General features: G+C 35.4%; 4 protein-coding genes across 4 annotated transcripts in view; 3 read left to right on the forward strand and 1 right to left on the reverse strand.

Moving 5' to 3' along the window:
- LOC143611581 (uncharacterized) overlaps window positions 1-1,848 on the forward strand; it is a 2,455-nt gene extending 607 nt beyond the window's left edge. The window contains exons 4-9 of the mRNA XM_077085770.1: window positions 76-228; window positions 306-404; window positions 1,009-1,137; window positions 1,212-1,391; window positions 1,456-1,572; window positions 1,649-1,848. Of these exons, the coding sequence (XP_076941885.1) occupies window positions 76-228; window positions 306-404; window positions 1,009-1,137; window positions 1,212-1,391; window positions 1,456-1,572; window positions 1,649-1,813 (843 nt within the window). The 3' untranslated portion in view covers window positions 1,814-1,848. The remainder of the gene's footprint in view (window positions 1-75; window positions 229-305; window positions 405-1,008; window positions 1,138-1,211; window positions 1,392-1,455; window positions 1,573-1,648) is intronic.
- A 1,838-nt stretch (window positions 1,849-3,686) lies between these two features.
- Window positions 3,687-8,895, reverse strand: LOC143611582 (O-fucosyltransferase 1-like). Its single transcript, XM_077085771.1, has 8 exons — window positions 8,740-8,895; window positions 7,320-7,398; window positions 7,145-7,215; window positions 6,789-6,877; window positions 6,543-6,666; window positions 5,324-5,607; window positions 4,336-4,465; window positions 3,687-4,247 (listed from the first exon to the last, which is right to left on the reverse strand). The coding sequence occupies exons 1-8, from the start codon at window positions 8,893-8,895 to the stop codon at window positions 3,687-3,689; spliced, it is 1,494 nt and encodes a 497-aa protein (XP_076941886.1).
- A 1,557-nt stretch (window positions 8,896-10,452) lies between these two features.
- Window positions 10,453-12,475, forward strand: LOC143611583 (uncharacterized). Its single transcript, XM_077085772.1, has 2 exons — window positions 10,453-10,848; window positions 12,121-12,475. Exons 1-2 carry the CDS (start codon window positions 10,453-10,455, stop codon window positions 12,283-12,285), a joined length of 561 nt encoding a protein of 186 aa, XP_076941887.1. The 3' UTR covers window positions 12,286-12,475.
- Window positions 12,476-19,645: 7,170 nt separating this feature from the next.
- LOC143611584 (uncharacterized) lies at window positions 19,646-21,319 on the forward strand. The gene is made up of 2 exons (XM_077085773.1): window positions 19,646-20,705; window positions 20,904-21,319. The coding sequence occupies exons 1-2, from the start codon at window positions 19,646-19,648 to the stop codon at window positions 21,317-21,319; spliced, it is 1,476 nt and encodes a 491-aa protein (XP_076941888.1).
- The last annotated feature ends 50,770 nt before the right edge of the window (window positions 21,320-72,089 follow it).

Below are 72,089 nucleotides of genomic sequence, written 5' to 3' on the forward strand. Positions count from 1 at the left end.
GCATGTTTCAACTTATAATAATATTCTATATTTATGCATGCCGATTGGGTTCTAAATGTTTATGTGGCTAGCTAGTCAGAAATCACAAGGAACCTAGAAGATTCTGCGTTTCCTACAAACGGTGATCAGATCATTGAGGGAAAGGGTTTACTGGCCCGCTCCAAAATTCCTCACGATGAGCATCCGTTAAGCCTCGGGAAAACTAGCATCTGGAACCAATACTTCCAGGTATAATATAATTTCACACTCGAAATACTAATAATAAATATTATATGCGTGTGTTTATAGTTTTATGTCACTTGTAGGACTATGAGATCATTGATCAGATTGACCGTGATGTTAAACGAACGCACCCTGACATTCCGTTTTTCTCGGCCGACTCAGCTTTTGCAAAAGCCAATCAGGTAACCGGAAATATTGCAATTTTTTAATAAAGTTATACATGTGAATGCCTTGTTAACTGACTGCGTGTCAGTGAACAGCTGGGCAGAAAGTTTGCTTTATGTTCATTTATTATTTAATAGCGAACGAACGTGAACAAGTTTTGTTCATTTAGTTAAATGAACGGACATGAAAATGTGTCTCGGTCGTTCATGAGCGTTCATTCATTTTATATTTGAATAAAATTTTTAAGCCCATTATGATATAGTCTAGTTTGAATAACATTTTGAGCCCAACACATTGTTGTTAACATTTACTTTTAGTTGGTTTTAGCTCAGTTATGTTCGTTCATCTATGTTTAATAGCATTCATTCATTTACGTTTCTGAACCGTTCGTTTATGCCGTTAACGAACGAACTTAAACGAACATGAACAAATTCATTTTCTAACGAATGAACATAGACAAAAAAAAACCTGTTCGTTTCATTATTCGTGTTCGATTGTTTATTTAGTCAAAGATAAAGAAGCGAACATGAACATGCTCTGTTCGTTCTGTTCGTTTACAAGTCTATTTCACTATGCGATCATGAGGCATCGGGTCTGAGTTTAACCTTTTGCTACATTCAGGACTCGTTAAAGACTATACTGATAATATTTGCAAAGTTAAACCCGGGGATACGATACGTTCAAGGGATGAATGAAATATTGGCCCCTTTGTTTTACGTGTTCAAAACCGACCCAAACGAGGAAAATGCTGTAAGTGTTATTGAACATATAAAATTATTAATGACATTATGAAAGATGATTAATGATTTGAATTTATAATGCAGGCTAATGCAGAAGCCGACACATTTTTTTGTTTTGTCGAGTTATTAAGCGATTTTCGCGATAATTTCTGTCAACAACTTGATAATAGTATTGTCGGTATCCGTTCAACCATTTCAAGACTGTCACAGTTACTAAAACAACACGATGAAGAGTTATGGCGACATCTTGAAGTCACAACAAAAGTGAGAATTTTATACTTTTATAGTTGTTTTAATGGTTTATAAAACAGTTTATTTATTTTGACAGGTCAACCCACAGTTCTATGCATTTAGATGGATTACACTTTTGCTGACTCAAGAATTTAACTTTACTGATATTCTTCATATTTGGGATATGCTTTTAAGCAACCCGGTTGGTCCTCGAGTGAGTCAACTCGGTCAACACTTTTTTCCTTTTTAGTTGTATAAGTATTTAATGTTGGATGTTATTTAATTTGCAGGAGACATTGCTTCAGATTTGTTGTGCAATGTTGATACTTGTGAGGAGACGTTTGCTTGCGGGTGATTTTACTGCAAATTTGAAGTTATTACAAAGTTATCCATCAACAAATATAGGTCATTTGCTCTATGTTGCCAACAAGTTGAATTCTCACTCAGCTCAGTGATTTTGTAGGGTTTTTTTTGTTTGTATTTTTAGAATTTTTTTAGTTGTGTTGCTAGTCTTTTCGTGTGATTCATAGAATGTAAAATGTGATCCTTTAAAAGTGTAGCATGCAGAGATAGTGTTTCTCGTTCCGATGAACACCCAAATATGTTATAGGTTTAGAAATAGAGATTTTGAACATATTATGGTTCTTGTATATTTTGTTTATGGAAGCATTTTATAAATGAGAACTTTTAAATAGCTAGAAACCAAATGAATCAACTTTTATAGAAGAGAAGATACAAGGCCGTTTCAAAGGCTGTAAACAAACACAAATGGGCTACGAGTGAATACACGCTTGTTGAAATCTGTGTTTATGTGCGTATTTGTTTATTTAACTTTAATCAAACAAATAGGTAGCTTATTTAGGGGTGTTTGGGATTTCTTATTTTTATTAACTTATAAACTTTTTGAAAAGTTAATGTGTTTGACAAACTATAAGACCTTGTAGATTTTAACTTATAGAGAAGCCAATATAAAGGGGTTTTAAAACGTTAAAAATCTGTAACTTATTAACTTAATGGGTTTGATTTACGTATTACACCCTTCAAAACCATTACACTCATTTTAAAAAAGAGTGTCTTTTTTAGTCATTTTGATTTTCCCCAACACATAAGCTAATCCAAACATTTTTTAAAGCTTCTTTTAAAAAATTCATAAGTTAACTATCTTGTTAACAAAAAGTCATTTTCACTTAAATAAGCAATCCCAAACACACCCTTAAGTATTCTTAGTGTGCGTAAACAAATAATTCTTTTTTGTTGGTTAAAACAAAAACTTCGTGTTTTTATTTAAGAATTCTAAAGGAACATAAACAAACATGACTAAACAACAAACAAAAATTAATACGAATCTAACTGATAATACAGAGAGGCGAGTTTCTAAGCATGTTGATAATGAGCATACGACAGCTGAAACGTGCAATATAAACGAACAAAAGCAAAACTAATACCTGTTGATAATTCTAATCTTTATGAACTTACAATACTATATAAACGAACAAAATCAAAATTAATACAAACCCAACTAATAATATGGAGAGGCGAGTTTCTGAGCTTGTCGATATTATAGCTTATAATAGCCGAAATGTGCCCATGGTGCGAGCACATATCGATTAAACAGAAAACATAACATAAATTATGATCAACATTCAACAATGATTAACTCCTGTATCAGTACTATATAAATATTATATATACCAAAAGTACATACACAAAAACATATTGACCCGCTGTTTATAAAGACTAAAACTTGAAAAAGCAAGAAACCTAAGCCAACTCAAATAGGAAACATAATAAAGACTTAATACTAAAATACAGCTCCTAAACTAAAACTCTAATAGTAAACCAACCATAATCCGTAAACCTTTCACATGTGAACAAACATTGACTAATCTAACAGATGACTTTACAATGGCATAACCCACTTTCTAATTTCAAGAAGTAAATGTAAATAAAGGAACAAACAGTAATAAACCTTAATGGCCTAGCAGACATATATTCGTTTTTTTTTTTTAATTAAATGAACAACAAACTTTCTGCAACGTTATTGGTTTACACCCAAACACACATATATAAACCACAACCCACATTTGCACCAACAAGAATGTTTCATTATCTAACAGTACCTTCATAGATATCTCATGTCAAGTAGATACCTCTAGAAAACGTGTGCGACCAAACAATATACTAAAATCAATGTTTTCATAACCTTAAAGCCGGCTTCTATAGACTCTAATACACATCAAACCCGAACTAGATTGTAACAAAAGGTATCTTGGGGTCGTCATTTTGCCTCAAAAAAGAATCATAGTGGGGATTTCAACTAACATTTAATCAACTGTCGTGTTCCTTGCTATCCAAGTTACTAATCATATCATCACTCGGACATCTATCAGCAGGATTTACAGCCGACTTTAGACAAAAACATTCTGACCACGAATTCGTATAAAACGACTCGGGCGACACCCGCTTATGTGGCCCACCAAAATTTGTTTTAACCATTACACGCCTAACCGCCTCTTCAAAACCCGCAACATGCCCCTTTTCCCGCTCAATAAAAACAGGTGCAAGCCCTTTCCTATCGGGCCGAATCGCGGTCCGGAACCCGGAATAGAGGCGGTGGCCCAATAAGTTATTGGCAAAGTTACTGGGGCCATCATATGTGGGCATAAAGATGTCTGATAAAAGACAAACCATATAATCAACGGCCGACCCGATTAACCCCTGTGTGTTGTCGGCTAACTCTTTCGATGAATCCACGGTGCTATGATTTTCAAGTAAAGGAAACATGGACCTGAATGGTTTCATAAACCGTTCACCACCGAAAAGTTCACCGGCTGCTAAGTAGATACGAGTTGAGTTATGGAAGCCCAGTGCGCGTAAGATTAAACCCACCTAGAAATATTTAAAAAGAAATACGTTATTTTTGTTTGAAATTAATAACCTTGGATTAGTTAAGACAGTTAGGGTAAATTGGAGGTACTTCTTCTGGAGTTAACGGACATTTTCCAATAGAGCGTCTTTCACTATAAATAAGTTTCTTTTCAGCAAAGTTTTCTTTTCTATACTTTTTCAATATCTTTTGCTCTGAAGGTGTAAATATATCAAAACACCTGCAAATAGGAACAAATATTTAGACTAGAGTATGAGTTTTTTGCCATGGGTCAATTGGTCAGAACTCAAAAGTCATGTGAAGTGATGCTTAAAATCTCTAGAATTGCTTAAGAAAAGTAGATGATTATTATTGTAATCATGCATAAAAGTGTAAACGAACCAAGCTGACTCGTGAGCTACTCGAGATTGGCTCGTTAAGAGCTCGAATTGAGCCGAGCTTAAACGACCGCGAGCAGCGAGCTTGAGCCTTAAAATAGCTTTGTTTAATAAATGAGCCCGAGCTTATCGAGCTCAAGCCGGCTTGCGAGCCTAAACAGGCATATTATTTATAAAATTTTTAATTAAATATTACAAATATATTTAAATAATAATAATTATTATATATAAAATTATAATAAATATAAGTAAAGAACATATACTATGTTTTATGTAAAAATAATAGTTAAAAATATATAAAATAATTATACATGGATATAAATAAATAAATAATTATATAGAAAAGTGCTCGAAACAAGCAGAGCTCGAGCTCTTGTAAGTCAAACGGGCCGAGCTCGAGCCTAGTCGAGTTGGGCTCGGGGTCGTCTTGTTTACACCTCTAATCATGTAGTATTTTCTTTCTACCAGTATTATGTAACTGCATTAACTATCATGGGTCGACCTGACCTGTTTCGACCCGTGCTATAATTACACTTTTACTAGAACCAATTTTGACCCGTTACTGGCCTGCCTAACTGCCAATTTTGCCATCTCTTATTATGACACAAGGACCATTATCATAACTCATAATAATATTAAGCGAATAGAAATCTAGAATGAAGAATATAGTACCATGAATATAGTACCATATGATAACTTACCCTGCAAAGGACAGCATATCCATTTCGAACCGAAGATGAATTGACATGAAATGACCTTGTGATCGAAGTTTATTAACTATTTTGTGGCTTAATTCCATAATATGTGGTTTAAACACAAGGGCATGATAATTGACCCTGCATCTTAACCGTTGATATTCAGCGTTGTCAATCTCTTCGGCTAATCTATGAGAAAAAGGGGTGAGATATATAGCACCATGTTCTTTCATTTTCTCCAAAGCAGTTGTTGTGTACCAGTTTATAGGAGCATCTCTAGGTGGTCGAAGCTACAAAAAAATAATAATAATAATAAAATTGATGTTAACTTGTGTTTGCCACTAATTTGATGTAGGATTGTAAACAAACTAAACAAACAAAACAGAGCATGTTCGCGTGTGTTCGTTTAACTTTAACTGACAAACTATCGAACACGAACAATAAAAGAAACGGGGTTTTCTTGTTTGTGTTCGTGACTTCATTCGTAATGAAAATAAATGTGTCCTTGTTCGTTTATGTTCATTTGTTAATAGTATAAGCGAACCGTTCACGAACGAACATGACTGAGCTAAAATCAGTTAATAGTAATGTGACGAACAACGGGTTGGGCCTAAAAATTTGTTAAACTCGACTAAGTTGTAACGAGTCAAAAAAATCTAAATGAATATATTAGCGAAAGAACTTAACAAAGATACCTAACGGACATAAGTGAACGTAAACGAACGAAGTCACGAACATAAACGAACAATTATTACTTGCCTCCTTAAGCGGAAGCACATGGACTTCCACTGCATTTACTTTAGTTAATTTTTTTATTGGTTTTGCATTTACATGTAGTGTAGGTCGTGGGCTAGTGTGTTATTGCATGGGTAGTTTATTTCCAGTAGTAAGGCTACAAAAAGCTAAACATATGTGTTTCAAAGGCATGAAGGAAAATTATGAAAATGGTCTAATATCTCTCTTTATAATTTCTTCTGGTCCTCTAAATCTCCATTCCTATTTTCTTTGGTGACTTGATCAAGATATCACGAACATAAATGAACAAACTATATGTGTTCATGCTAGTTAGTTTAACTAAATGAACAATTTTTTTGTTCATTATCGTTTGTTTTCTAAATACACAACATAAACGAGCTTCCTGACAAACAGTTCACAGAAATATTCGGTTCATTTACAGGTCAAATTTGATGAATATGATGGCGTTTTAAGTGCATATGAAACACACCTGAAAAGCTTTTATCTTTTTTGTCTTTCCATTTTTCTTAATCTCAGGAATGCTTTCTACGATTCGTACATCATTTTGCAGTGTCTTGATAAAATGGTCAACATCATAAAGGCCCTGGAAACCGCTGTACATGAGCAAGAAAGAGCAACCGATATGTTTATGAAAATCTTAAAAAACAATAAATATTAAGATTAAGTAATTAATTTCAGAATTAGGTTAAACGGTATTAAATAATTCTAGATGTACCTGTCATCGTGCCAATATGAATTTGCATCCAGTTCAGGCAGCACAAGGGTGGCATTCATTATTCGTGCAGCAAGAACCGCGTTACAGATCTACATAAAGTTAAATCCTCAATTTCATAATGCTAATGAATGAGTAGAATAGATATATAGATGATCAAGCTCTCGTCTTAACGGCTTCTCAAATATATGCATAAGGTTATGATTATAATTTCCTCAATCATAACTTTTGTTAAAAAACATGCAATAAAATTGCTTATTATTAAAGGATACAGTCTTAAGCATGATAAAAATCAACAAGTTTTACATTTTTTTTAATAAAGTGGAGCTTTTAACTTTGAAAATTTATAAGAAACTTACTGCTGTCCTCTGCTGATTTAGACCACCATTACAACGGACACGCAGGTACCCATTGCTCTCACTTGGAGGTGCTACAAGTATTAAGGAATAGTAAGAAGTCACAATAAATAAAAAGGTATTAAAGTACAAGTACTTTGGCAAGATGCAAATAAATCAAAACATCAAAAGTACATACGAGGCCAGTCTGATCTTGGAACAGAGGACGGTATCCAACCATCAGAATCAGCAGTATCCCAAAGTTTCTGCACATCAATCTGTTTAAAAAGTGGAAATCAAGTCTATAAGTATACAAGTGAAAAAGCTATAGTAGTGGCCATGAAACAAAACTATGTAAATTGATCTTCTTGTGCTCATATATATGTATGAAAATGATAGGTTCGTAGTTCATTTATTGATGACTCAACTGAGAGCTCTTATTTTCTTCTACATTTAATCTAGAACTTATATTCTTCTTCAAGTGCATTGATCTTCTTATACTCTTATACATGTATAATAATGATGGTTCGTTTATTGGCATGTATTTTGGACCCATAACCTATCTGTCTTGATGAATCCAAACAGGTTTTATTCCTGAAGTCTTCTTACAGTTCTATCAATCCTCTTAATACCAAGTAAACACTACATCAATACACTTGTCACGGATGTTCACCTACTGCCATAAATGCCAAATAACTAAATCCATTTCATAAAACTACACAAATATTCCCTATTCTCTTGATAGCTTTACTCATCTGGCAATATGTTAACTTAAAGCGTCAACCGTGATAAACTAATCCGGTAGCCAATAATTTAAGGCAGGCATGTAATCTTCTAGTACATAAAAATCAAATGAAACTAAGAGTTTATAAAAATGCAGCTCAATTTATTTGCATGATGCATCATGTACATAACAAAATAACCTAGGAATCTACTGAAACCAATGCATTACCATGCATTATTAGGTCAAAATTCATCAACAATAATGGTAAACTACATCAATACGCTTGTCAACGATATTCACCTACTGCCATAAACGCCAAATAACTAAATCCATTTCACAAAACCACACAAATTTTCCCTATTCTGTTAATAGCTTTATTGATCTAGCAATCATTATATTAACTTGTAGCACGAACCATACAAAGCTAATCGAATAGCCACTAACTTAAGCCATACATGTAATCTTCTACTAGTTAAAAATCAAATGAAACTAAAATTTCAATAAAAATGCAGCTCGACTTATTAGCCTAGCACATGATGTAGAAAACAAAAAATAACATCTCAATCTACCGAACCAATGCTAATAATAATAACAGCACATTATTAGGTCAAATTCAACAACAATAATACTAACTCTGCAACATTTCAATCAAACGAATTCAGATGTAAATAGCTTTATTCATCTAACAATCATTATATTAGCAGCTTGTAGCATCCTTAGAGCCAGCCATACATGTAGTAATAGTAGTTAAAAATCAAGTGCAGTTATAATTTTATAAAAAGGTAGGTCAACAACTTATTTGCATACTAATACATGATGCAGAATGAACACATTATTAGGTTAGGTTAGGTTAGGTCAAAGAACAGTAATTAGTCTGCAATGAAAATCAATTGACCTCAGCTGGCGAATCAAAGGCTGAAGAATAAGAGATAACGAAATAGAGCGTGGGCGCAATGAGTAAAAGCGCTGCGATAGCGAGTTTAAGTCCACCTTTAGGTTGTTGTCGGTTATGATGCAATTTTTTGAATTCTCCAGGCCTGTAACAAGACATGGTATATTTATATTTAGATCACACACATTGACGAGCAGATTAGGTGAGTGCGTGCTTGGTGTTAGTTACCTCCTCATTTACAGCAACTATTGGAGATTGGATTGCACTGGACTTGAATTCAGGTGGTGGATCTGAATGATATTTGATGGATGGGTGTGCTGTTGAGGTTGGAGAAGCAGTGAGTGAATGTTTTTTGAGTTTTGGGGTTACAAGGAATTATATCAAACTTATGTGCCGATAAAAGTAATTGATTATTGATATCGTCACTCACGTGGTTTATAGTTTGTGACATGTCTACCTTTATTTTAGTAACACAATTATGGTAATTAAACTTATATATTAGCTTAATTATAAAATTAAATAGGTAACTAAACTTATATTAGCTTAATTACTATATCTATGACAATTTCAATGGTGAAATAATGCCGTTGGATCTCTTACAATAAAAGATTTGACGGTCAACGAACCTAGATTTTTTTTTGCTGGATTATTGTAGTGCAGTTTTAAAAACTTTATTGAATTTGTGATTGACCATTCCGTTTGTGGTTTTAGTAAGCAGGTGATGCGAATATATTTCTACGCTTTAATTGGATACCCAATTGTTTGGATGTGAAGCCTTGAGATGACTTGCATAAAAAAAAAGGTTTATGAGTTTGTCTCCTTTCTTTGTAACAAATGGTACATTTATTGATGGGTAAACGATAGGGATTCCTTTCATATGAGTGAAAGCGAGAGATCTCCAATCACTCTACCACAAATGACATGCATATGTGTACGATATTCTACTATGCTCTAAAGACATATATTTGGTTATCAAGCCTGCTATGCACGAGGTATTATTTAATATCTATCAACCAAGACATAAACAATTAGTTAACATGTTGGTCTTTACGACATAATTATTTGACCTGGAACAATAGCGTGATTGCTTTTGCATACTCGGAGCTACATACTACACGCACTTGGCCTGAAGCTCACCGCTCGGTTGGTGACGGATCTGATTATATGTAAAGAACTGAAGATTGGGAATTTGGGATTATGGATCGAAACATTTACAAAATACCGGGGAAAGAAATAAAAATTTAGAGTATTCGAGTTTTTACGTATATAAGAGCATTCCTAACCCATCCCTCATCTCTATCTCTATAATTACACTAAAAATACAACACTTCTCTCTGCTGTTCAATTAAATAATACTTTCTTATACTTTTATCATCACAGTTTTCATTTTCCTCTACTCACAACCAATTCAGCAAATATTAAAAAAATAAATATTGATAAACAAAGTTTTCCGAAATTTATAGAAAATCACTATAATTTCTCTTTTTACCCTATAGTTTACACTCAAAGTCACATCCAATAATTTATAAATTCCTTCAATAGTTGTAGTGGATGGATTGAGTCGTTGAGTGACTCAACTTGAGTCTAAGAAAAAAAAAAAAAAAACTTAGGCGGCGAAAACGAAGCACATCAAAGTCTTGTGTCACAAAACAATACCCACTTAAAAACCTGTTTTAACAAAGGTTCCAAAACCCTCAGTAACGCCGTCGTCGTCAAATGTCGACCTCACGGTTATTCCTCCGTTGGTCGTCACTAAAAACCGTCCACCGCCGATCCGCATCCACCGCGTCTCACCACAACGACCACCACCGCAACCAGGAGTATCACTCCCCTAACAATTACCTCAACAGCTGGAAACAGCCAAGCAATCCAAAGGAAGCTCAAGCTCAGCTCCACCAGCTCCGTCGTGAGTACGCCAAGAAGGTTAAGGCGGTGAGGAAAGAGTACATTGAGGAAATGGAGCAAATGAGGATTGAGAGGCAACGGAAGGATGATATTAAGAAGGAGGCGTTGAGGATCGAAAGCGAGGAGCGGAGAGCTGCCAAGATGGCGGAGAAGAAGGCCAAGGCCGCTGAAAGGCAGGTTGCTCAACACGAGTTTCGCCAAATGCTGGTAAGCTTTATTACCTTCTTATTCATTATTAATCCTGCTGAATCAATACCAGTTAGGATTTAGGGCTCAGAATGTGCTGCTGCTGCCATGGCTGTAAAAATACAATTAATCCCCAATTAATTTAGTTGGTACCCCTCCGACTAGACTAGTCACCGATTAATCGCTATTCGGTCAAAATTGAAATATTTGTTTATAAAATTTGGTATATATATATATGTGTGTGTGTGTGTGTGCTTGAAAATTTACATATAAATTCGTATCCAATTAATCGCTCCCATGCCTGACTAGCGAAATGTTGCACTAAGTTAATTCATGAAATATGGAATTGCTGCATTTAGTTAATTCATGAAAGCATACAGTTAGGATTTAGGGTTCAGAATCTGGAATTGCTGCGTTTAATTAACTCATGAACTCATATAATTTAGGGTTCTATGTTTCAAATCACTCGCATCTTTGATGATATTTTATTCAAAATTTGATGATCAACAAGGCTCTGTAGTTCAGTTAGGCACCTTTTCAAATTGTGTAAATATCTAAACCCTATAACTTGTTATCTAGGCATTCACGAGCACAACCAATCTTAATGCCTGAGTCACACCTTGATATTGTTGCATGAAAAGAAATCTTGACATAGTTTAATGCTCAATACTTCAATTTATATCTGATAATTCGTTCTTATGTAAATTGTTAGTTTAGTACTAATCATACCGCGTCAATCTTTTGTCATTAGGCTTCTTTGTTACCATAGTTTAAAGAATACTTTTTTTCTGAATAGCTTCAATAGTGCATTCAAAGTTTTTGTGCCCTGTGCCGCCATGGTCAAATACACAGAAATCAGTTGGTTTGCTTTGTTCAAACTTCAAAGACATCATGCACAGTCAGCACGGACAAGATTTTCAACATTTCGACAGAAAATTCAAATTAGTAGGGTTTGTATATTTATAGTTTCTAGAAGTTAGAGCCTGTTCTAATCTAATGCAAGGGGAAAATCATGTGCCTCATGTTGTTCTGGTTCAAATTTGGTCATAGTTAGGGTTTGTATGAGATTTATATGTAAAACACCAAAGGGATGACAAAACTATGTAACGTTTACTTGATAAATAGGTTGTTTTGCAATTTGCGTGATAGAGACACAACTTTTGGTTGTAAACAAAGCTTGTTTGGTTCTACATAGACGCACCCCTCAGCTTTAGTGACTCGCTTGGTTTATAATTATTATGAGAAAGTAAGTTCACTTATTACCAATGCCTATTGAAATTTGGTGGTTTGCAGTTAAAAGAACGAGCCGAGAAGCTTGAATATCACAAAAAGAGACAGCAAAAGTTCTTGGAGGAGAAGAAAGAGAAGAACGAGCTCCTTCGTCGCAAAAGTTCCCAATGGATTGATGAAAATGAACTCGAGAAAAAGATATTGGATGCCATTATCGATGACGTCTAAGGTGGCCATTGTTTCGACTCGTGTTTTTGTTTTTATTTATATTTTTATTACTTTGTGCTCTTGTTAGAACTCAAGATGTAGACTTGAAGCACACGTTGTTTTAAGGTCAAGAAACCCTTAGTTTTATAGTTGCAAGTGCAAGCATGCACACAAAATAAGACAGAAAATGTGTTTTCAGGTCTTTTACTTGTGGCCTGGGTATGATTGTATGAAATGAAAATCGTTCATTTGTTTATTATTGTTGGTTAATTAGGTATCTAAATATGTTAAATTATAAACATAATTCTATAGTGATTCACAATAATATAAGCGATGTTGACTTTCTTGACTGCTCACCCTACTCGCTCAAGTTTCAAGCTTATTTAACATAAATAACATGCATCCAGTTCAAGGGCCAAATATGTTATTTGATGGTGGATGGTGCGGATCTTGATCGTAATTATGATAACTTATGACCAGAAGTGTAGTATGTCATTGGAATCTAGTTAAGACCATACAACACTTACATTTAACGTTCGAGTTGTTATAAAGGGAAAGTTGTATATCTTCTTTGATGAATTTTGGTTTGCATCAAATCCATTTGCTTGATTATTTAGCGATGAATAAGGAATCTGAAATAGAACTAACCTAAGTTATTGACTTATTTATGAAGACAGCATCACAAGCTTGAAGTTTTCTAGGATTAGCCTGTCAATAAGTTTATGAAAACTAACGTATCCATTAATTTGGTTAAGGGGAAAGTAAATACGGTGCTGTTATACAACTAACCTTAGATGGAAAACCTTTCAAAACTATGTTGTTTTGATTAAAAGTTACCAAAATTAATTTGAAATTTCCATGTCTTTTACTTTTTTTTTGGGATTCTTCATGACTCTTGCAGTTTTGATTGAAAACTAACATTTTAAGGTGTGTTTTTTTAATTGTTTCTAGCTTCAATTAGAAAAACTAGTAATTAAAATTAATTTCAGTTATTAATTACTTTTTATTTTCTTTAATTAATTGGGACAAAACCGTAAGGGATAGGAGCATTTCAAATTAATTTTTGATAACCTTTAATCAAAACGACGTAGTTTTGAAAGGTTTTCTGTCTAAGATTAGGTGTTTGACAGCCCTGTATTCACTTTCCCTATAGTATGATAACCTATGTAAGAGATTATTACAAATATAATAATAATAATAATAATATACCAAAATGACCATGTCAAATAGTCAAAGTTGAAAATATAACATGCAAATAGAAAAAGCAACTTGATTAGAATGATCACAAATTCAGTTTAATTTTGATGAAATAGAAAATAATAATAATAATATTTATCAAATACTTTATGGTCCCCTCAAACTGTCAAGTGGTGCAACAACAGAGAATAGAAATCGGCCACACTCTTAGTCGCAGCAACATATCATCCATCCTACCACCAAATTATGAAAAAACTTTGAGCAAATCTCACATTCTCTCTGTCTCTCTCTCTTTCTCTCCATCATTTCTGCAAACCGTTGTCCTGTTCTTTTATATCCTTGCTTGCAAGCCACAGGAGAAGAAGATCATCATTAATTCATACATACATACATACATACATACATACATACATACATTCCAGCCGGCCGGTAACTATACTCCACTGAAACTCCATTATCGTTTATTTTCATGTGATGCTAAGCTATATTCGAGCTTCAATATCTTCGTCTTGCTTTTCACTAGTTTAGAACGAAATCAGAGCATGAAAGTTTAGATTCAAAAGTGTAAGTGTGTGTGTCTTCAATCAAATTTGTTTTGTTATTTCTCATAATCGTTGTTTGGGTGGGTTTTAAGTTAACTCGTTTTCATAATTTCAGATTAAAAACAGAGTACCAACTCTTTTCTTTTTTTGACCGATAGAAACCCTAAAATCAATCTGAATGTTGTGTTTTGTTTGGTTTGGTGATGTCCAATAGAAACAGAAACTTTGTTTTCTCTTGGTGATAAATTTCTTTCTTTTCTTTTCTTTTTAAATTAATTTTTCATGAACACACCTGATTTGTTTGTTTTGTTATCTTCAATCAAATTCCCTAATAATGAGTTGTGTTCTTCATGCCACAGCTGATACATTGACCTTCACCGGACCTCCTTTTCACTCCCCTCTTCATTTCGCTATTCAACCTAATTTCAGCTAGTTTTTTACTTTTGTTATCTTCAATTACTTCCAAGTTTAACTGTAACACTGCATTCTCGGGTTTAAAATATAAGGAAAATAAATGATAAGATTGGATAAGGGAAGAAAGAAAAAGAAATTATATACTTAAAAGATATTCTCGAGTTAAAAGAAAAGAAAGTGTTAATTACATTCTTGAGTTATATAGAAAGGAAAAGATAGAAAAAAAAATTGTATGGTTACAATTATATCCTCATTCTTGAGTTAGATAGGAAGGAAAAGATGGGTAAATTAGTAATATATAAACTTTTCCTTCACAATTAGGTCATATTTGGCTGGAAAGTTTTGGAGGAAAAAATGCCTAATTTTTCATTATATTCTCTTTCTTTTCTTTTAAAAAAAAAACTTAAGAATGAAACAAGAAAGATTTTCTTATCTTTTCTTTTCCAAACCCTTAAATAAAAAACTCAAGAATGCATTATAAGTGTAAGTGTGTGTGATATATAGCTGATTTATGCTCTAGCTAATTAATACTATTATTATTATTGCGCGCCCGCACGCGCACACACACATATATAATTAAATATCACATGTCTTTGGCATACATTTCCATATTTACTCACATCATTAATTAGGGATTTAAACGAGTAGAATATATGTGGCATTTTATGCATACATCATCAACGACCTTTTCCATGAAACCTGTAGGTTCTCAAAATGGATCTAGCAACTTGTTCGAATCAATTCGTGACACTAGTGAGCGTAGGGGTGGCAAAACAAACATAAATGGGTTGTTTTGGGTCAACATGGATAACTTTTAAAACCAAAATGGGTCAGGATGGATCAAAAGAATTTTTCAAGAGATGGGTTGGAAGATTGCTAATGGCTTATGGGTTAGAATGGGTTTGTTTGTGAGTTAGGTCTAAAACAAACTCCATCATATTATATTTCAAAACAAAACCCACGAAACCGAACAAAAACCAAAAAAATCAAAACCGAACATAAACCAAACACATTGAAACGACAAAAAAAAAAACAAAAACAAAATTGAACCAAAAAAACCAAACCTGAACCGAGACAGTACTGGTTTTTTTATAATGAACGAGGACGATAGAAAAGCATTTTAATTGCTTTACTTTTTTCGTTTTTGATTTATATTTGAGTTATTACTTTTTAATTAATTTTTTGAATTTTTTTTGAGGTGTTTTTAAATTACTTGGGTCAAGATGGGTTAACTTAACCCATCTTGACTCATATCCATCCAAACATTTAAAAAAAAAAATCATCCTGACTCATACCCATCTTGGCACAAATACATTCTGACTCATCAACCAATCCAATCCAACCCATTTATTTTGCCATCTCTAAGTGAGCGGAAATCACTAGAATCACTCGGATCTCGAATCAAAAGTAGTAAAACCATATATATATATATATATAGAGAGAGAGAGAGAGAAAATAGTACACGTATAGAGAGAGACAGAGTGTCAAGAAAGTTGTGGTGTCTAGATGAATAGTAAACTATTTATACACATGGAACTAGGGTTTCATTACGGGCCATAATGGGCCGGCCTAGCAGGCATTTACAAGCAAGTGGCCTACGACTCAACGGAAAAAGTTAAACAGAAGCTAAACTAATATTATATGATAGAGAAATCTATCTAATACATAAGCTCAAATAATAAATAACAAATATGGCACAACAAACCCGATGGGGTACGTACGTGCAATTAATTGTTGCCCGTTTGCCTGTCACTTTATTGTAATCGTTTTGATTTTAATGATTGTTAAGAGTACATTTTAAGGTTTTTACTTGTCATACCATATGCTGATTCATTACGTACATTTTTGAATTTCAAAATTTTAGGCGACTGTGATGAAGTGTGCTGTTATGCTATTAAAGTTGATTGTAGTTAATCGCTTGAATAATTTCCAAAATTCAAACAGTGTTCAACTTCGTATACTACTTTAAAGAAAAGTTGGCCCTAAAGGTCCTAACCCCTCTGCTCATCCAACTGCTTTACTTGAAGGTACTGATTTCTTTACAACTTGATTATGAGAAAACTGACTAATTAACCGATGAAAAATATGGTTACCCGGCCAGTTTGGTTAATTCTATCTTCGATAATAGCCCTCTTTTTCTGTTGGGTTATGGCCACGTGCTACCACAAAACCGAATTAACCAAACTGGTACATTTAGTACTTAACAGCTATACACCTAGCTAATACTTTTACCGCTATTTTTTTTAAATGATTTGAGTATATGTTTGCATGCTTGTATATAACGTGTAGAAGCATAATCCTTATCTGTTACACAAACATGACGTGGCTATTTTTGTGTTATCCTAAAGATTTAATATTATATATATTCCTTTTAAAAACTATATATAGATAAAGATCAAATGGTGGTGCCAATGTCACAAATTCCTTTTTAGAAACCCAATGTTTTATATTTATATATTTAGTTTCATCATATAAACAAGTTTGGTAGTGTTGGTGTGTTGGCTGAACTGTTATTTGTAAATTTCTTTGTGGTTAAGTTGTCAGGGTTTGAATCCCTTTAGCTTTTCATGTGCATCATTTATTTTTTTATATGTTTGTTCTTTTAATTTTGGTGGCTCTTTTTTACTTTCTATTTATTCTTTTAATTTTGGTGTGCCGTTTTTAAAAAGCTTTTCAATCTAGATTTTTTTAAAGTTTTTTTAAGTATAATAATTTAAGAAAATTGAGTTTTAGATTTAGTTCCGGTATCGTAACGAATTTAAGCGACACCAACTAAAAACGCATGTAACACCCACAAAGTTTAGGTCCAAATTTGACAAGTTTATAAAGATAAATGACCAAAAATAATTATGAGAAAGGTAATGGGAAAAAGGATGAGAAAGAAAAGAAACCATATTATGTTAAGGGACTAAGTAAGGAAACTCCATCCCACATGGAAAGTGGGAAAGAAATAAAAGCACTTTATAAGGAACGAGTTTTCCATGGTAATGTTCTTATGGGGCTAACCACTCTCACTAATCCTAACGGAGGGTGCGAAGCACCCGACGCGCACGCGCACGGACTCCGACTCGGGCGATGGGCGTAATGTGGCGTTTTGATGGCACACTTGGCACGCTCGCATCGCCGCGAGCCGCGTAAGGGCCGCTTTAGTATTTTTGAACTATGAAAGATCGACCAAGAAGTGACAAGATACTAAAGTTCAAGGACTAAAAATAAAAATTCTGATTTCCAGACACATCGCGCTACGCGACGGGTATACAGACTAGATCATCGCGCTACGCGATGCAGTTTCCCATGAGTTTAGAAAAAGGGGTGTCGCGCTACGCGATGGTCCAGAAGGAAGGGGGTATCGCGCTACGTGATGACCCGGTTAAGTAACCGGATCAACCACGTGTCAACACGTGGCAAGATCTTGTGAATTGCGGCGTCGCGCTACGCGACGGTCCCCAAAACTTTGCCTATAAAGGGGACTACGGATTTGAAGCATTCTCATCCCAAAAACACCTTTCTTTACACACACATAACCTAGGGAGGCGTTCCAGACGATCGTAAGGTTCCGAGACTCTGATTTCTCGTAAAACGTGCATGAATTGAAGTTCTAACGCTCCGTCGAGTGGTTAAGCGAGTTTGAAACAAGGTTCTGACGGTTTAAGTAGAAGTGCTACTTGTACAAGGCTTAGGCAAATCAAAATACCCGCGTAAGGTAGGGATTCTGCTTAAGTTATTATTTTATTATTATATAGCCTGGACCCTAGTCAAGGGTATAGTCTATACCTTGATCAAGTAAGTAAGTGAAATATAAGCTTTCATAAGATAAGATTATTGATGAAATGTTGCTCTTTATTTTTATAAAGATATTACTTATGTAAGAAGAAACTTGATATATATACGTTTCTTCATGATGAAGAAACGTAGCATATAAATGTTTTGTAAAATGAAATGAATATCAAGGTAAAGGTTATGCAAATAGACTTAAGGTTTATAGCTAGATTGTAGATCTAGTTATTTATAGAATGTTATACTAGTACTATAGGTCCGAGATAAAGATCAAACATCTGTTGGTGAGAAATCTTGAAATCAACAAAAGGTGAATACGTCCAAACCTTTTTATAGTGTGAAATGTTTTATGACGTGAATACGTCTATGTACTATATATTTTGAAAAGATATTTACTCTTTGAAACTATGGACTGTTATCCATATGTAAAAGAGTTATGGAAATATTGCATGAGGGTTGGTTCAAATCCTCTAAAACGTTTTGATACAAGGTAGTACTAAACACTCAGGCTAAAATACACATGTGTCTGGATCCTTACATATATGTACTGTAGTGGGCACACTACAAACATACTGACCATGAGGCAAGTGACTCTCTCTAGGGCGAGTGAAGTCCGATTATGTGGTTTGTGCGTATGTTTAGTTCCGATGAGATGGGATTGAGACCCACTGAGTCGTTGAACACTATTGGTGTTGTGGCATTACGAATTGTGAAAATGTTTTATTGAGTCAGCGTATTCATCAGCATATAGCTGACGTATTTTGAAACTAGTTTCAGGTAACCAGGAGTAAGGAATAGTGATGGATATGCCAGTGGATATAGAAGAACACTAGGCATAGTTTACAGCTGATGGCTCAGCAAATTTTGTAATGAAGCATATATATATTAAACTTGTTCTTAAACAAGAAATTTTGTAAAAACGATCAAGGGTGTTTAAATCCCTTTATTATGAAATTAAATATTTTAAATTAATATTTTCCGCTGCAAACTTTGATAAATTGACAAAAGTGGTACCAACTGTGAGTCACACGCCTAGGCCCGAAGGCGGGGGTGTGACAGGTTGGTATTAGAGCCATCGGTTTTAGCGAATTAAGTATTTTACTTAGGCTTTAACCAATTTAAGTGTATGAAAGTACGGATAAGATATATATGCTTTTCAATAATTCTTAGAAATAGTAACTAATAGTTACCTCCTATTTTCTCGTCTTTAGAATGTCAAAAAGAGGAAATTCGAACGTTGAAGTCAATAGTGGACCCTCATCAAAACACGAGAGGGAGACTGAAGAAAAATGTCGATAACCAAGTTGTCGAAAATCAGGAAGTGAATGTTACCCCTCCTGCTGATGATCAATTTGTGAGAAAAGAAGATATGCAAGAACTGATTGCAAGAGGAATTGCCGAAGCTTTTCCAGCTATGCTTGAGACTATGAGGAAGAAGGAAACATCGAGCAATGAGAAATCTAAAGTCTAAGCGAGAAGAAGAAAAAGAAGAAAAAGAAGAAGAAGAACATGTCAGCTCTAACGCTGATAGCGATTATGAGGAGAAGAAAACCAAGAAACAGAAGACTAAGAAAGGTTTTAGTTACAAGACATACCAGATGTTTAAGTCCAAGAATTTTGATGGAAGCGATGGTGTTATTGCTGCACTGGGATGGCTTGAAGAAATGGAAGCCATTAATGTCATTAGTAAGTGCTCTGAGGAAGAAGCAATTCAGTATTCCTCCCAATCATTCAAAGGCGAAGCTCTACAATGGTGGAATACCCTTATTCAAGCCAAGGGTAGATTAAATATGTACAAGCTGAGTTGGGAAGAATTCAAGGATCTTGTAACCAGGAAGTTTTACCCGATGAACGAAAAAGATGAAATTCAAATCAAATTTTTAAATCATAGAGTTGCTAGGACAAATCTTAAGGACTACAATACTAAGTTCTTGGAGTATTATAGGATAGTACCACACTTAGTAACGCCAGAAAATAACAAGGTCACTCGTTATATCTGGGGTTTGCCAAAAGAGATTAGAGATATGGTCAGATCATCTCTGCCTCAAACCATTGATTCAGCCATGGAGTTGGCTGGATATATGATGAATGGATTAATCAGAACCCGTGAAGAAGAAAAGAAAGAAAATACCTTCAAGAGGGAGGTTGTGTTTAAGAAAAATGAAAGGGACAACAAGAAACCATATCGTGGGGAGAAGAAGAATTCTCAATCACCAATTCCGTTATGTAAGATATGTAACCGAAGACACTTCGGAAGGTGCAGGTTCAATCAGTCAGTTACCTGTACCAATTGTAAGCAAGTGAGTCATGCAACCACTGATTGTTGGAAGAATAAGATTGCTTGTTATGGTTGTGGAGAAACAGGACATTTTCAAAATGAATGTCCGAAGAGAAAGACTGGAGGAGAAAGTGCAAGTGGTAGTGGAACCAAGAATGAAGATAGGAAAGGAAATGCACGCGTTGTTGTGCTCAACACTGAGAAGGCAGCTGAGATGCCGGAAGTCATAACCGGTACGTTTCTCGTTAATAATGTTTATGCTAGAGTTTTGTTTGACTCGGGTGCAAATCAAAGTTTTATAGATAAGAAATTTTGTAGTCTATTAAACGAACCCTCAGTTAAATTAAACAAATCCCTCATAGTAGAAACAGCCGACGGTAATCAATTTAAAATATCTGAAGTATTGAACAAGGGTAAAATTCTATTATCAGGACATGTCATACCTGTCCAGCTGTTACCCATGACATTGGCAGGCTTTGATATTGTTTTAGGTATGGACTGGTTATCTGATAATCAAGCCCGTATCTTATGTGATAAGAAAGCAATTGAAATTTGTGCAAACGGGAAGACAATTCAAATAGTCGTAGACAAAGATGGAGGTCATGTTAGCTTAATCTCGATGATTAAAGCTAGTAAATGTCTACGTAAAGGATGTTTAGCATTCATGGTGTATGTAACGGAAGAACCTAAAGAGAAGAAATTAGAAGATGTATCAATTGTCTCAGAATTTCTTGATGTATTTCCAGAAGAATTACCAGGAATACCACCAGAGCGTGATGTTGAATTTAGAATAGATTTAGTACCCGGAACCGCTCCAATAGCCAAATCCCCGTATAGACTAGTGTAAGACCCCGAATCCCGGGAATCCTACAGTTGGTAATCACATCCACAAATTCACAAAAATTTAAAACCAAATATGTTCATCTTATTAAAATCAGTTCAGAGTAGTAAACAGCGGAATAGATAACATCAAAATTCCCAAAGCCAGGGAAAGTGACCAAAATTAAAATTTAAATACTTATGGTAATAATTTAAAAGAAACAGTTTGCATTATTAATTCTTCGACTAGATGTGCCTTCAACCGTCCGAGTAGTCTCTAGCACGTCCAAGTGGAAATCTCTAATCCTCAACCTGAAAGTCAATCTAACATACTCACAAAGTCAGCTTAAGCTGAGTGAGTTCAAGTTTTTATAAACAATAATTCATACTTTATTTCAAAGCTATAGTTATAAACAATAGAGAAGATATAAATAAAATAAATTATATATAATTCACCAATTAATACAATCATCGTCGAACACACGTACACGGGCCTCCCCACCCCGAGTCAAGACTCGAGTAATATATTTGACCCGGACGCGGTAAGACCTAAGCATGTGACACGAGCCTCTCCACCACGAGTCAAACCCGAGTAATATATTTGACTCGGTCACAGCTTATACATCCAAGCACGAGATACGGGCCTCCTCACCCCGGGTCTTCCCCAAGTAATATATTTGACCCGATCCCGGCTCATACATCCAAGCACGTGATACGGGCCTCCTCACCCCGGGTCTTCCCCAAGTAATATATTTGACCCGATCACGGCTCAACATCAGGGTCGAGCAAACGTACAACCCAAACACGTAACATCAGTGCATGCAAACACAAAGTAGGCATACACAACATCAGTAGTCGAAATGACTACAACATCGCCAAATATAGGCCAAGAAATAATGTATATACATATATATATATATATATATATATATATATATATATAACATCCCAAGGCCTACCATTGCTAGCAAGCTATATAAATTCGTTTAAAAACATTTCAAGAGTTTAAATATCAAAACGAGATTATAAAACATTCCAAGAGTTTAAATATAAAAACGAGATTATAAGACATTCCAAGAGATTAAATATAAAAACGGGATTATAAAACATTCCAAGAGTTTTAAATATAAAAACGAGATTATAAGATATTCCAAGAGTTTAAATATCAAAACGGGATTATAAAACATTTCAAGAGTTTAAATATATAAACGAGATTATAAAACATTCCAAGAGTTTAAACATAAAAACGGGATTATAAAACATTCCAAAAGTTTAACTATAGAAACGAGATTATAAGACATTCCAAGAGTTTAAGTATAAAAACGGGATTATAAAACATTCCAAGAGTTTAAAATATATAAACGAGATTATAAAACATTCCAAGAGTTTAAATATAAAAACGGGATTATAAAATATTCCAAGATTTTAAATATAAAAACGAGATTATAAAACATTCCAAGAGTTTAAATATAAAAACTGGATTATAAACATTCCAAGAGTTTAAAATATAATACGGGACACGAATAGTTAGGCCATCATCAACACTAAGTATTCGTACTTAGACATCTATATACATCCATATATTTATATCCCTATAAATACCGTCCAAATAATAACATCAGGGTCGAGCACACGTACAACCCAAACACGTAACATTAGTGCATGCAAACACAAAGTAGGCATACACAACATCAGTAGCCGAAACGACTACAACATCGCCAAATATAGGCCAAGCAATAATGTATATACATACATATATATATATATATATATACATATATATATATATATATATATATATATATATATATATATATATTTAACATCCCAAGACATTCCAAATTACAAGTAAGCCTATGGGCCATAAGGTAATATATATTAATCAGTCCAATACATGAACTAAGTAAATAGGTCTACTCGCATTCAATTACTACCAAGCCTATTAACATCATCGAGTCTAGACCATATTCAGGTATATAACCTTAAGGAATATAAGACCATAAATGAGTCTATAATATCCTAAGGCATAAAATATAGTTCACAAATAGTTTCATAAATGCACAAATATGAATAAGGCTATGTAATACCATCCAAACGAGTGAAATCATTTAAAATTGTATTTCAGTGTGTATGCTAGCCCAAAACGTAAAAGAGTAAAAAGGGCATCATGAACTCACCTGGAATCGATCGAACACCTGCAACGAGCTAGGAAATCCCTACGTGCACACTCACAAGTAAGGGCCTGTAAATAGTACATAACGCGTTACTAAACTAGACCGTAAGAACACTCTTGCCTAATGGGCCGTTCAAGCCCAACACTTTGGCCCAAGCCCCAATACTTGGCCCCAGGCCCAACAACTTGGGCCGAGGCCCAACACAAACCCAATTACTTTACCTCAGCCCTAAAAACCTTCAACTAACCAAATCCATCCTACGATTATGGCCGGGGCTAACCATGATGCACAACTCACTCGCCGGAAATCAAATCGAGTCGAATACGCGCGTAATAAATCTTAAAACCAATTGTCAAACGAATCAGCCCCTAATGGACTAAATTCCCATCTTAACCTTTTCTTACATCATAATTATGTCACCCAAGTTGATAGGGTTGACGGTTCCTTTTTACAACTTTCAATTTAACATTTAAACGAAAATTCGCGCACCGCCGACTCGATTGACAAATCACCAACCAAAACAGCCCCGAGTATCAAAAATATAATTTTACCACAGCCTTTAAACCCCCCTAGGGCTGTACAAACTGATTCGGTCGGTCCTCCGATCGTTTAATGCATCAAACTCAACAATTGCCAATCCTACACCCGATAAACCATAGTTTTCGAACTAAAATCGATTGACCGACCTAAACACCTCCATTGGCCATAAAATTTTAGTATGTTGTAAGTGACATACCTAGGAATTTGATGGAGCACGAACTTCAATTATAATAGCCCCGAAAGATGCGAGAAAGGGCGACCACCGGTTAAGCCTAAAACGAACTTATCGATCAATACGAATATAACATGCAGATTTTAGCATGCAAAGATGTATTTTATTACATAGGAAAACCGTGGAATTAAATTATTAAATTTTTACCAGTGTTGCATAAATATCTTAAGTTTATAAAAATATTTTTATTATATTTTTCTAGTGGACACAAAAATCATAAAAATTCTTCCAACACAAAAAGGTATGTGCAGCTATTTCAGTTGCGCAACAAAATGGTTTTATTTTTATAAAATTCATTACCCAGCCAAATTAAACGATTCCAATTGGGTTTGATTCCTAACTCAAAATATTAACTTCCAGAAGTGGAACCAACCAATTTAGACTTGTCAAAGTTATGATGTCGGGAAGACGGACCAGAATCCGTCGTTCCGCATCAAGTCTGACACTCGATTTTATAAAATCATAAAAACTATTCGAATCTCGTCCAAAAATTACGTATTATACTTTTCTGGAAACTAGACTCAAATTAGAACATCATGAAATCAAGAATCGATCAAAAATAGTGGATTAACATCACGTTACAGACCCTACAATAAACGTATACGAATCTGTCAGCAAGCTGTTATCATCAAAACTCAATCTTAACGACCAATAAGCGCGTTAATATGATCAATTAAGGTGTAAAAGACATGGGGAATCATAAAACCGACATTGAATTGAAGTTTTCATGGCTGAAACTTGGCTGGGCAGAAGAAAAACGAGCAGGGGGGGGGGTCCAGGTCCGACGGCTACAAATAGGTTGAGGGTTAGAGTTTTCTTTTGTTTTATGATATAAAATAGTTACATCCAAGTCCCTTCAAATTGAAGTATGTAGCAACTTGGGTGGAAAGTTAAGTTAGAACGTTTACGAGGTTTGCAAGGAGCTCCCGGGAGAATGCCGGGTCAAGCCCGATAAATATAAAAACTCTACAATGTGCATGCCGATAAACGAAAATGTCGGGTGCTACATACTAGTATAATACTTTAAGTCGTAAGAGGGGATGTTTTGGGAAAAAAGGATGGACAAACGGACTTTTAAAACGTTTTACAAGGCTCTAAATTAGAAAGATGAAACCCCGGATTTTTGACCAACATTTATAAACGATCGAGCCAATTAACGAAATTTACGGGCGTTACAACTAGCGCCAACGGAGATGAAAGAATTAAAGAAACAATTAGATGAACCGTTAGAGAAAGGATTTATAAGACCGAGTTCTTCACCTTGGGGAGCTCCAATTCTATTTGTGAAAAAGAAAGACGGTTCAATGAGAATGTGCATCGATTATCGTGAACTGAACAAAGTAACAATCAAGAATAAATATCCACTTCCAAGAATCGATGATTTGTTTGATCAACTACAAGGAGCAAGTTGTTTTTCAAAAATCGATTTACATTCAGGTTATCATCAATTAAAAGTTCAAGAAGAAGATATTCCAAAGATTGCATTTAGAACAAGATATGGACATTTTGAATTCACGGTTATGCCATTTAGACTTACAAATGCTCCCGCATTCATGGACATGATGAACAGAGTTTGTAAACCTTATTTAGATAAATTTGTAATCGTGTTCATCGACGATACACTTATTTATTCTAAATCGGAAGAGGATCATAAGAATCATCTCAGGATTTTGCTTGAACTACTTCGAAATGAGAAATTGTATGCTAAGTTTTCTAAGTAAGAATTTTGGTTACATGAGCTACAATTTCTTGGTCATGTTATCAATGCAAATGGAATCCAAGTAGATCCCGCCAAGATTGAAGCGATAGCTAAATGGGAAATTCCAAAATCGCCAACCGAAGTTCGAAGTTTTCTAGGTTTGGCTGGATACTATAGAAGATTTATCGAAAATTTCTCCCGTATAGCAGTTCCCTTAACTTCTTTAACTCGAAAGAATGTTAAGTATGAATGGGGAACCAAGCAACAAGAAGCATTTGACTTACTCAAACAAAAGCTCATTAATGCACCTATATTGGCCTTGCTAGAAGGTACAGAAGATTTTGTTATATTTAGTGATGCATCTCATTCAGGTATGGGTTGTGTACTAATGCAACGAAACAAAGTAATAGCTTATGCTTCTCGACAATTGAAAGTACACGACAAGAATTACACGACTCATGATCTAGAGTTGGGTGCCATAATTTTGCTTTAAAGTTATGGAGACACTATCTATATGGAGTAAAGTTTATCGTGTACACTGATCATAAAAGTTTAAAACATATCTTTGATCAAAAGGAACTTAATATGCGTAAAAGAAGATGGATGGAAACCCTAAACGATTATGACTGTGAAATCATCTATCATGAAGGAAAAGCAAATGTAGTAGCTGACGCATTGAGTCGCAAAGAACATGAAAAACCCAAAAGGGTTAGAGCCTTAAGACCGGAACTACAAATAGATTTAATTGCACAAATCAAGGAGGCTCAAAAGAAAGCAATAGAAGAAAACCAAATCTCCGAAGAAAAACGGAATGGTACAATCGACTCTTTAGTTAAAGGAGATGATGAGATACTTAGACTTGGAAACAGAATCTGGGTACCAAAGATTGATGACTTACGTGAAAAGATTATGAGTGAAGCTCATCGATCGAAGTATATGATGCATCCCGGTAGTGATAAAATGTATCAAAATCTTAAACCTAACTACTGGTGGAATGGGATGAAGAAGGATATTGCTCTATTCGTAGCCAAATGTTTAACATGTTTGCAAGTTAAGGCTGAGCATCAGAAACCTTCAGGTTTGCTTCAACAACCTGAACTACCCGTTTGGAAATGGGAAATGACAACAATGGATTTTATTACGAAACTCCCTAAGACTACCCGACAACATAACGCTATTTGGGTCATTATTGATAGGTTAACTAAGTCTGATCATACCTATCAATGAATCTTACTATATGGATAGATTGGCACGAATACGTAAACAACATAGTATCATTACATGGTGTGCCATTATCTATCATATCTGATCGGGATAGTAGATTTACTTCTCATTTTTGGAAAAGTTTTCAACAAGCGTTAGGAACTCAACTGAATCTTAGCACTGCTTATCATCCTCAAACTGATGGGCAGAGTGAGAGAACAATTCAGACGCTTGAAGATATGCTCCGAGCTTGTGTGATTGATCTAGGAGGAAGTTTGGATGATCATCTTCCTTTGATGGAATTCTCGTACAATAATAGTTATCACACGAGTATTCAAGCTGCACCTTTTGAAGCATTGTATGGACGGAAATGTAGAACTCCGGTGTGTTGGTCTGAAACTGGAGATAATCAAATGTCTGGACCTGAGATAGTCCAAGAAATAACAGATAAGATATTACAAATCCTTGAACGACTTAAAACGGCAGGAGACCGACAAAAGAATTATGCTGATGTTCGCCGTAAGCCGTTAGAATTTCAAGTAGGCGGTAAAGTTTTATTAAAAGTTTCACCCTGGAAAGGTGTTGTACGATTTGGCAAGAAAGGAAAATTAAGTCCGCGTTTTGTGGGACCATTCGAAGTATTAGAACGAATCGGTACTATTGCTTATCGTTTACGACTGCCAGAAGAGATGAAAGGAATACATGATGTATTTCATGTTTCTAACTTACGAAAGTGTCTAGCTGACGAAACTTTAGCTATGCCTTTAAAGGATGTTGAAATCAATGAGAATCTAAAATTTGTAGAACAACCTCTACAAGTTGAAGATTTCCAAGTAAAGAGACTTAAACAACGAAAGCTAGAATTAGTCAAGATAAGATGGAACACCCGAAGAGGATCAGAATTTACTTGGGAGTTAGAATCGGAAATAAGAAAGAAGTATCCACATATGTTCTAGCAAATCTCGAGGACGAGATTCATTCCAAGGAGGGGAGGATGTAACACCCACAAAGTTTAGGTCCAAATTTGACAAGTTTATAAAGAAAAAGGACCAAAAATAATTATGAGAAAGGTAATGGGAAAAAGGATGAGAAAGAAAAGAAACCATATTATGTTAAGGGACTAAGTAAGGAAACTCCATCCCACATGGAAAGTGGGAAAGAAATAAAAGCACTTTATAAGGAATGAGTTGTCACACCCCGACTAGCACAATGCAGAAGCGTAAAACGGGAATGTAACAGACACCTCTGGTATCAACACATTGTTTATAAAGAAACATTACAAACTAATTTACAATATATTACATTTCCTTGTTCTATCATCGTTTTACAGTCTAGGTGATACAAACCAAACTAGTTTGTTAACTATACGATCTTCTACTAACTCCCTTGCTTCTATTCACATAGCATCAACCACACACCTTGGGCGAGTAACAGATCACCAAATCATTCCGATTTAGGTACACATGAAAAGCAGTTTAAACGGGTCAACTACTAGAGTTGGTGAGTGTCACGAGTTTCAAGAAAACAGTTATGAGTATTCACAAGTTAACACTTGTAATCATGAAATAAGTATGTATGTAAGTGATGTAATTATGCTAAGCTACAGTGAAGCCTTGACTGTTTGTGCTGTGTGCATCCATTTCCCACGCCCAATCAACCACTGTGGCCCCTTTTCCGCCCACTATATGCCCCAAGTAGCTATGTCTAACACTACATAGCGTGTTGTATAATTATGGTCATGTGCAAACGAGGTAAAGTCTCAGCAACACATGCCGGCTCCATTTGGGTTTGTCAAACCAATAGTACTATTCACATGCCATCGGCTCGAAGTTAATCACTGTGTTAGTGGGGACTTTCAGGTGTTAGCACTTAGATAATTCACATCAATACATGTTTCAGGTATGTATATGTAATCAAACATGCTTTTCACCCAAAAAGTTCGTAAAACAGTTTAGAAGTGGGGTCATGAAACTCACTGTTTAGTAGATAATCAGTAGCACGTCGGTTCGAGGTTTGTATAACTTGCAATCACGGTTTCCTATAATCAATATTGTAATAATATTAATATTTTAATATTATTATAATCTCAATACTAGACTGGGCTGTATAACTAATCTGGGTATAGCTGGAACGCCCAGAAAGTGACAATAGGCTTAGGTTGTGATGTTGTTCAATGTCTAATACTTAAAACCGAACTTGGCTCAGATTCCCGTTTTCCCAGCTGGGCCAAGTTGTTCGTTTACACGTTCAGAAAACAGTTATGGGAAAATAAGCTTGGGTAAATGTATTGGTTAATAAAATGATTAAGTTATAAAGAAGGATCACATACTGGGGTCCCGGATTAGCCGCGGGGCCCGTTTCCGTTTATTCAGTTTGATTTGGGAAGAAATGCGCACAATCTATCTAGATTGTCCAGGTTTCTCATAGAAAAGTTTGTTTTTACTTAATTAATCCAAAAATATGATTTTTGATCACTCTTGGTGTTTTGATATTCCCGCAGGTTCGTTAGTCGCGAACTTGCCGGTTTTTATAAAAACTGAATTTGTTTAATCTTCAAATTAGCATAAGTAATTAACCGTTAATCATTAAATTATGAAAATTTAGCCACTTATCAATTAAAATATGTAGATTTTCATAAAAATATTTCTGGAATTATTTACTGATTTATTAATTTATAAAAATTCATTTTATCAGCTATATTTCGCCTGAAAATCGTCCGTTTATCCCAAAAAATTTCCAAAAATTTCACCAAAATTCCAAATACTCAAATTATGTCCCAAAACAACCTGTATCAATTCCAGAATATAAAAAGCTCGTGCAATATTCTTTTCGGCCCAAATTCGGCTATAAAAATTCACACGAACGCATATGCGCAAAACACCTTTAGACTTCTCCAAATGATCCCAAAATTCATATGTGATCAAAATACATTAAATCTGAGTTCCCAGAAAAAGTTCATAATTTTTGAAGCATTTTAACTATTTTTTCCCATTAAACGTCCCAATTCGGTAATAAATTCGCCAAATATTCTCGGATGGTCAAAAATTACCAATTTGAACAGGGACTCAATGACATGGTCCCTGATGTCCCTGAAAAATTTCAAGGCCTAATAATATGCATATCATAATCTTAACCTAAACAGCCCGTAAGCGAGTGTTTCGGCATTACCTTAGCGGTTTTGGTTCATTTCCGCCTTTCTAATCAACTTTTCAAGCTCTTGTGCTCCTATGTAGGCTAGATAAAAGTCCTATATCATAAACCAAGCAATTTTTCATCAACATAACAACCCTTAACTTAGGGTTTCGGCTAGTGCACAAAAACGAACTTTTGAACCGTAAAAACGCCATTTCAACCCTTTAATCCGTGTTTATGGCCAGAAAAACTATCAAACCAGGTTCCTCACCATGTGTATGATCAAAACATGTTTATGGACCATTTTTAGGGTTTTTACATGGTTAGGAATGATTTTTGGCAATCAAGCTATGTTTACAAGTGATTAAACGAGCTTTAACAAGTTAAAACTTAGCCAAAAATGAAGCTTTATACCTTGTTCTTGCTGGGTTTTGAGAGAACCAGGTTGTGTCCAGACTTTTCCACAAAGAAATGATCTTGAAAATTTCTTGGACTTGTTTTATATTTAAAGGAAAACCAGGGGGGGTTTCCCCTATTGCGGCTGCCCCAAAAGGTGGGGTCCATGGGCCCCCCTCTTGCTCTTTTGTCTCGTTTCTCGTGCCCTTACGTGAAATCCCGACCCCAAATTTATTTCGGGTTCGGTTTTTGGTGCGAAAAACTTATTGAGTGCGACAAACAGCGCGAAAACGAGTGTTTTTCGGCTAGTTTTGTGTAAAATTTTAAAAACATACTATATGTTTGTAAAAATCAAAAATATTTTCACAGATCGTTTTGATGGGCGTAATGTGGCGTTTTGATGGCGCACTTGGCACTTCGCACGCTCGCATCGCCGCGAGCCGCATAAGGGCCGCTTTAGTATTTTTGAACTATGAAAGATCGACCAAGAAGTGACAAGATACTAAAGTTCAAGGACTAAAAATAAAAATTCTGATTTCCAGAACCATCGCGCTACGCGACGGGTATACAGACTAGTTCATCACGCTACTCGATGCAGTTTCCCATGAGTTTAGAAAAGGGGCGTCGTGCTACTCGATGGTCCAGAAGGAAGGGGGTATCACGCTACGCGATGACCCGGTTAAGTAACCGGATCAACCACATGTCAACACGTGGTAAGATCTTGTGAATTGCGGCGTCGCGCTACGCGACGGCCCAAGGCAAAGGGCGTCGCGTTACGCGATGGTTCCCAAAACTTTGCCTATAAAAGGGGGCTACGGGTTTGAAGCATTCTCATCCCAAAAACACCTTTCTTTACACACACATAACCTAGGGAGGCGTTCCCGACGATCGTAAGGTTCCGAGACTCTGATATCTCGTAAAACGTGCATGAATTGAAGTTCTAACGCTCCTTCGAGTGGTTAAGCGAGTTTGAAACAAGGTTCTGACGGTTTAAGTAGAAGTGCTACTTGTACAAGGCTTAGGCAAATCAAAATACCCGCGTAAGGTAGGGATTCTGCTTAAGTTATTATTTTATTATTATATAGCCTGGACCCTAGTCAAGGGTATAGTCTATACCTTGATCAAGTAAGTAAGTGAAATATAAGCTTTCATTAGATAAGATTATTGATGAAATGTTGCTCTTTATTTTTATAAAGATATTACTTATGAAAGAAGAAACTTGATATATATACGTTTCTTTATGATGAAGAAACGTAGCATATAAATGTTTTGTAAAATGAAATGAATATCAAGGTAAAGGTTATGCAAATAGACTTAAGGTCTATAGCTAGATTGTAGATCTAGTTATTTATAGAATGTTATTCTCGTACTATAGGTCCGAGATAAAGATCAGACATCTGTTGGTGAGAAATCTTGAAATCAATAAAAGGTGAATACGTCCAAACCTTTTTATAGTGTGAAATGTTTTATGACGTGAATACGTCTATGTACTATATATTTTGAAAAGATATTTATTCTTTGAAACTATGGACTGTTACCTATATGTAAAAGAGTTATGGAAATATTGCATGAGGGTTGGTTCAAATCCTTTAAAACGTCTTGATACAAGGTAGTACTAAACACTCAGGCTAAAATACACATGTGTCTGGATCCTTACATATATGTACTGTAGTGGGCACACTACAGACATACTGACTATGAGGCAAGTGACTGTCTCTAGGGCGAGTGAAGTCCGATTATGTGGTTTGTGCGTATGTTTAGTTCCGATGAGATGGGATTGAGACCCACCGAGTCGTTGAACACTATTGGTGTTGTGTCATTACGAATTGTGAAAATGTTTTATTGAGTCAGCGTATTCATCAGCATATAGCTGACGTATTTTGAAACTACTTTCAGGTAACCAGGAGTAAGGAATAGTGATGGACATGTCAGTGGAGATAGAAGAACACTAAGCATAGTTTACAGCTGGTGGCTCAACAAATTTTTTAATGAAGAATATATATATTAAACTTGTTCTTAAACAAGAAATTTTGTAAAAACGATCAAGGGTGTTTAAATCCCTTTATTATGAAATTAAATATTTTAAATTAACATTTTCCGCTGCAAACTTTGATAAATTGACAAAAGTGGTACCAACTGTGAGTCACACGCCTAGGCCCGAAGGCGGGGTGTGACAACGCAATGCCTCGTCGCCGCAACACTCATGTTATTGTTTATTTAGTTTCGGTACCGTAACAAACCTAGCCAATAACAAAATTATTTTTTATGTTTACTTCTCGTACAATAACGATCCTAATCATTACCGACATAATGTATGTCAACTCCCCTTAGCTGTTCACATACATCATTTATTTTTTATCTGTTTGTTCTTTTAATTTTGGTGGCTCTTTTTTTCTTTCTATTTGTTCTTTTAATTTTGGTGTGCTTTGACATCACGTTCTTAAAAAGCTTTTCAATCTAGATTTTTTTTAAAAGCTTTTCAATCTATACCAACGAGGTTACCGACAAGGTTTTTTTTTAAACCAATAACAACATATAAGAATAATGGAAAAAAAAGAAACTTCAAAAAAAAATTTAATAAAAAGTTAAAAATAGTTTTTTAGAAGTTTTTAAGTTTTTTCTTTAAGAGGAGTTTTCACTTGAACTCACCCCTATATATAACAATAATTAATTAATTAAATATCACATGTCTTTTGGTATACATTTCCATATTTAATCACATCATTAATTAGGGATTTAAACGAGTAGATCGAACCCCAACTTGGCTCCCGTTCAACTTTTGAGCTTAGAAAACTCGAGTTCAAACTCACTTTAAAGTGTGTGTGTGTGTGTGCGCGCGTGCGCGTGTGTTACCTTCAATCAAATTCGTTTTTTCATGACTATCGTTTGAGTTTTCATTCGTTTTCAGAAATTTAGATTACGTAACTCAATGAAAGCGAGCCGAGCCCGGGCTTAGACCTTGCGTATTTCTAACTTTTACCTCTTTTGGACTTAATTCTATGTTAACACTTCACACCCGAGCTTTGGATCCTTAAGGTACTAAACGAGCTTGGGTTGTTCTCAAAACATACACAAATAATATTAAATGTGTGTGATTTAATTAGTTAATTCTAAACGAGTCGAGCCCGACCTTAGAAAAAGAGCTCGAAACGACTAGTAAGTAAAAAACAAACCGATCTCGGGCTCGACTTGAGCTTAGAAAACTCGAGTTCAAACTCACTTTAAAGTGTGTGTGTGTGTGCGCGCGCGCGCGCGTGTGTTATCTTCAATCAAATTCGTTTTTCATGACCATCGTTTGAGTTTTTATTCGTTTTCAGAAATTTAGATTACGTAACTCAATGAAAGCGAGCCGAGCCCAGGCTTAGACCTTGCGTATTTCTAACTTTTACCTCTTTTGGACTTAATTCTATGTTAACACTTCACACCCGAGCTTTGGATCCTTAAGGTACTAAACGAGCTTGGGTTGTTCTCAAAACATACACAAATAATATTAAATGTATGTGATTTAATTAGTTAATTCTAAACAAGCCGAGCCCGACCTTTGAAAAAGAGCTCGAAACGACTAGTAAGTAAAAAACAAACCGACCTCGGGCTCGGCTCGATTACATCCCTAACATGTTGCTAATAACAAACAAGTTATTAATTTTGCATTATAGAAATTTCTTTTTCCTTTTTAAACTTATATTAATTATTTTCAGTGTTTGTTTTGAACATATATTGGTTTTGACTTACATTAATAAGATCTATACGCATTTAAATAAAATGTCATAGCTATAAATTTCCATATTAATTCACACTAGAGATTTAAATGAGTCGACCGAGCCCATACATTCCTAAGCGAAGCCCAGACTTGGCTCATTTAACATTTGAGTTAAGAGAACTTGAGTTGGAACTCTATTTCTAACTATAGCTTTTATGTTATTCGCTTGCATTTTAGGAGTAATGCTATTTGCTAACATGCATTTTGATTTTGTTTTAAAGAATTAGGAGATGAAGATAATGTTCGAATTCAAGATGTTTATGAAAAAGCTCACTGGCAGAGACACCAAGATGGCTTTCCGTCATCTTGGTAATTCCATTTATATGTCCAAGACAGCCATGGATGGCAAAGAAACAGTTTAATGAAATGAAGAAACGTAGCCGCATACCACCAGCATACAAATTGAATGGGGTCATAAGCATACTATCGAAATTGAGGGAAGACATCAATTGCATCAACATGTTTAAAACTATGAGGGCAAGGCCGGTTCCTCTAGATATTTTTTTCCTCAACATGACTATAAGAAGTCTTTGTAGGATAAAACTTATCAAGGAGGCGTATAGTGTGTTCGGACTTCGGATCAAGAGTGGGATCAAACACGATGTTATAGCATTCCCAACCCTCTTGGATGCATTTGTTGGTGAGAAAATGTTTCAAGAGTTCGATATGTTTATGAACAAAGTGGTGAGAGGAGAATGCAAAGTTGACATTGTGTTACAAAACATTGTTACCAAGAGGTTGTGCCGAGCTTGGGAACTAGAAAAAGCAATGTTTCATTACAAAGAAATGGAAATGAGTGAAGTTTCATCGGATCCATACACCTACAACACGATAATGGATGCCCTTTTCAAGAAGAACCACCTAGATATGGCTCTTATGTGTTTGGAAAGATGGTAGAAAGAGGTGTAGAGGCGGATGTTGTTACGTACAACGCCTTCATCCATCGTCACCTATATCGGGTTGGTGGGAGGAGGCTGTGAAAGCTCGCACTGACATGCAAGAAAAAAGAATTTCCTCTGATCATTACACATACACCCTCTTCATTCGGTCATGTGTGGATGAGATGAAGATTGAAGCGGCGGAGGATATTTTCACCAGGATGTTGAAAAACAGGATTATCCCCGACCAAGTACCAATTGCTTGTTTGATAGACGGGTATTGTAGGGCGGGGTATTTGAAGAAAGCAAGAGCGCATTTCGACTCCTTGCCCTCGTTTGGCGGACCTGGTCACCTACAATACTCTTATCGATGGGTATTTGATGAACTCGTTTGCTACGGAGGGCCTAGAGTTATATCAACAAATGGTGGAAAAAGGCGTCAAACAAAATGATTCAATCTATACATCACTTATCAAAGGCATGCTTCATTTTGGGAAGACCACAAACTTGTCAGAAGGCATTATTTTATTTGGAGTTCGCCTAACCAAATTAACCAAAAACCAAACTAGATAACTATTCGCTTATTTGTTTCAGTTTTCTGTTCTGTAGTTTTTTTAATTCGGGCAATTTGGTTTAACCGATTTAGCCGTTAGTTTTAATTTTTAAATTTGCAAATAGTAGTTTATTTAAGAAAGGAACATGAACAATGAATTGTGCTCATTTATGTTAGTAAACATACGCTTATGTTCATTTACATTCTTTTATGTGCATTTGTTTAATTTCGTTTGTTAACATTTGTTAATATTTACTTTGTTTTGGCTGTATACAGTTTAGTATGGTTACTTTTAATACTTTTTAGATTCAACACATTGGTCTTCACATTACTTTAACTAGCCTTCGTTCAGTTATGTTCGTTCATATATGTTCGTCCGTGAACCGTTTGTTATCTTGTTAACAAACAAACAAACAAATATACAAACGTACAGGATTGGAAGTTCTATAAAACGACTTCATGATCAAATACATAAACGAAAGCGGGCATGTTTATTTTCTTAATGAATGAACACAAACAACGAGACCTCATTTGTTTAAATATTTTTGTTCAAAAAGTTAAACGGGTTCAGGTATAATCGGGCATTATAGGCCATTTAAAACAAGGCACTGGGTTCAAGTATGATTGAGTATTGGAAAATCGGGTGTTGAGGAGAAAAACTCAACCCTATGTAACGTATGATCGGGTTCATGTATAACAAGACATTAATACCCAGTTTTGAATTTGTAATTTTTTATACAATTTTAAATTTATTTAAAATTTAAATTTGATTTGTAATTCATAAAAATTTGCTATAAAAACCACGAATTCATTCAAGTATAAATAATTTTCTTTTTAATATGCATTAAAAAAACTTAAATAAAAAGCCTTGTGAAGTAAAAATAAAAATATACTTTAAAATTTTATTTATTTTGTTGGTATATTTAAAAAAATATGGTATTGGGTACACGGTATCACCGGTTCCGGGTGCATACATGTATAAATCGGATGCGTTTCCAGATATGGGATATAGAATAACAGAATGTTTTTCGCATGTTCAGTTCATGATAGTTTAAAAAAAAATTTTTTTTTGCGCACCTCTAGTTGGTGAACCCAACTTCTATAATATCATGGGCCACGTGTAGGCCAAACCCATTTAAAATTAACCAAAACCCAACCCTATCATTTACCAATTTACCATATTACAATTTATTTCCGATTCCGTCGCCGCAATTCACAAACCGATCAACCACATCTAAACAATTAAAGATACAAATCCAATTAATTAGGTAACATTAAATTATATATTGTGACTATTTGTTTAACATATCCTTGAGTATAGTATAGTTTTATTTCCTTAAAATAAAAATTAAATTCTTTCTACCTATTTAATATACGTTTTTAAGAATAAAGATTATATTCTTACAATTTTTAGCTTTATTTTTTAAATATATTCTCAAGTAGTTTATTACTTAAATTAAAAATTAAATTCTAAGATTTACATTTTAAGAATAAAAATTAAATTCTTTGAATTTTAGCTTTTTCTTTTTTTTTAAAGATTTAGTATCTCATTATCACATAAACCAGAAAGTTTTTTTTAACGACATCGCTTATTTTAACAAAAAAGTTGAATTTTTAAAATAATTTGTAGATCCAACTTTTTAATAATTTTATTATCATAAAATAAAAAAAAAGAATTTCCTTTGGTTGCATCTTTCAGATCTGCATGTAGTATTTGGCTCTCAGATAAAAACATTCATATATTTAATTTAGTGATTCAAGAATAAAAATTGAATTTTTAAATCCTAAATATGTAAATTAAATATCTTATTTTGTGTGTAATTTAGAGATGCAAGAATAAAAATTGAATTTATATATCCTAATACGGATAAATTACTTATGTTTTCTGATATGAAGATAAAACAAATTCATGTTTTATTATATTTAAAAATTTTAATAGTATATTATCACTTTTTTAAGATACAAACTTTTTTATTATTTATTAAAGTAATCTTTTAGATATGTTATTCAGGTGTATGTTATGATTTATGTTTAGAAATGGAGAATTAATTACTTTATTAGAAGGTAAACACTGGTTTAGATTCTAATACTAGACATGTTATATGTTGCTTCATTAGCAGGGCAAACTATGGATCCGTTCGATGTATTTCATGATGAAATCCTATTCATTGTTCTAAGCAGCATTGACATACCAGAGCTTCAGGCTCTAAGGCAATCCTCATGACAACACCGAGATTTTTGGCAACACTAAACTTCATGATAGAATACAATGAAATAACAAGAAGATCAAAATGGTTTATCATTCATGAGATGGAACCCGGAAACTTGGCTGACCAATGGGCCATGCAAGAAGAGAAAGTGACAGCACAATAATGAACACACGACTTCACTTTTTGGATAATGAAGAAAATCCGAGGCCAATTCATTTGTTGGGTGTTGTTGAAAGCAACGTCATATTTTACAGAGAGACTGGAAATTTTTGGGTCCACAACATTTGGACAAACCGGTCTATCGAAATTGCACAGGCGTTTGATGTGGTCATCCTTCTTGAAGAAGCAGTTGGAGGAGCAAGAGTGACAACAGCAGAAAACATGCTCACGTTCATATTCAACTTATTTCATGATGCACCCGATGAGTTTGATGTACCAAGGTTAATGATGTTATTGCACAATTCTGCAAACCAGATTTAATCAGGCATCACAACTCTTGAACAATCAAAATATAGCTAATGAAAACAATGTGATGCCCTTTGTGGTACAAGTTGGTGATACGGTAAATCGGTTAGCGTTTGGATCACTAGGGAACAACGGACGATCAGTCTATGCTATGGAGTTGACAAAAGCTACTATGCAAGGTCTTTATCTGGAAGAGGTAGATGATGATGACCGAGAGTTCATATATTCTGTTGAAGGATTCTTGGTGGTCCTTGACATTGAAAGGATCTATGAAATTGAAGTGTTGAATGAAGTTGATGAATTGGAACTTACCGTGCTAGCCAGATTGACTAACATTAGACTTGCCATGGTTAAGGCTAGAATGTATAGTATAGATAGATAATGTTTTATGTTTAACCTATATTTCGGTATTGATGACCACGATTCGTAAACCTAAGCATATAAAATTAGTTGTAGATAGGTTGAATTAAAAGTTATTACTTTTCAAATTACTTCAATTGCCAAGAACGCGATGTAATGGACCAAGATCTTTTACATAGAATTTTTGACTTAAGGCGTCAACTAAACGATAAACAGTCAATGGTCAACGCATAATAAAAGTTTATTTAAGAAAGGAACACGAACAATGAATTGTGCTCATTTATGTTAGTAAACCTACGCTTATGTTCATTTACGTTCTTTTGTGTGCATTTGTTTAATTTCATTTGTTAACATTCGTTAATATTTACTTTTTTTGGCTCTATACAGTTTAGTATGCTTACTTTTAATACTTTTAGATTCAACACACTGGTCTTCACATTACTTTAACCAGCCTTAGTTCAGTGTTCTTCCATATATGTTCGTCCGTGAACTGTTTGTTATCTTGTTAACAAACAAACAAACAAATATACAAACATACAGGATTGGAAGTTCTATATGAGGATTTCAAGATCAAATACATAAACTAAAACGGGCATGTTTATTTTCTTATCGAATGAACACAAACAACGAAACCTCATTTGTTTAAATATTCTTGTTCAAAAAGTTAAACGGGTTCAGGTATAACCGGGCATTATAGGCCATTTAAAACAAGGCTCTGGGTTCATGTATGATTGAGTATTGGAAAAGCGGGTACCGAGGAGAAAAACTCAAGCCTATGTACGTATGATCGGGTTCATGGATAACCGGACATTAGTACCCCGGTTTTGAGTTTGTAATTTTTTATACAATTTTGAATTTATTTCAAATCTAAATTGGCTTTGTAATTTATAAAAATTTGCTATGAAAACCATGAATTCATTCTGTAACGTCCTTCTTTTACGAATGACGAAATAGACGAAATAGGTTTTTGTTTAATTAAATGTCGCGTTACGCATTTTATTAATTAAATAATTTGAAGAGAAAAGATAAGAAAAGGAGATTGTATTGGATTTAAAAATAAACGTGGGCCTAAAAGCCTTTGGGCTTGTCTATTTAAACCCTAAACCCTAATTCCATCCTTATCCTCATCACTTCATCATCATCTCCCCGTCATTGTCACACATATCCATACACACACAAACAACCTCCTGTACACCAAACATTCTTAAACCCAATTTCAACCATTCAAGTATCCAAGATCTAGTAATCACACCAAAAAGGTAAAACTTGTATTTATTTCAATTCATTTCTTGTTAAGATTATTAACACGTAAACCGAGTCAAATTGATATAAACGAACCGATATAGACAAGCTTCCATCGAATCTAGTAATAATAACAATAACAATAATGGGGGATTTGACAACAAAGATACAAATAATATAAGTGTATATGTATGTACAATGGGTTTGGTCCATACAAGCAGAGCTCAAGCGGTCACGGGTTCGGACCCCGTAGCTCGGACGAGTATGGAACCTGGATCCCAAACATCTCAGCAGCCAAGGAACTCGAACCACCGGACCTGAGATGTTCCTTGTTCCTCACGAGAAACGCCAATAGCCTAACCAGTGACCTGTATCTGAGCTCCGGCGGGGCGCATCTCTGGTGAAGTACACGGAACCCGAGGTGCGACATGCGTGAGCCAAACACGAACCCACTAAACCAGAACCAAGCCATTAAACCCATTTCGTGCGACCCGAAGACCCGTGCGACTTGTTTTGTAACTTGTTAAATAATAATAATAATAATAATAATAATAATAATAAAACTTTAATAATAAACCTAGTAATAATAAATATAATATTAATAAAGAGTAATATGGATGTGAGGACTTGAACGAAACCCGAACCCGAGACCCAACTTGTTTAACGACCATGACCCGCCTCGAACAAAAGAACGGGAGTTGAATACGAACTAAACATAAGAAATTAACCGTTAAAGAAATGAAGTTGTTGATAGAGTTAAGTATAGACCCGACACGACCCGAACCTGCTTAAGGACGTGAATTAATAATAAAGAAGCAAATATAATGTCACACCCTCAAAATCCACTAACGGAGTTTTACCGTCAGAGGGTGTGAACTGGCAGGATCGGAATCATCAGTTATAATCAAACCATAAAAACGTTTAAATGCAAATAAGTGCGGAAGCGTAAAAACCTTAATTCAAAAGCTGCGTCACGCAGGACGACTTAAAACCAAAGATAACTGTTAAAAATAAGTTTGCAGAATAAAAGTGTTTTCACTTAATGCATGCTCCTAAACCGCGCGCCCGCCTCGGCTACCTGAGAATAACATACTAAAAGTGTCAACACAAGGTTGGTGAGTTCACAAGTTATATAAGATAAATCGTTTAGCGTTTTGCGTAACCTCGTTACGGCGTTTCAGTGTTGCGTAACCACGTTACGGCGTTTAAGTGTTGCGTAACCACGTTACGGCGTTTAAGTGTTGCGTAACCACGTTACGGCGTTTAAGTGTTTTGCATTACCAGATAGTGTTACGTCAAATTATATATCGATAGGTAGCTAATCTATACAACAAGTATCGCTAAGTGGTTCGAGACCGAAGCTGACTGTTTATCAAGTGCCCGTCACCAGGTCAACCCAGACCATGGTAAGTGTTAGCCAAAATTACACCCACTCAACCTCCAGTTGAGCTTAGCATCGGGTGGGGTTTGTCAAACCCAGTAGTACTACTCAACAGTGACTCGCTATTCCAAATATTAACCGGTTCGATGTGTGGGACTTCAAATGTTACGTTTGCCGCTTAGCCTTTACAAGTGATATATAATTTATAACAAAATCTTAAATATGCGTTTATCTCAGAAAATGCGTTTATCGGAGTATGTTATCTCCCCCAAGTGAAAAACGTTTGAAAACAGTTCAAAGAGCGGGGTAAGTGAAACTCACTGTTTGCGAAGAATATCCCGATATAGATCACCAAGTGATGCGCGTCGTAGAAACTCTCTAGCGTTCTAAATAACAAAGAGATTTTCTAAGTATCGGTACGTTTAACGAGTCTCTAGACTCGGCACATAATACCTATGCACGTAACAGATTTCGTGTTTCGTTTGTGAATCGTGTGTGACTTAAACAAGTACAATTGTGATACGATACATGAGTGGGCACTTACTTTCGTGTCACGTACTAATAACATACTTTACTAGCAATTATCCCCGTAAGGGCATTTTGGTCAACAAACAAAATTAACTAACCATTATTCCCCATAAGGGCAATTTGGTCAATTCATGGCAATCAATTAGCAACTATTCCCCGCAAGGGTATTTTGGTCAAAACATAACAAATATATAAAAACTATCATATTTCATGCATTTTTACACAACTCAGCAGTTAGTTTCATTATGACAGAATTTCTACTTGAAAGATTGTACTATTTCACCGATCATAACGTCTCAATTAATTCACCAAAAATCACCACAGAAGCATACATATCTTAGGTTTCCAGAACATATTTTATCTTATTTTTATTCCACATATTTTTCTTATAATGACCAAAACATTACAGCAAACTCATATCAGTCAGATTCATGCGCAACAGAATGTTATTTGCAATTCCCGTTAAACGAAAAATCCAATAAATGCAAGACCACTTGGGTTTGGTTCCTAACTCAATGAGTCAACTTCCAGAAGTGGAACCAACCCAATTGGCCTCGTGGTTCATGAGATATAACATTTACAACTTAACCTAACAGCAGGTCTAACAGCTCAGCTTTGCACCACGTTTTTGTAAAATAATAAAAGTACACTTCTACTTGTCCAAAAATTACAAACTTATACTTCATGGAAACTAGACTCAACCTAGTTTACTGCAGTACCCACAATCTCAACCAATTTTCACGTTTACACTTCGTTACAGTCATTTAAACATCGTATACACATTCTGCCCAGATTCTGTTCACATCAAAACTTAACAATTTCACTAGCCATGGATCACAAATAAATCATATAACATGCTAGACACTAATACTACTATCCATGCACCTCAATTACACCATACATACAAGATTAGGGTTTGTGTTTTAACTCAAATCAAAGACAACAATGAATCATGCAACAACATCAATCTAGTTATCAATTCATTATCCAAATAACAACAATCATATTAACCATATACATGAACAAAATCGGCTGCCTAGGGTTTGTACTTAACCCATTAAACATCAAAATTAAACAACAAGAAGGTAAAGGATGATCAATTATACCTTCCTAGCACCTAGTTCTTGGATTAATCACTTGATTTGATGTGTATATGTGTGTGTTCTTGTGGACGGCAGCCGTGGAGAACAAAGGGAGGGCCGATCGGGGTTTGTGGTGTGGGGGAAAAGAAAAGAAAATAAGTTAGGGTTTGTAGTTAAGGTTATATTTATAATTATACAAGTTACACTCTAGTCCCTCTACTTCCAAGTGTTACATCTCTAGCCTAACTAATTGGTTCTTGTTTCTTGTTTAACATTCCACATAACATAATCAAGTAACACACATATATCTAACACATAATTATCACATAATTATTGTTTTGACGTTTTTCGTTCATTTATCAATCGTTTGCGTCAACTCGTTTGCGTTTCGGTGCAAATCCCGAAAGACTACACATGTAGTAAGTGTTAAGCGTCATTTAAACCCTAGTTTAAATGTAATGAAGTGTGCGTTATAGATTTAACGATCTTAAAGTTTGAATTGACGGAGTTGAGTTAACGGAGTTAACCTGAAATTGACGATTGTCACATATAATTTTAATATACGATACTAACAAATGAGGATTAAGCATATTAAATTAATATGAACGGTTAAAGAAGAATACATGTCGGTGCAGTTAACTTAAAAGTTAACCACGTTAATTTAAGAAATGAATAACAAGAGATTATAGAGGATTAATACGTGTACATTATTAGCAGTTAGTCGGGCTCAGTTGAAGAAGGAAATTACTATTAATTCGAAAGGGAATCAACAACAGGTGAGTTCTAGCCCCCTTTTTCCTTTAAACGTTTTGGGGTTCGTATGCATACTTAAGAAAGAAGGTAAAAGACGAACGGGATATGCTTTAAAAGAGAAAGTAAATGTGTAAATTAGTAATAAATTTATTTAACTACTAATGTAAGAATGTATTAAGAATGTGAGTAAGTCCTGATGTGGGCATCAGTGGGGTCGTAGCACCTTATACCTGTCCACATCACGAGTACTTGTGAGTGGTATGCAGACACGTACGCAATGGACAGATTCTCTACTTAAGGAAACAACAGATTTTTATGAACGGGGAAAGCACATGCAAGAGTACAATAAAGGACTAAAAGCCTATACTGTGTTCGGGCACGTGTTGTGATAGTAACGTGGTCTAGTTATAGATACAGCGAATTGATTGATTAGAATAATATGTATAATATGGTCCAGTTATGGATACTATGGTGAGGTGGTCCAGTTATGGATACAATGATTAGATGGTCCAGCTATGGATACAACGAATAGGTGGTCCAGTTATGGATACAATGAATAGCTGGTCTAGTTATGGATACAATGAATAGATGGTCTAGTTATGGATACAACGAATAGGTGGTCCAGTTATGGATACAACGAATAGGTGGTCCAGTTATGGATAAAATGAATAGCTGGTCAATTATGGATACAATGAATAAGTGGTCTGGTTATGGATACTAAGTACAGTAGCTATTAATTATATGTGTATATGTAGTACGATTGCATGGCATGATAATTTTAAATGCATAGATATATGTTGTGTGAATTATGGTCCAACTATGGATACTATTTGTACGGGTAAAAGTCAGTGGATAGAACAGAAAGAAGGTATGGGACAAGCCCTATCAAATACCTACGTAGAATAATAATATGTATATTGATGTGAATGAATGATTGCATGTTCGTGCGTAGAGCCTTCGGGCCTCATGCACGCGCAACAAGTTAGGATGGCAAACCCCTTTAGTTTGATATGGTTCGATTACGAGTAAGAATAGAAGGCTTGATTATGAGCAAGTACGTACGGGCTAGTTATAGACGAGTGTTACATTGCGTATGAATAAAGAATGTGGTGTAATTATAATTTAAAATTTTATGAAAGAAAGAACGTTAGAACTCACTCAGCGTGTAGCTGACTTTTAGTATGTATGCAGGTATTATTGGTGACGTGGCAAGCTTGAGATGCATACGAAGCTATCCATACTGAAGAATAGTTTGTAAAAACGTTATAGAAACGTTTTCGAGCCAGGGATCTAGTCGAAAATTGATACGTTAACTCGTGTTCATTCAATACGTTAATGGAGATCGATACATTAAGCCTAGAGAGAATCTGGCAGCATAACGTTAGATAAACATAAATAAGCACAGATCTCCCCCTTTTCTTGACAAATTAGGCAAGGTCTTGAACAATTCTTCGAAAATCTTCAATAAAATTCTCGTTAACTTAATCAGTTACTCCCCCTCGGCCCCTCGATATGCGTAAAAAGTCGGCCGGAAAATATATCACCAAAATTTGCCAGAAGAGTATCCCGCATAATTAAAATATCTCCGAAAAATTTCGTTTAAGAAAATTTTCCGAAAATACTCTCTGTTTTTTTTAGAATCTCATACGTTATCCTGGTCTTCATTCGTTAGTCATGTGCATGTCACATTCGTTAATTCCACATTAATGCTCCTGATCTCATTCTTTATTTGCATGCATCTTTTACAAAGACAAAGCGACTTGTCGGTTTAACTCCCAACACTTGTCACATTTCATGTACTAACAAACCCCCCCTTGACAATTGCTGGAGTTGGTTTAACTTTTAGTCTTTGTCGCTTTCAGTTGGTCTTCACGTGTGTCTTTATACATATAATGCTATGAAGAAAATGCACTAACAAACTCCCCCTTGGCATTAGCTGTATGTCTCCAATCTTTATCAGTATCAATCTTGTACACATGATCAGCATCTTTACTCCCCCTTAACTCGAATACTCTGCCATACCTTAAATTCACCATCTTGAGAAGATTCAAGGATTGAACAATCATCACTCACTCAAAACTGTAGTCAATCAACACATTCCATCAATAAACCGTCAATTTTATCTTGATTTAGCATTTGAGCACAAAATGTATGAACAAGAATGCGGAATGGTGAAAACATTTTTTTGTATAACACGGCAAAAACATTTGAAAATGTGTATCACTTGTCGGAAGATCAAAAATAAGTTGGAAAGAAAATCTTTTTGGCTTTTACAAACTTTATACTAAAACACACCCAAAATATTTTTGATTTTTCAAAGTTTATATCAAAACACACCTAAAATCTTTTTGTATTTTTCTCAAAATAACGAAAAGAAATTAAAGCAGTAAATGTAAGCAGTACATATTTTTGTGAGAAAGATCACGACATGGGATCATATTGACTAGTAACGTCCTAGACTACACTTCAATTTTGACATTATTATGCACGTAACCCAATGATGATTGCAGATATAATTGTCCACTTTAAACTTTAGACAGATCCTTCAGTAACTTTACGATACGCATTAAGGTTCAATTAAACACAAATCTTATGTGGATCCCACCTATCAAACACAATTTTTATATCTTTCATACAGTGAATGTTTCACATGTACATTTTTGCTTTTCTTAATTTGATTAGCTGTGACTCATGTAAAAATAATAAAAAGAAAATAAAGCAGAAAGTTAAAATTTTCTCTTAAGATCGGTATGAATACGCACAGATAAGGTTCCATTTTAACAAAATAAAATGATAAAATAAGTTGAAGTTGTACAAAATCTTAACTCTCAATTCAGATAATCTCGTATTATCGCGCGGAGAAAGTCCAAGATTTTATACGAAACATCAAGAAAATAAAGCAGAATATCCAAATCTTAACCCTCAGGTCGGATAATCTTATCGCGCATGAGAGGATCCAAGATTTGAATTAAAATAAAGAAAAAATGAAGTTGAATTTCTTTGCAAAATAAAAAGCAAAAATAAGTTGAATTTCTTTGCAAAATGAACACATGTACACACAACAATCTTTAAATTTTTTGGTACTTAATACAGATATTAACTATGCATCAAGATGTAACACCACTAGATTTGGCAAGCATTTTTGTTTATATCTTTTCAGTACTTATACGATCCGGTAAGCCTATCATACACATCATGCAATTGATCTTACTGCACTTTTTAGTCTACTTTATTCATGTGTTAGGTCCGATAAGTCAATGTACTATCATTTCCCATATATGTCGGATCACATTTCTCAAATTTTATATTTTTTAAAATTAACAACATATTTTTGTATTTTTATATTTTTCATAAAAAAAAACACAATATTTTTGGATTTTTCTAATTTTCTCCCCTAAAAATATAAACAATAACAAAAAATTTGTAGAAAACAACGAAAAATGAAAACGATCTTCCAACACGGATAACTCTTTTGAAGATCTTGTTCACCAAAAAGAAATCTTGCATTTTAAAAAAATGAATAATGAACAAGTTTGCCGATTGAAAATTTTATGAATTTTAAATCTTTGCAAATATCTTATCAAATCAATCTAAACAAAACCAATATGCCAAGATAATCCACTATCACCAAATTTGATTTAGCAACAATCCATATGACGTTGATAGATCTTCTTGGATATCCCTGCACAAAAACTAGATAATTTAATGAGAAACTGGAACCCAGACCATAGTCTTAGCTCGGCCAGTAACCTCAACATGATCAGCAACGTCTGATGGAATCTTCGGTTTCCAAGCTGGTAACGGTTTATCAGCTTGTTGTCTCAAAAAGGTAAAATTATCAGAACTGTGAGACGTTTTAGGAGACTTTAACAATGAATTAATATAAACTCTTTGTTGTTTAGCTTTTTGTTCAAGTGTCTCAAATTGCCCAAAAGTTAAAGAAACCTTGTTTAAAGCATTAGGCAATTTGAGTCTTCTCCTGTAAGGACAATCAACAATCAAATGTCCTTTGACATTGCAATAAAAACATTTTCTCATTTCAACCCACGTCGAAGATGAGTCTGTTACAAGCTTAGACGCGGAGGGTTGAATTTTCTCACTTTTCTTCTTTTGGAAAAAATCTAGATTTGAATACTGTGCAAAATTTTTCAATACATTAGAACCAGTAGATTTGACAAATTTGTTTTGTTGAAATAAACCTGGTTTGGATTCCTTTTGGGGTTTTGATTTTAACTTTGTCTTTTCCCCAATAGGCATCACTGATGCATCACAATTAAGAAAATCCGAGTGATCACAATTATAAACTTTTTCAACACACTCAGGTTTAACAAGAGCTATCGGAAAGAGCTCATCAGCAAACATCTTGTCAACACCTTTTAATTTATAAACCTTCCAGTTTTTACCCTTAATACTCGGTTTTGAAAATGATTTTGATATCTTTTCAGAAACAACCTTCTTCTCACATGTCTTTGGTGTAACAATCGTTTTTGGTTTACTAGTTTTTGATTTCTCAGCAGTTTGTGGTTCACAAAGAATATGATTTTCAACAGGTATATTTTTATTTTTGTGAACCACCACTGGTTCAACCACATCTTCAATAAGAACATCATTAATAGTCTGACAAAAAACTAGATTGTTTTTGAATATGAGATTTTGGAGTTAAACAATTTGTTTCTTTCTTAACAGCCGTCTTTGGATCAACTGGTTTAACTTTCTCCTCATTAATTAGTTTAACCTTACTAACAGTCACAGGTGGATCTACTATCAGTGGATAGTTAATGTCCACTTCTTTTAGATCTGCCGTGTTTGGTCGTATGGTGTAATCATGTTTAAAAGGAGGAGGGATTTCAACAAACCCTAAACCTGTTTTACCACCCTTTTGGAGATTGCTGTTAACTTCAATGATTTCATTGAGTAAAAAAGATGAATTTCTAAATTTATCCAATTTATTTTTTTAACTCCATCACCTCATTTTCAAGCTCAGTTATTTTGGTTCTCAATTCCAATATTTTTTGAAACTGTTTTTCAATAATTATTAATTTACATCCAACGTGTGCTTTCAAGTCATGATTACTAATCAACAAGGCATCAATCTTATCTTTAGATTTTTTATTATTTTCAGCCACTTGTCGATAGTTATCACGAATACATGCTAATTCAAAAACTAATTGCTCATTGTGGTGACGAATTGATTCAAGTTTAGACTTGTATTCACCACATTGAGAACAATCAATTTTCTGAGATTCATCAACAATAGATGAATTTACACTATTAGCACAAGTTTCACAAACGAACGAATCAGATGGTTTAGAAGATACCTCAGGTGACGTTGGCACGAAATCATAAGATTCATAAAGATTATCAGGAAGATTCACCTGGGTAGGCATGATAATTTCCATCACATTTGGATCTTTCTCAACATTTATTAATGAGGTGGTCTTGGATATCTCATCTGCAAGCATAGACCAGCCATCATCAACATGAGCTTTCTTTAACTCCATTAACCAATCTTCATCCACTTCAAAATTAAAAGATTCCACTGTTGAAATCTCATGAGATAATGAAGGCTCTTGATTAGCTTTAGATGAGCTTTGACATTTTAGTTCACACTTCCTCAATTCTTCAACAAAATCTATACATTTGAGATCTGACTTTTTGAAATACCCATTTTCTGTGAGACACATCAAGTAAGTTGAGTAGAAAGAAGGTAATGCATTTTTTAATCTGTCAATTTGATCACATTCACTCGGCTCCATTTTCACATCGGACATTTCAGCAATCAACTGACCGAACCGATTCAGCATTTCTTCCATAGTCTCATTTTTCAGCAGTGAATAGTTTCTGAATCGAAACTTCAACATTGTTTTCTTGCTTTCAAGTGTGTTTCCCAAACTTCTTGCCTTTAGTTGAGCAAACAGGGTAGCACACTTTTTGATAGGGCTAAACTCATGAAAGATGTTTTCAGATAGTGCCATAGTAAGAGTGGAATATGCCTTCGTCTCATTTTCAAGATTCTTCTTCTCATCTATATCATAAAACTTGATCTCCTTTTCAGTAATTCCTGTAGTATCACTGCCAACAGTTGGATCTATATAAACATATTTCAAATTACGAACACACTCTGGATGAAGAGAACCCAAGTGAGCTTTAAATCTTGGTTCCCATTTGGAAAAATCATCCAACCTAAAAAGCTTCGGGCACTTAGTATGAGGACCGATCTCATAATAATTTGTCATCTTGGAGTTTAACAAATAACGAACTGAACACCGAAACGAGAATCGAAAACCGTAATATTTTCTTGATCTGAACTCGAAATATAACACGTTAACAGCAAACCGCAGCTCGTTAACAGTAGTTCAGCAAATTTCAGCACTAAAAACGGCACGTTTCAGCACGTTTTCAGTAAGTTCAGCACGTTAAAGAGCAACTTCAGTGCATTTTCAGCACATTTTAACAGCTATTTCTGAGCGTTTTTGACAGCAATTCAGCACTTAACAGCTCGTTTTAGGTTCGTTTCAGCGCGTTTCAGCACTAAAACAGCACGTTCGGCTTGTTTAATACCAAAATTCAGCAACGAATCAACAAAATTCAGCACGTAAACAGTGAGTTTCAGCACGTTTTCGGCAAGTTTTAAGTTCGTTTCAGCGCTTTTTCGGCCCGTATCAGCGCGTTTATCCAGTTTTGTATCAAGATCAGCACGTTTTAACAGCTGCAAACAATCAGATCTGATCTGAACATTAACTCGTTACTTGCTTAGAACTTTTGTTTAAAATCTAATTTCTCTTAAAATGCCCAAAATGCCCCTGATGTTAAACTGATCTCGACAAATTTATGGACAAAACAGCCCCTGCACTCGAAACTTCCCAAATATGCAGTAACTTGAAACACACGACCCAAAATAGATTCTTTTCCGGAGATGCCAACACGCGAATCAAACTTGAATTAAACTCGTCTTTGGGCCGCACGCATGAATTGAAAAACTGTACACAAAACTCGAACACGAAATACCCGAACAGAACTTGAACTTGAATCATGACACACGATTCAGATGCTGAATCAGAACAAGCAGTTCAAAACAAATCAGATTATGCGGGCATAAAATCAGAATTAGTTGTGAACGAACACAAACTGATTGAACTTGAACAAAACGAATCGGATGACGCGAACACTATTACGAGATCAACTCAGAAGCGGATGAACAAAACAATAATAATGATGATTCAGAAACGAAATCTTAACTCGTGAGTCGGAATCGGAAACACAATACAACAGGAATCTGAGTTATAATCTGCAATGTACGGAATCTGATTTGGCAAATAACATTGGAAACGAAATCAAAACATCTGAATCGGAAAAGTTATGCGCGGCAAGAATTATAACAGAATTTGAAATTTCCGTTCGTCGGAAAAGTTGGTTGTGAATCTGGTCAAAGTATGTCGATGATTTTGGCTGCAATCAACTTATTATGTCGACGGAATTATGAAGCACTAAAGTATACGCGGGGAAACGCTTGCTGGAAAAATGGATTAACATGAACCACGCCGCCGGAAAACTTTGTAGTGACGGCCGGACTACACTCGCCGGAAACCGATGTGAAAAGCAGTTCGCCGGATAATATTGTTACACTCGCCGGAAAAACGGTTATAACACCGGAAAACCGTTTTAAGCCGGAAATCTCGCCGGAATCGTCAAAAACATCACCAAAATTCAAATCGATCACAAATTCAGATTCAAAATCACTCGTATAAGAATCCTAAACAATCATGCACGTCGAACATCAACCGATTTTGATCCGAATCAAACAAAACTCAACACGAAGAATACGAACTCTTCGGAATCAAAATTGAGCACAATTGGTTAACCATCAGAATACATTACGAATGCTCGGATTTGCATTAGGAACATGAATCAGTCATCAATTCAATCAATTATTCACTGATTAATCCAAACTCAGATCAATGTTTGCTGAACACGAAGAACACGAACTGTAGCGTATCACGAGCAACCTCCGGCTCTGATACCAGTTGTAAAAACGTTATAGAAACGTTTACGAGCCAGGGATCTAGTCGCAAATCGATACGTTAACTCGTGTTCATTCAATACGTTAATGGAGATCGATACATTAAGCCTAGAGAGAATCTGACAGCATAACGTTACATAAACATAAATAAGCATAGATCTCTATGCATTCTAACTATGGAAGGCCTATTTATAGGCTTGGCTCATTCGTTATAACTATAGTAACGAATGAAACCTCTCATTCGTTAACAAGGTTAACGAAAATAAGGTCTTTCCATTTGCCCCATTCGCTAAACACCCTTAGCGAATGGGTATACCTTAACGAATTGAGCTACCATTCGTTACACTGTAGTACGAATTGGCTATTACATTAACAAATAGCCTAGTCTCTAACGAATGAGGCCTCATTCACTAAACATCCTTAGTGAATGAGCCTTTATACATTAAGTGTAAAGACTAAACTATCTCTAGCCAATTCGAACAGCTGCGGGCACCAAATCCGTGCACTTACATAGTTAGAGAATAAGGCTGTTATATAAAATTTTAAATTTCAGCTACGATTTGTATAGACTTCCGCTGTAACAAACTATGTTTATAAGTAAATCAAACGCTAAGGTAGGGCACCCGGGCTCGAAGCCTTACACATTCAAGTACAAATAATTTCCTTTATAATATGCATTAAAAAAACTTAAATAAAAAATTTGTGAAGTAAAAATAAAAATATACTTTAAAAGTTCATTTATTCTATTGGTATATTTAAAAAACATATGGTATCGGGTATACGGCATCACCGGCTCCGGGTGTATGCATGTATAAATCGGATATATTAAAAGATATGGGATATAGAATAACCGGATTTTTTTCGCGGGTTCGGTTCATGATAGTTTTTTTTTCGCACTTGTAGTAGGTGAACCCAACTTCTATAATATCATGGCCCATGTGTGAGCCATGCCCACTTGTGGGCCAAGCCCACTTAAAATTAAACAAAACCCTACCCTATCATTTACCAATTTACCATATTACTATTTCTTTAAACGGATAGAGGGACAACTACCAAATGGCCAAGATAGAGGCGAAGAAGGCAGTGGCGGAAGCGAAGAAGGCGGCCTTTAAACGGATGTATGAAAGTCTAGAAACAAAAGAGGGGGAACATGCTATGTTTAAGATTGCCAAAGCCAGGGAGCGTAGAAGGCAAGATCTAGGACCGGTGAAGTTCATAAAGGATACAGATGGGCATGTACTGGTCAAGGAGCAGGACATCAAGCTAAGATGGCAAACCTACTTCCACAATCTTTTTAACAATGGGAGAGCTTTCCAAGAAGAACATGACAACTCAAACTTTCAACGACAACAATCGAATAACTGCTACTGCCGACGGATCACATGAGAAGAGGTGAAGGATGCACTTAGGAGGATGGGAAGGTCTAAGGCGGTTGGTCCAGACAACATACCCATCGAGGTGTGGAAGTGTCTGGGGGAGGAAGGAGTCATGTGGTTAACTACTCTGTTCAATAGTATTCTCAAATCAGGTAAGATGCCAGACCAGTGGAGGAACAGCGTTGTAGTTCCAATCTATAAGAACAAAGGAGACGCCCAATGTTGTGGTAACTACCGAGGAATCAAACTACTAAGTCATACTATGAAGCTATGGGAAAGAGTGATTGAGGGTAGACTTAGACGAGAAACTCAGGTTACGGTCAACCAATTTGGCTTCATGCCGGGCCGTTCCACCACAGAGGCAATACACCTTATAAGAAGATTAATGGAAAAGTATAGGGAGAAGAAGCGTGATTTACATATGGTGTTTATTGACCTAGAAAAGGCCTACGACAGTGTGCCACGACAGGTGCTCTGGGAGTGCTTGGAGGGTAGAAGAGTGCCCAGGAAATACATAGAGATAATTATGGATATGTATACCAGGAGTGAAACAAGTGTCCGTGCGCCGGTGGGGGATACTGATTTCTTTTCTGTAGAGGTAGGTCTTCACCAGGGGTCAGCGTTGAGCCCGTTTCTTTTTGCAGTAGTCTTGGATGAGTTGTCAAAGTCGATTCAGGGGACTCTCCCGTGGTGCATGATGTTCGCAGACGATATTGTGTTACTTGCTGAGAAAAAACAAGATCTAAACATGAGGCTTGAGGAGTGGCGAACAACCTTAGAGACAAAAGGTTTAAATATTAGCCGATCTAAGACGGAGTACCTCCACTGTGATTTTGGTGGGATAAACGACAATGAAGACACACAGATTACAATTGAAGGTCAGGTGGTCCCGCAGGTTACGAAGTTCAAGTATTTAGGATCATTTGTACAGAGCGATGGGGAATTAGACAGTGATGTGACCCACCGAGTTCAGGTAGGATGGTGTAGATGGAAAGCAGCCACAGGTATATTGTGCGACAAGAGTTTCCCGACTAAACTAAAGGGAAAATTCTATAGGGTGGCAGTTAGACCTGCAATGCTATATGGAACAGATTGTTGGGCCATCAAGAAGGCACAAGTGCGGAAGATGGAGGTAGCAGAAATGAGAATGCTACGTTGGATGTGTGGGCACACAAGGCTAGACCGAATAAGAAACGTTGAGTTTCGCAAGAGATTAGAGGTGGCGAACATAGCAGACAAGATAAGAGTGTGGAGATTGATATGGTTTGGACATGTAAAGAGAAGACAGACGACGAATCCTGTTAGATTCGTAGAAAACATTACTATAGAGGGGAGGAGGGGTAGAGGACGACCGAAATTGACTTGGGATGAGAGGATTAGGCATGATTTGATAGACCTAAACCTCTCCGAGGACATGGTTGAGGATAGGAATTCGTGGAGAAGTAGAATTAAAGTTAAGGATTTTTAGAGAGAATTGAATACCTTAGGGCTTAGACTTAACTTATTTAGGTCACATACCATAATGGTATTTCCCTTACATATATTATTATTATTATTATTATTATTATTATTATTATTATTAGCTTTTATATAGCTGTTAAACTGTGATCTTATTATTAATATTATTATAATTATTAGTAGTTTTTATATAACTGTTAAACTTTGATTTCCTTTATTTTGCTTCATACACATGTACTTAGAGCCGAGGGTCTCTCTGGAAGCCACCTCTTTATTCCTTTGGATAGAGGTACGGTGTGCCTACGTCCCACCCTCCCCAGACCCTACTTATAGCTTTGCTGTCGATGGGATTTTACTGGGTATGATTGATTGATTGATTGATTGACATATTACTATTTCTTTCCGATTCTGTCGCCGCATTTCACAAACCGATCAACCACATCTAACCAATTAAAGATACAAATCCAATTAATTAGGTAACATTAAATTATATATTCTGACTATTTGTTTAACATATCCTTGAGTACAGTATAATTTTATTTCCTTAAAATAAAAATTAAATTCTTTCATATCTACCTATTTAATATACGTTTTTAAGAATAAAGATTATATTCTTTCAATTTTTAGCCTTATTTTTTGAATATGTTCTCAAGTGGCTTTATTACTTAAATTAAAAATTAAATTCTAAGATTTACATTTTAAGAATAAAAATTAAATTCTTTGAATTTTAGCTTCTTCTTCATTTTTTTAAAGATTTAGTATCTCATTATCACATAATCCAGAAGGTTTTTTAAAGACATCGCTTATTTTCACAAAAAAGTTAAATTTTTAAAATAATAATTTGTAGATCCAACTTTATAATAATTTTATTATAAAAAAAAAAGAATTTCCTTTTGTTGTATCTTTCAGATCTACATGTAGTATTTGGCTGTCAGATAAAAACATTCATATATTTAATTTAGTGATGCAAGAATAAAAATTGAATTTTTAAATCCTAAATATGTAAATTAAATATCTTATTTTGTGTGTAATTTAGAGATGCAAGAATAAAAATTGAATTCTTATATCCTAATTCAGATAAATTACTTATGTTTTCTGATATGAAGATAAAACAAATTCATGTTTTATTATATTTAAAAAATTTAATAGTATATTATCACTTTTTTAAGATACAAACTTTTTTATTATTTATTTAAAGTAAATTTTTAGATATGCTATTCAGGCGTATGATATGATTTATGCTTAGAAATGGAGAATTAATTTCTTTATTAGGTGGTAAACACGGGTTCAGATTCTAATACTAGCACGATAAGTTCCAATTCTTTACTTGTTGCTTTCATTAGCAGGGCAGACTATGGATCTGTTCGATTTAATTCATGATGAAATCCTATTTATTGTTCTAAGCAGCATTGACATACCAGAGCTTCGGGCTCTAAGGCAATCCTCAAGACAACACCGAGATTTTTTGGCAACACCAAACTTCATGACAGAATACAATGAAACAACAAGAATATCAACTTGGTTTATCATTCATGGACGGAACCGGGAAACTTGGCTGACCAATGGGCCCATGCAAGAAGAGAAAGTGACGGCACAATAATGAACACATGACTTCACTTTTTGGATAATGGAGAGAATCCGAGGCCAATTCATTTGTTGGGTGTCGTTGAAAGCAATGTCAATTTATAGAGAGACTGGAAATTTTTGGGTCCACAACATTTGGACAAACCGGTCTATCGAAATTGCACATGCGTTTGATGTGGTCATCCCTCTTGAAGAAGCTGTTGGAGGAGCAAGAGTGACAACGACAGAAAACATGCGCACATTCATATTCAACTTATTTCATGATGCACCCGATGAGTTTGATGTACCAAGGTTAATGATGTTCTTGTACAATTCTGCAAACCAGATTCAATCATATCAGGCATCACAACTCTTGCACAATCAAAATATGGCTAATGAAAACAATATGATGCCCTTTGTGGTACCAGTTGGTGATATGGTAGATTGGTTAGCGTTTGGATCACTAGGGAACAACGGACGATCAGTCTATGCTATGGAGTTGACAGAAGCTACTATGCAAGGCCTTGATCTGAAAGATGTAGATGATGATGACCGAGAGTGTTGGAATACCGTATGCCCGAGACACATAATTAGGTTAATGTGGCTAGCCGTGTTTGATCCAAGTCGGGTCATACCCAATAACGAGTTAGACACACACCAATTATGTATTTGTTGAGATAAGATCTATAAGACAAATACAGAACACGACACATTCAGAAAATCGGGTTTCTGAATATTTACTTGAAAGTGTTAAATAAATTAATTGGTTAATTTATTTATTCAAATAATTATTATTGGAATGATTATTTAACTATGTGTTCTTTTATAAAATGGTTTATAAAAGATGGGGTGTTTATATATTTTATAAAGTATAAAATAAAAAAAAAAAAAAAAAATAAATAAATAAATATATTTGGGGCCGGTTTTGGGTGGGCCCCACACCCCAATGTATTGGTCAAATCTTGTCATGTATTTGGTATAGATTGAGTATTGTTTACTTGACCTAATACCTAACATCATGGATGGATGGATTGAATGATGAAAAAGATAATCATCATATAAACTTTCAAGTAACAAAAGATAGACAAGTCTCTTTCTTTCTTTCTTGCTACTGACTTACGGCCAAGAAAAAAAAAGGAGGTTCGGGTCTCGGTTTTTCGTGTTCAAGCTTCCTAACATAGCTCGGTGTGTGTTGGAGGCTCGGGGTACATTCCGTTTGAGGATTTTCCTTTTGAAAGTCTAGCATCAACATCATCATCTTCTTCAACATCAACTACAATCTTAAAGGGTTAAGAATGTAAGTGTTTATAGCTTTGATAGTTTAGCTTTTCCGTATCATTTGATCCTTGCTTCGGGTTTCTAATAAATAGATTATTGGTAATCTTAAGACATGAATGAACTAGGTTGTTCATGAACATATCTTATATAAACTTGTAAGATATACATATATAAACACATGGATACATATGTTTAGTTTATTTATATCACGCTTCCGCCTTTAATGTGACTAGTTAAATGGTTAACTAAGTTTGTAATTTCCATAGAAACCCAACAAATGGCATCAAGAGCCGGGATACGGGAAACTAAGCTTCGGGTTCTCGGTTTTATATTTTTCCCCTTGAAAGATTTTATACAAAAATTAACATGCATGATTTTTTTTGTATTTAATCTTGTTATTGTTTTGGGCTTTGTTCAAAAAAAAAAAAAAAATAAAAATAAAAACCGAGTAAATGGGCCGAAGCCCAATTCGGGTGAAATTGGGCCGGAGCCCACTTGAAAATGGTTATTGGGCTAACCGGAAAAAAAGGGAAAAAGCTATATGGGCCGAAGCCCATTTTGGATAAATGGGCCGAAGCCCATTAGACTTTTCATTGGGCCGAAGCCCATGTGTTTTGGACATGTGGGCCGAAGCCCATAATCAAGTTATTGGGTCAAGCCCAAATTGGGTTGGGCTAGGCCCGATAAGGTCAAGGGGTTTTGGAACGGGTTCCTAAAACATAACGGGTTATGTTTGTTAAAACTAGACCGAGCCGTAGACCAAAATGGATGTTTGTTTGTGGTTGATGTTGTGATTGTAGTTAATTATTCAAGTTTCGGTTTGTAATAATTAATTAGGGGCAATTTTGTAATTTTGTAATTATTTATTCATATGGGTATGTAATAAATAGGTTATTTGTAATATCTTTATTTTATAGAAAAATGTATTAGGACATTTGTTTTGTAAAATTAAAGAAGATTGCAAAATTGGAAGTTTGGGCCAAATGAAAGCTTATGGAAGCTAAGGCCCAAGTTCAAGCCCAATGGATCACAACGGGGTTGAAGAAGATGCTCGAAGCATTTGGATGCGGGATCGAGTGGGAGCTACAACATCCATGTGTCATGTGTCCCTTAGGATTGGACCTAAGACACACACTTGTTTCGGCTAACAAGTGTGGTCTAACTTAGTGGCTCGTGTCTAGTATAATTGTGTATGCTTGTTAATTGATTGTTTGATTATGTGGTTGTTAGATATTAGGATATCAACTTCGTCACATAGAATTAATTAACAAAGCATAAAACGGGTTCTAATAATTATCGGTAATTACGTGACACGTAGTTTAATAAAATGGACTTATTAACTAGCCGTCTCACGCCCATAATAAAATGGTTTTATTATATATTAGAATTTTGAAAATGGTTTCAAAATATCATGTTACTAAATGCATGTTAGAACATGATTTAAAGTTTTACAACTAGAATTATTAAAACTAAAAATCCCTTTTAAATTAAGGATAACGAGTTAAACACCATCCTTTTGTATAACGCTTAACATATTAGTAAGCTCTTAGTGGGAAAAAGGTCACCTAACCGCGTAGAGTAAATTAATATGTTGAGGTAATATTGGCATATAAATGGGAAAAAGGTCACCTAACCGTTTGTATGTTAATATTACAAGTTGATACAAGTAGGACGACTTAAATTAGAACCATGTGAAGAGGGTCACCCAAGCATGGGTCTAATAGGTGTTGATGGGATAAACATGCCGACACGAAATATGATTTCGAACCGGTCCCATAAACTCTAGAAGTTGCAAAATGGTTTGCAATTGTTATGAATAACTACCTTGATAAACCGACAATGGGAAAAAGGTCACCTAACCGGAGTCGGGTTTATTGTTGGATTCTAGATTTTAATTATTAATTATATTTGGTATATATAAAAGGGTATTTATAATTAAAAGTCTAAAACACTAAAATGAACTTAATTAAAATTCTGCAGATGGCCGCACACGTCGACGACAACATAATCCCTAACGTCCAAAACGTATCTCTCCGATCTATTCTCGCTAAAGACCGTCTTAACCACAATAACTTTTCGGATTGGTTCCGAAATTTAAGGATTGTTCTAAAACAAGAAAAATTATATCATGTTTTGGAAACACCTATCCCCGAAGAACCGGAAGAGGGAACTGAGGTCGAATACATGAATTGGGTCAAACACACGGAAGATTCCATTCAAGTATCATGCCTCATGTTGGCGACTATGGTTCCCGAAATCCAAAAGGATTTCGAAAACCATAATGCGTACGACATGATTACTCAACTTAAGGAAATGTTCCTTAAGCAATCGAGGGTTGAAAGGTTCGAAACGGTTCGAGCCTTGCATGCATGTAGAATGGATGATAATCAACCAGTTTCAACTTATGTACTTAAGATGAAAAGTTACATTGATCGCCTCGCCAAGCTCAATTGTCCCATCTCAAAAGAGTTAGCAACGGATTTGATCCTTAACTCTTTGTCGAAAAGGTTCGACACTTTCGTGTTAAATTATAACATGAACGGGTGGGACAAAAACATTGGAGAACTTCACTCAATGCTTAAAACAGCCGAGGCGAGCATGGGTAAAAGGGTTTTACCCATGTTTGCGATCAATGAGGGTAGATCCAAGAATCGATCTCAACCCAATTCTAAGGCTAAGGTAGCAAAAAGAAAGGGTCCTCCTATGCATCTTAAGGGTAAGGGCAAATCACCGGTTATGGCAAAGAAACAAAAGGTTGTGGAACCGAGGGGTCATAAGGATGATCCTTGTTTTGGTTGTGGGGAGACCGGACATTGGAAACGCAATTGCCCGGTCTACCTAAAAGAGCTAAGAGACAAGAGGAATGCGGCGCATACCTCGGGTAATGTCTTTATGATTAATGTTGAGCTAAATCTTATTTCTTCTAACACATGGGTATTGGATACCGGATGTGGAACTCATATTTGCAATTGGTTGCAGGGGTTCAAAAGGAATGAAGACTTAAAGAAGGGCGAAGTGAATCTTTTCATGGGCAACGGTGCAAGGGTGCACGTGGTCGCTAGAGGAGACTTCACTTTATCGCTTCCAAGTGGTTTGGAAGTTGTTTTGAAAAATGTTTTGTATGCTCCTAGTTTGACTAGGAACATTATTTCTGTGCACCTTCTTAGACAATGTAACTTTGACTTTAAATTTGTAAGATCAGAAATGCATGTATCATCTAATGGTATCTTTTATTTTAAAGCTGTACCAAACAACGGTATTTATGAATTGGTTCATGATAATACCTCAAATAGCTCATTATATCAAACTTCTACTAAAAGACTCAAAAAGGGTTTGAGTGATTCCTACATTTGGCATTGTCGCCTTGGACACATAAACAAGAATCGTATAAATACTCTCCAAAAGAATGGTCTTTTGAAAACAAACGAGTTAGGTTCGTTTGATGAGTGTGAATCTTGTATTCAAGGCAAGATGACCAAAGAGCCTTTCAAAGGTACAAATGAAAGGGCTAAGGACTTGTTGGGTATCATACATACGGATGTATGCGGACCTTTCAAGCCAACTAGTAGGAATAGTGAAAGGTACTTCATTACCTTTACCGACGATTTTAGTCGATATGGGTATGTGTATCTAATGAAACACAAACATGAAGCCTTTGAAATGTTCAAGGAATTTCAAAATGAAGTACAAAATCAGCTCGACCGAACAATCAAGGTACTCCGCTCCGATAGAGGAGGCGAATACCTAAGTGATGCTTTTCAAAGTCATCTTAGAGATTGTGGGATTATTTCACAGCTCACTCCTCCTGGAACTCCTCAACATAACGGAGTATCCGAAAGGAGGAATAGAACACTGTTGGACATGGTTCGATCAATGATGGCACGAAGCTCACTACCGCCATCATTTTGGGGATATGCGCTACTCACAGCGGCTCGTATTTTGAATATGGCCCCGACCAAAAAGGTGGATCGAATACCCTATGAAGTGTGGCATGGAAAGGTTCCATCCTTTTCATATTTAAGGGTATGGGGATGCATAGTTTATGTTAAACGTGACACCCCAAATAAGCTTGAGGCTCGATCCATCAGGTGTATCTTCATAGGATACCCAAAGGATGATATAGGATATATATTCTATGATCCTAGTGAACAAAAAGTGTTTATTTCACGCAAAGGATACTTCTTAGAAACTAGGTTCCTTATGGAAGGACCTAGTGAAAAAAGAGTGGAACTTGAAGAGGTTCAAGAATCACTGGATGATACACAGTTGGTTGATACTAGCGTTCAACACGAGGATGTTGAAGATGATCAAATGGTTGATCATACACACGTTGCTCGCAGATCTAATAGGATTAGTCGACCTCCCAAGAAATATGGATTTCTTGTGGATGATTGCTACTTGGTCGATTCGGATGAACCGATCTCCTACAAAGATGCTATGTCACAACCTGATTGTGACAAGTGGCTTGAAGCCATGAGCGCCGAGATGCAATCCATGCAGGATAACCAAGTTTGGGAATTGGTTGATCGTCCACTTAACTCCAAACTGGTTGGATGTAAGTGGGTCTTCAAGAAGAAGACCGATATGCATGGAAATTTAGATACTTACAAAGCCCGACTTGTCGCAAAAGGTTTCACGCAAACTCAAGGGATTGATTATGATGAAACCTTCTCGCCGGTCGCGATGCTTAAGTCGATCAGGATATTATTTGCCATTGCAGCTCATTTTGATTATGAGATATGGCAAATGGATGTCAAGACCGCTTTTCTAAATGGATATCTTGAGGAAGATGTCCATATGGTTCAGCCTGAAGGTTTTGTCGATCCATCTAATCCTGATAAAGTATGTAAGTTAAAGAAATCAATCTACGGGTTGAAACAAGCATCACGGATGTGGAATCATCGTTTTAATGAAGAAATCAAAGCGTTTGGTTTCGTCCAAAACGGTGATGAGGCGTGTGTGTATAAATGGGCTAGTGGGAGTATAATCATGTTCCTTATTTTGTATGTCGATGATATACTTTTATTTGGAAATGATATACCAAGTATGGAAAGCGTTAAAACGTGGTTAAGTAGTCGTTTCTCAATTAAGGATCTTGGAGAAGCGACATATATCTTGGGAATAAAGGTCTATAGGGATAGACAAAGGAAATTGATCGGACTTAATCAAAGTGCATACATTGATAAAATCCTAAAAAGGTTCAGGATGGAAAACTCTAAGAAAGGTTTGGTACCTATTCCTAGAGGAACCGTGTTAAGCTCATCCCAAAGTCCTAGCTCTAAGGAAGAGCAGGATAGGATGAAGCATGTTCCTTATGCTTCGGCAATAGGATCTATTATGTATGCAATGATGTGCACTAGACCGGACGTCTCGTATGCTTTAAGCATAACGAGTAGATACCAGCACAACCCAGGTGACAGTCATTGGATGGCTGTCAAGAATATATTAAAATACCTTAGAAGGACTAAGGATATGTTTTTAATATATGGGTCTGGTGAGGAGGAACTCGTCGTAAAGGGTTACGTGGATGCGAGTTTCCAAACTGACCGAGATGATTCTCGATCACAATCGGGATATGTCTTCATCTTGAATGGAGGCGCTGTCTCTTGGAAGAGTTCGAAGCAGGATGTTGTCGCGTTATCCACTACAGAATCTGAGTACATCGCCGCTTCAATGGCAGCCCAAGAAGCTGCATGGATGAAAAAGTTCATCATGGATCTAGGGATTATCTCTACCATTCAGGAGCCCCTAGAGATATTCTGTGACAATGAGGGTGCTATTGCACAGATCAAGGAGCCTCGTGCTCATCAGAAAACGAGGCACATTGAGCGCAGATTCAACTACATAAGGGATGAAGTTGAAAAGAAAAAGATATGTATTCATAAAGTTCATACCGATCAAAATATTGCGGACCCACTCACGAAGCTCCTCGATAGGCCAAAGCATGAGGGTCATGTTTGTGCATTAGGACTTCGGTATTCTAGTGAGTGGATTTAATCTGTGTTTAGTGTTTGTATAAGAACGAATGTAATGGGTGTCTCATGAAAATTAATTATGTTTTAATTATTCAATGAGTTATGTTCTATATTTGCATGTTTAATCCATGAATGACTTATGTTGTTCTAAACGTCCGTAGTCGATCATGCTTGTGGGAACAAGTATGAAGGTAAGACTATTATGAACCCGGATTGGTTAATATTCATGTGATGAATATAGGGCATAGGTTTGCCACCAAGGTTCATAGATATTTGTGGGATACAAATATTGGACATGATCCGCTCTCAAGGATCACTGCATGGAGTTAGTGCAACTGATCATAAGTAATCCTTGAGTAAAGGCGAGTATCATTGTGTCCTTTGACCTGAGACGCATATTGGATCTGGTTTTTCATCAAGTCTGATAACTTGACTCTTTTCTTTGTTATTTCGGTAACACGATGACGTGTAAGAAAGAGCTCAGATATCATATGAGATGTCAACGAGGATGTATGCAGTCAAGATGGGATTTGTTCCTCTTATGTGTTGAGAGTTTAGATGTCTAAGGCCTGTTAAGTTAAATCATTGAGAGAATGATTACTCTGTGTCTCTTCGATTTGACAGGACATCTAGTAACAAAGGGATGTAGTGATAAGACTTACCTATATCATATCAAGTATGGACTTGAAGGGGATGATGTTATTGAATGGCACTTAGTCAAACACACTAGGGGTGGTGACCTGTTGTTAGGCGGTATTCACCATTAGCATTAACTTCTTATGAGTCACGTGCAAGTGGGAGATTGTTGGAATACCGTATGCCCGAGACACATAATTAGGTTAATGTGGCTAGCCGTGTTTGATCCAAGTCGGGTCATACCCAATAACGAGTTAGACACACACCAATTATGTATTTGTTGAGATAAGATCTATAAGACAAATACAGAACACGACACATTCAGAAAATCGGGTTTCTGAATATTTACTTGAAAGTGTTAAATAAATTAATTGGTTAATTTATTTATTCAAATAATTATTATTGGAATGATTATTTAACTATGTGTTCTTTTATAAAATGGTTTATAAAAGATGGGGTGTTTATATATTTTATAAAGTATAAAATAAATAAAAAAAAAAATAATAAAAAAAATAAATATATTTGGGGCCGGTTTTGGGTGGGCCCCACACCCCAATGTATTGGTCAAATCTTGTCATGTATTTGGTATAGATTGAGTATTGTTTACTTGACCTAATACCTAACATCATGGATGGATGGATTGAATGATGAAAAAGATAATCATCATATAAACTTTCAAGTAACAAAAGATAGACAAGTCTCTTTCTTTCTTTCTTGCTACTGACTTACGGCCAAGAAAAAAAAAGGAGGTTCGGGTCTCGGTTTTTCGTGTTCAAGCTTCCTAACATAGCTCGGTGTGTGTTGGAGGCTCGGGGTACATTCCGTTTGAGGATTTTCCTTTTGAAAGTCTAGCATCAACATCATCATCTTCTTCAACATCAACTACAATCTTAAAGGGTTAAGAATGTAAGTGTTTATAGCTTTGATAGTTTAGCTTTTCCGTATCATTTGATCCTTGCTTCGGGTTTCTAATAAATAGATTATTGGTAATCTTAAGACATGAATGAACTAGGTTGTTCATGAACATATCTTATATAAACTTGTAAGATATACATATATAAACACATGGATACATATGTTTAGTTTATTTATATCACGCTTCCGCCTTTAATGTGACTAGTTAAATGGTTAACTAAGTTTGTAATTTCCATAGAAACCCAACAGAGAGTTTATATATTCCGTTGAGGGATTCTTGGCGGTCCTTGACGTTGAAATGATCGATGAAATTGAAGTGTTGAATGAAGTTGATGAATTGGAACTTATCGTGCTAGTCAGATTGACTAACATTAGACTTTCCAGGGTTGAGGCTGGAATAAATAGCATAGATACATAATGATTTATGTTTAACCTATATTTTGGTATTGATGACCATGATTCGTAAACCTAAGCAAATAAAATTAGTTGTAAATAGGTTGAATTAAAAGTTATTACTTTTCAAATTACTTCAATTGCCAAGAACGTGATGCAATAGACCAAGATCTTTTACATAGAATTTTTGGCTTAAGGCGTCAGCTAAACGATAAACAGTCAATGGTCAATGCATAATAAAAGTTTATTTAAGAAAGGAACATGAATAATGAATTATGCTCATTTATGTTAGTAAACCTACGCTTATGTTCATTTACGTTCTTTTGTGTGCATTTGTTTAATTTCGTTTGTTAACATTCGTTAATATTTACTTTTTTTTTAGCTTTATACAGTTTAGTATGCTTACTTTTAATACTTTTTAGATTCAACACACTGGTCTTCACATTACTTTAACTAGCCTTAGTTCAGTTATGTTCTTCCATATATGTTCGTCTGTGAACCGTTTGTTATCTTGTTAACAAGCAAACAAACAAATATACGAACATATAGGATTTGAAGATGAGGACTTCAAGATCAAATACATAAACTAAAACGGGCATGCTTATGTTCTTATCGAATGATCACAAACAACGAAACCTCGTTTGTTTAAATATTCTTGTTCAAAAAGATAAACAGGTTTAGGTATAACCGGGCATTATAGGCCATTTTAAACAAGGCACTGTGTTCATGTATGATTGAGTATTGGAAAAGCAGGTACAGAGGAGAAAAACTCAAGCCTATGTACGTATGATCGGGTTCATGTATAACCGGACATTAATACTCGGTTTTGAGTTTGTAATTTTTTATACAATTTTAAATTTATTTAAAATCTAAATTGGCTTTGTAATTTATAAAAATTTGCTATAAAAACCATGAATTCATTCAAGTACAAATAATTTCCTTTATAATAAACATTTAAAAAAAAACTTTGGGAAGTAAAAATAAAAATATACTTTAAAAATTCATTTATTCTATTGGTATACTTAAAAAAAATATGGTATCGGGTATACGGTATCACCGGTTCCAGGTGTATGCATGTATAAATCGGATACACTTCAAGATATGGGAAATAGAATACCCGGATTTTTTTTCGCGGGTTCGCTTCATGTTAGCTTTTTTTTTTTTTGCGGACCTCTAGTTGGTGAACCCAACTTCTATAATATCATGGCCCATGAGTGGGATGTGTGGGCCAAGCCCATTTAAAATTAACCAAAACCCTACCCTATCATTTACCACTTTACCATATTACAATTTATTTCCGATTCGTCGCCGCACTTCACAAACCGATCAACCACATCTAAACAATTATAGATACAAATCCAATTAATTAGGTAACATTAAATGATATATTGTGACTATTTGTTTAACATATACTTGAGTATAGTATAGTTTTATTTCCTTAAAATAAAAATTAAATTCTTTCGTATCTACCTATTTAATATACGTTTTTAAGAATAAAGATTATATTCTTTCAATTTTTAGCTTTATTTTTTAAATATATTCTCAAGTAGCTTTATTACTTAAATTAAAAATTAAATTCTAAGATTTACATTTTAAGAATAAAAATTAAATTCTTTGAATTTTAGCTTCTTTTCTTTAAGATTTAGTATCTCATTATCACATAAACCAGAAAGTCTTTTAACTACATCGCTTATTTTCACAAAAAAGTTGAATTTTTAAAATAATTTGTAGATCCAACTTTTTAATAATTTTATTATCATAAAACAAAAAATAAAAGAGAATTTCCTTTGGTTGTATCTTTCAGATCTACATGTAGTATTTGGCTCTCAGATAAAAACATTCATATATTTAATTTAGTGATGCAAGAATAAAAATTGAATTTTTAAATCCTATATATGTAAATTAAATATCTTATTTTTTGTGAAATTTAGAGATGCAAGAATAAAAAGTGAATTTTTATATCCCAATTCGGATAAATTATTTATGTTTTCTGATATGAAGATAAAACAAATTCATGTTTTATTATATTTAAAACATTTAATAGTATATTATCACTTTTTTAAGATACAAAATTTTTCATTATTTATTTAAAGTAAATTTTTAGATCTGTTACTCAGGGGTATGATATGATTTATGCTTAGAAATGGAGAATTAATTACTTTATTAGGCGGTAAACACCGGTTCAGATTCTAATACTTGACATGGTACTTGTTGCTTTCATTAGCAGGGCAGACTATGGATCTGTTCGATGTATTTCATGATGAAATCCTATTTATTGTTCTAAGCAGCATTGACATACCAGAGCTTCGGGCTCTAATGCAATCCTCAAGACAACACCGAGATTTTTTGGCAACACCAAACTTCATGACAGAATACAATGAAACAACAAGAAGATCAACTTGGTTTATCATTCATGGATGGAACCCGGAAACTTGACTGACCAATGGGCCCATGCAAGAAGAGAAAGTGACGGCACAATAATGAACACACGACTTCAGTTTTTGGATAATGAAGAGAATCCGATGCCAATTCATTTGTTGGGTGTTGTTGAAAGCAACGTCATATTTTACAGAGAGATTGGAAATTTTTGGGTCCACAACATTTGGACAATCCGGTCTATTGAAATTGCACAGGCGTTTGATGCGGCCATCCCTCTTGTAGAAGCTGTTGGAGGAGCAAGAGTGACAACAGCAGAAAACATGCTCACGTTCATATTCAACTTATTTCATGATGCACCCAAGGAGTTTGATGTACCAAGGTTAATGATGTTCATGTACAATTCGGCAAACCAGATTCAATCATATCAGGCATCACAACTCTTGCACAATCAAAATATAGCTAATGAAAACAATGTGATGCCCTTTGTGGTACTAGTTGGTGATATGGTAAATCGGTTAGCATTTGGATCACTAGGGAACAATGGACGATCAGTCTATGCTATGGAGTTGACAGAAGCTACTATGCAAAGAGGTAGACGATGATGATGATGATGACTGAGAGTTTATCTATTCCGTTGAAGGATTCTTGGTGGTCCTTGACATTGAAAGGATCGATGAAATTGAAGTGTTGAATGAAGTTGATGAATTGGAACTTACCATGCTAGTTTGATTCACAAACATTAGACTTGCCAGGGTTGAGGCTGGAATATATAGTATATGTAACGCCCGTCAATTTTCGATTATAAGATTTAAAGCTTGTAAAGTATTATAATTCTCGGGAGTTATCCGGCATGCCTCATTGACCTTATCATTTTCCCGGTACGTTAAATCACTTAAATTTTCTTTCAAGTTGGCATATCATTCAACTTGGAGGGGCTAAGATGAAATATTTTATTTTATAACACAAAACATAAAACACTAACCCCCCCTGTTCTTTTTAGGCCGATTGGCAGCAAGGCAGCAGCCCCACCCTCTCGTTTTCTTTTTTACATCCAAGTTAAGGTCTAAAACTTCAATTCAAGGTTAGTTCTATGTTTCCCCAAGTCTTTTACACCTTAATTGATCATTATATTACGCGTATTGATCGATAAACGACTTGTTCTAGGCTAACCGAGTGGCTGCCCAATTGAGCAATTCCGGGACTGTTTTGGTGGAGGTTTTTACACCAACATCTTTCTAGGTGTGTCTAGAATAATATAATTTAAGATTATGCACATTGGTGTTAGTTTGATTGGTCAACTAGTTGTAGTTTGAAAGATAGTTTTCGGTTGACTAGAATGGTAGATTGTTCTGTTTAACGTGAGGGATGAAGTAAGTGATGACCAATTAAGTTTGGATAGCTTCGGTTTAATATACGGGCTGTTGGAAAATGATTTTTATAAGTATTGGGGCTGAATTGGTTGTCGGTTACTCAAACGGGTCGGTACAACGCGCATTTGCGTTTATTGAATAGTTGGTGCGTTGTACTTGCGAGCTACCGACCCATTTGACTCGTGTAGCGTCGTGTGGACTTGGTGTCAGTGAATTTATCATATTGGGTCCACACGGGGCTGAGTTGGATGTTAATTGCCTAAACAACTCTTATACGCGCGTGTTTGTATCACCTAGTGCTTCCGGGGGTAATTTGGGAATTCTTTATTCCCGAGAGTATCTAAGGGTCGTGTTGGTGAATGTAAGGCCCCGGGGGCTGTTGTGATTGAGTTTGATGAGGTCGAGGCTTTAGGTAACTTGAACCATGTTAGAACGTCTCGTAGGATAAATGAGTTCTTTCGATGTCGTTAGTAATGTTTGTATGTAAACCGACAGACGTTTGAGTTGTGGGGATACTTAGGGGTTCTCTAGCTCGTGATGAATTCGTGCCTTGTGTCAGGTGAGTTCATGATGTCTCTTTTTACTCTTTTTAAGTTTTGGGCTAGCATGCACACCTATGCGATTTTGCTTGATGAACCGTTTAAACTATTTTGCATAGGCTTACTTGTATAGGGTTGGCCTTGGGATGATGTTATTGTATGTCCAATATTTGGCGATGTTATTTAGAAGTTATCGACTAAGGATGTTTACGTATGCCTACTTTGTGTTTGCATACGTTGGATGAGATGTTACGTGTTTGGGTTGTACGTGTGCTCGACCCTGATGTTATTACTTGGATGATATTTATAGGGATGTAAACATATGCGTTTAAGTATGAATGAGATGTTACGTGTTTGGGTTGTACGTGTGCTCAACCTTGATGTTAATACTTGGATGATATATATATATGTAGGGATATAATTATAAGGATGTTTATATATATATATATATAATGATGATTACTTATTGTTGATGATGGCCTAACTGTTATATCCCGTTTATTTTAAAACTCTTGGAATGACTATTATGATTGTTATTATGGATGTTAATTAATAAAACTTGAACTCACTCAGCTCAAGCTGACTTTGTGTGCATGTTAGTGTGAGTTTCAGGTTAGGAGGAGGATGCATTACCGCGTGGACGTGCACCAAGCTACTTGGATGGTACTTAGTCGAAAGTTTTAATAATAATATACATTTTTCTTTTAACGTTTTATTAAGTACATTTCAATTTGGTTTTGGGCATGATTCCCGGGTTTTGGGAACTTGTTTTATTAATTATGATTTTCCGTTAAATTATGCTCTGAACTGGTTTTCAAATAAAATGTATTGATTTGGATTAAACTTTTGTTAAGTTTTGGGAATCTTGTTGCTTATTATTCTGCTGTTGTTTACTCTGAACTTGTTTCAAGCAAAACTATTTTTCTTAGTTTTAAGTGGTTATTTTAATGGGATGAGCTGTCCTTGAGTTTAAGTATTTTGTATGAATACCGACTGTATGATTCCCGGGATTCGGGGTCTTACAAGTTGGTATCAGAGCCATGGTTCGAGGGATCTGAGCATCCCCGAATGCTTGGACTCGAACTGTAAGGGAAAAGACTAGTATGTCAACCGTGAGTAGCTGCACGCCAAGAGGTAACTTTAATCGTTTAGTCATTTCTTTGAATTTTTAAAGTTTCCAGAATATGATTAATCTTTTAAGTGTTAGGCGGGATGCTAATATGGTTAGGAGCAGGGGGTGCTTAGGACGGGCCGGTGAAGTAAACGACTAATAACACTTGATCAACGTTATTAGTAGTTTACTCTTACCTTCCACGTTCTAAATACTACTTGTGTCTGACTATGTTAGGGTTCCGTCTTTGTAGGGATAGGATATGGCTAACTCTCGTGTCGTTAGCGTTAAAGTTCACCTCATCCCTTAAATTCCCCTGTTCATTTCCCATCCTCTTGAACGCTTTGCGCGTAATTGTTTAGCTGAGACGTAGCATGCTGTCACTCTGGGTTCCTTGGTACTTGACTGCTTAAATTCCTCACTCCTTCAAGAATGTATGTGCAACTGTTTAGCTAAGTGGGAGCGTAATGTTATCCTAGATACCTTTTTACTTGATGAATTACAAGCTTCGGTCTTAGTGGGTTCGGGTGCCAGTAGAAGTTTTGTGTCTACCGCTTTCTGTTCCGCGTTGAATGAATTACTTGACTGTGTAGTCGATTTGTTTGAGGTTGAGGTCGCCGTAGGGAAGTCCGTTTCCATGTTTAGGGCTATTCAGGGTTGTTCCATCGAGTTATCTGGGTATAGATTTCCGGTGCAGCTGTACTTGATGCCGCTTGGCTGTTTCGATGTCGTGCTTGGGATGGATTGGCTCGCAAGTGTTGATGCTCAGATCGTTTGTGGTTAGAAACTTGTACGTCTAAGGGCCCGGATGGGACCCAAATTACGGTCTTCGTTGATCGGAATGGTGCGACGCCACATATCATATCTATGCTTAAGGCAGGAAAACTGATGCAACGGGGGTGTGGGGCGTATCTGGCGTATGCTATAAACATGAAAACCGAGGTGGCTACTGTCAGTGATGTTCCTATTGTTCGGGATTTCCCAGATGTATTTGTCAGATGTGCCACCGGATTGCGAGGTCGAATTCCAGATAGACCTTGTACCGGGCGCAAAACCCATTGCTCGAGCCCCTTACCGTCTAGCACCGAATGAAATGAAAGAACTTATGCCTCAATTGGAAGACTTGCTTGACAAGGGCTTCATTCGACCAAGCATCTCACCTTGGGGTGCCTCGATCCTGTTCATTAAGAAGAAGGA

This window comes from Bidens hawaiensis, unplaced genomic scaffold, assembly GCF_021521415.1.
Source record: "Bidens hawaiensis isolate Kalapana, Puna unplaced genomic scaffold, B.hawaiensis_p1.1 tig00031738_1, whole genome shotgun sequence".
NCBI classification, from domain to species: domain Eukaryota; kingdom Viridiplantae; phylum Streptophyta; class Magnoliopsida; order Asterales; family Asteraceae; genus Bidens; species Bidens hawaiensis.

Coding starts and splice junctions, on each gene's coding strand:
- LOC143611582 (XM_077085771.1), bottom strand. CDS start 8,895: ATGTCTTGTTACAGGCCTGGAGAATTCAAAAAATTGCATCATAACCGA. Junction 6,667..6,788: donor TCATATTGGCACGATGACAG/GTACATCTAGAA, acceptor GCTCATGTACAG/CGGTTTCCAGGGCCTTTATG. Junction 4,466..5,323: donor GATATGCTGTCCTTTGCAGG/GTAAGTTATCAT, acceptor TCCTATTTGCAG/GTGTTTTGATATATTTACAC.
- LOC143611583 (XM_077085772.1), top strand. CDS start 10,453: ATGTCGACCTCACGGTTATTCCTCCGTTGGTCGTCACTAAAAACCGTC. Junction 10,849..12,120: donor ACGAGTTTCGCCAAATGCTG/GTAAGCTTTATT, acceptor GGTGGTTTGCAG/TTAAAAGAACGAGCCGAGAA.
- LOC143611584 (XM_077085773.1), top strand. CDS start 19,646: ATGAGAAATCTAAAGTCTAAGCGAGAAGAAGAAAAAGAAGAAAAAGAA. Junction 20,706..20,903: donor GATGCCGGAAGTCATAACCG/GTACGTTTCTCG, acceptor TTCTATTATCAG/GACATGTCATACCTGTCCAG.